The sequence below is a fragment of the Salmo salar genome, chromosome ssa14 (assembly GCF_905237065.1).
Source record: "Salmo salar chromosome ssa14, Ssal_v3.1, whole genome shotgun sequence".
NCBI lineage: Eukaryota > Metazoa > Chordata > Actinopteri > Salmoniformes > Salmonidae > Salmo > Salmo salar.
In genome coordinates this window covers 59,269,608-59,330,555 of record NC_059455.1, presented here as the reverse complement: position 1 = coordinate 59,330,555, position 60,948 = coordinate 59,269,608, and the positions used below count along the sequence as shown (strand labels likewise).

Sequence of the window (60,948 nt, the reverse complement as noted above, 5' to 3'; positions counted from 1 at the left end):
GGGCTGGGAGTATAGAGTGATGGGTTTCGTACTTCAGCAACTCTTATGCAAAGAGTTATCACGCGTTTATGTGAAATATTATACTGTGCCCGGCAGCAATGTTAAAGGGTAAGTGGAATTGCATGGTGATGTAATACCAAAAAAAACAGTGTCTCTGTGTGTGTGTGTGTGTGTGTGTGTGTGTGTGTGTGTGTGTGTGTGTGTGTGTGTGTGTGTGTGTGTGTACACATCAGTAAGTGCCAAAGGGTGCTATTCCAATTATGACTCACCAGGACACAGAATGACTCCAGTGTTTGTTTGGTTGGTCAGTGGCTATGAATAAGACATTTAGAATTGGAAACGTCTTTCATTTCTCTCCACCTCAGCCCCTAGGGTTAATACTAATTCATGAGACATATGCAAGTCATGAAAATGCACACAATGCCGTATACAAACAGGATGCAGTTATTTCATTTTTCTGCCAATTAATGAGGCATGTACTACTGTGTTTAAACAACATCTCTGACATCATCTGCTGATGCTTTAGTTATTTGGGAACGTCTAATAGGACAACTGTGCCCTCTACTGGGTGAAATACACATTACAAGAAGAATATCCTCAATCAAATTTCAACATAATGAAATAATCATATTTGCTATGAATATTGCATTGATTAATGTCCTGCATCGATTATTGAATTATATATAAGCACATTTAAATTTTTCATTATTCTCACTATGAAATTCCTCAGTCAGTGAAGGCTTTGAGCTACTTCAACATGTTTCGTGAATGTGGTGCAGAAAAATGTGTGATGCTGATGGATAAAGTGACACATAGAGTAATATTCATATGATAAAGCATGGGTGCAAAGAGTATTCAAATTCTTGCTGAATCATCGCATCCAAATGTTTTCCTTCATTGCTCGGTTGCTATCTTTCATAGTTTGGTTTGGGGCACACACTGGCGCACAGAACTATTTGCGCGTTCGTGGGTCATCCATTTCGTCAACCCAATATTACCCTGATACAGATCGACTAGCTGTAGGCCTATTTAGCCTAAAATGACCATTGCTTTTGTCTGCTGGCCAGACTACAGACAGCAAAGTTTGTGAACACAGCTCTCAAAACAAGGTCCCGGGAGCTAAATAAAGCTGGTCTGATATGTCAAACAAAATGCCCTTTGCATGTATCAATGGTTTATGCCGTATTATTTCGGCATTCCTCATTCCGGTACATGTGTTTCTTTAAAGAAATTACTCATGCATTTTTGAGTCATTCATTTTGGCATATGACGTCACGCTATTGAAAAGGTATTTTTTTTGTTCATAGAATTAGTCATTAGAATAATTTAATAGGATCTATATGGTTTTGTTACTTATAACTCAAAACTGCTTGCCTGCCTTACTGGCAGCTGTTCAGACTATTTAGCAAAAGAAAATAGATTGACATAGTATATTAAATTAAAAAAAAAATATATATATATATATATACACACATTTGTATTACCTCACGTGTTTATTTTACATTAGTTAACATGAGAAATAGATAGGTAAGTTATAGGGTTCAACAACAGTTACTTGCAAACAAACCAAGTAGGCCGAAATGATAAAATATTAATGAAACTTTTTTTGCCAGTGTAAAGTGCAAAACAAAAAGAGAACACTCAATTTTGTTCAGCACTTTATTTCACTCTTCACGGACACTTTTTGTATTCTTTAAGTATGGAACTGGCTGATAGACTAAATAAGGGTTATGGTTACGGTTAAGGGGAAGCTTGGACATAAATAGCTTGCACTTCATTTTTGATAAATGAACAAGTGAATTAATTAATGAATTAATACTTTGTCCCATAGGGAAATGTGTCTGGCAACAACACAGGCATTCAAATGTCCCTATGGGACAATGAAGTGTTCATTCATTCGTTCATCCATTCATAATTAAGTGCAAGCTATTTAAGTCCAAGCATCTCCTTAACTGTAACTCTTATTTAGTCTGTCAGTGTCAGGGATTTCGTCGTCGTCAGACGATATGGCGAAATCATCGTCGGGAAAGGAGGACCAATATGCAGCAGAATTGTGTTGGCTCATCTTGAACATTTATTAGACTCAAAATGAACTTACAAAATAACAAAACGAACTCACGATATAGACAGTCTTCTCAGGCTCACATACGCTAGACAAGAAACAATCTCCCACAAATGACAAACACACCCTAATATATGGGACTCTCAATCAAAGGCAAAGAGAAAACACCTGCCTTCAATTGAGAGTCCCAACCCCAATTAATCAACCATAGAAACACACTCACTAGACTCCACATAGAAATACATAAACATAGACCATAAACCAAAAACCCGGAAATACTAAATCAAACGCCCTTTTACCAAAACACCACCCCGAACCACATAAAACAAATACCCTCTGCCACGTCCTGACCAAACTACAATGACAATTAACCCTTATACTGGCCAGGACGTGACAGTCAGCCAGTTCCATACTAAAAAGAATACGAAGCCCTATAAAAAAAACGGCATCAAACACCTTTGCTGCAGTAAAGTTAAGACAGTTTCCCATAAAGCATCAATCAACATAGTATCATCAATAGATCCTATTCTCAGGGCAGCATGCCAACTTTGAGATGTAGTCAGTAACAAGGCAGACACATGCAACAGGTTTCACTCACTCAAAGAAGTCTTCATGTTGATGGACCAACCAACACACACGGGTGAGAGGATTTACTTCAGAAATAGCCGGCATCCCAAAGAGCTCTGGTCAACAGTAGTGCACTATATAGGGAATATGATGCTATTTGGGATGCACACTGTCCGAAGGAGAGGCTTAGCAACTTGCCCAGAACCAGACAGTGAGGGAGTGTACCATTCCAGATGTTATGGCTGTTTTTCTCCGCAGCCGAACAGAATTGTTCTGGGGATCCATGCCAATACTCTGTGGCTCATGAGGTAAAGGGTAAAAGCTTATTTGGACCTGGCACTAAATCAAAGAGGTTCCTTTTTTTTCTCTTTGGTAAGATAAACAAATGTTTTTGTCAGTGGGAAAAACATCCTTTTTAGTCTCTTAGTGGCTCAGACTGTATTTTTAAGCACCAGAGAGGATTGTGTTCACCTGCCTCAGTGCCTCAGCATATTTAGCATAGCGTACATTATTTTGATATTGAAAAATGCATGCTAAACCTACGTTTGGGATCCATCTGGCCCATTCGTAATGAAAAACAGTTCATCATTTGTCATCTGTGTATAGCCTCAGGCTTAGTCCAGACTCCAATTTGTAATGTCTGTAGTTTAGCCCACACTGTGACAGTGCCAGAGGTGCTATATAGCATTCACAGAAACACACCCAATAAACAGAGGGTCTAGGAATAGAAATGCTCTTCTGAGACCCTTAAACTGCATTCCCACTGAGCACAGACGTCAATTCAACATCTATTCCACATTGGTTCAATGTTTTGTCGTTGAAATGACGTGGATACAACGTTGACTCAACCAGTGTGTGCCCAGTCAGTTCATGTCCCAGCTCCATACATTTTTCAGTAGGCCTTTTACTCAGCCTGTATGTAAATGTATTTTGGAGGGAGAATTTAGCCTGGCCTCCATTTATATAAATGGAGGCCAGGCTAAATTCTCCCTCCAAAATACAATATTTTCTCAAAATACAATATTAACAAAACCGCTTAAATATAATATGACTGCACTTCAAAGCTAGTTCTCACTTGCCAATGTCTAATTGATAGCTTGAGAGCAGAGGCTTCTAACCTTGAATTTAGCAAGGCGGCGGCTGCGAACAAACCCCACCCGCCGCCTCTTCGTTGGTGCTATAGCAGATAATTCATGTGCATTCCCCAATTAGAGATGATTTGTAGCGGAGTCCGGGCAGCGAGCTCCTTGTTGGCGATTTGTGTCTTGGCAGGGGAGCTTGTTTTCAACTGCGTTGCTAGGGGACGCGGGGAACAGCAGACATAGGTTAGGTTAAACCAGGGCAGTTGCTGCGGAGGCCCAGGCAGAGACAGACCTGCACTGTCTGACGGAGTCTATCGGCTGGGAATGGGATCAAAGGTCAAAGGTCTGTCAACGCTAGGAAGGTTTCAGTGCTCTAAACCTGCTCTAAAATACAGCTCACAAACACCAAGGAGTCATGGATGAGGATAAGGAACTGTCTGTCACACATTCACAGTGTGGTTCTACAGAGGTGCAGACATGTCATTTTATATTAAGTGAAAGGCAATGTAGTTTAAACAGGCAGGGGATAAATCATGAATTGGAGGTCACCTGTTTTTCATGTTTACTGCTGTTGAAATGTGATTTGGCAATATTCAAGTACCAGCATACAGCCTCCAAAACATGTCCTGATATGACCTAAAGGTTGAGCCAAACTAAGTGAGCCTTGTGTTCCAGTCTACTAAACCAGTGACAGCATTGGAAACTCTGACGAGAGGAAATAGAACTCCACTTCAGAGTGGCAGTGAAATGAACTAACATATTACTGTAATGCAGTTTGAATGAATATCCTGTCCGGCAGTAGTACACACATTGGAGTAGTCCACACACTGTGAGCCTTCAACACCGTGGGTAGAGATCAAGCTGAAGACACTGTGTCCCTTTTGCTAAAAGAGAATGGACATGCGCTACCTGAGGTTATTCAATCAAACCGCAGACCTAAAGTTAGGTCGAGGTGAATAACAGACAGCAAGAAAAGGAGAAACATTTAATCCTATGCCAAGAAAATTAAAAGACGCCATCTTTAAAAGAGTAGGATACTGAAAATCTTTAATTAAGGCTTTTAATATTATACATAGACAGGGTTTAGAGATCTTTAATTGAGAAAGGATCAAGTTCCCTTCCTTGTCGTTATATTTAAATGTCTTGTATCAGTTACTGCTGGGCTGAAACTCCATGTGCAGTACTTCCAGTTCAGTCCTTTTGTTATGATATCTGTATTCCCTTTATCATTCTCCGTTGATTAAATACACTTTCTTTTATAGCTCCGGGTTCCTCTGAGTAAAATATATATATTCCCCCTTTTCTCATCTAGGGCTGAATTCAGTCTTTCGTTTACAGTTCATAGTCCTTGGTATATGATATCAGTATTCCCCTGGGCTTATTGGCCTGGAATCATTTTCTATTTCATAGCTCGGTCCTTTTTATCATTTCCAGAAATGAAACTTTCACCTTGGTTTTATATATTGCGCCATCCTCCAGCCTTTTGTCATCCAATGCCACCTTTAGAAATGTCAAAAACACCCAGTCGAAAACTGGCTAAAATGTTATTAGTGTTACCAGTATTGACTGCTCTCTTACTTTTCCACATTGGTAACCCTCTTTCCTATAACTGCACTGTATTGTCATCATGAATATACAGTAACGGAATATACACAATTTGGTATGCATAGCTATTAATAAAGTGCAAACAGTATTTAGTTACGAAGGCTGTATATTTTCCCCAGTCCAGTCATGGCTTTGATCCGTCTTTGGAGCAACTGCTGTAAATCTTTAAAAACACGATCACTTCCTTTCTGATTGGTTTGTTCCATTTTGTTACCTTTTACATCCATGACACACCACATCCAATGTTTGCTCCTTGGAGTCACAAGCAGGACAAATACACAGAGCACATACACAGACTCTCCACTTGAATCTCTCTCAGCTGCTTGGTTGCTTGTAGTTATCAGCCTCCCCAGCAGGGGGCATTAGTAGTTTCTGAGGCATACTTCCTACTTCTCAATCTCTTCAATCTCCGTCGCAGAGACGTCCTGGGGGATCTTCTCCTCAGAATTGCTGCGTACAGACAGCTTGTCTGGGTGCTCCATGTCGTTGAAGCGTTCGGCCACACACTGAGCAGTCAGCCTGGCCTCAGGGTCGTGGTCCCAGCACTCGTCTATGGTGCCGCACACCACCTGGATGCCCTGAGGGAGGCGCAGTGGAGCACAGAGACACACAGTCAGCAGTAGTAGACAGATACTGGAGTAGGTAGCTCAGTTGGTAGAGCATGGTGTTTGCAACACCAGGGTTGTGGGTTCGATTCCCACGGGGGGCCAGCACAGAAAAATAATGTATGAAATGAAATGTATGCATTCACTACTGTAAGTCGCTCTGGATAAGGGCGTCTGCTAAATGACTAAAATGTAAGAAGTTGGCACTAATCACAGATCTAAGATCAGATTATACTATGAAAAAAATTGCTGAACCTGTGATTGGGGCAACTTCAACCTAATCCTTGTTATTGTAAAAAAGAATGCGCAAGTAAATTATGCAATAATTATTCTGCGCATGTGTGCATTATGCACCTGCAGTGTGTGTGTATTTAGTCCTATGTGTGTGTAAGGATGCATCAGTGAGTGCATAATGAAAGCAGGCCTTGTTACTTACTGGGTGGTTGATCCAGCTGTTGGGGATCTCTGGCCTCCCTCTGTCTCTGAGAACGCTGTCCTTCATACTCTCCACACACGGGTGCTCCCTCACCTTACCGAAGGGCGGTTCGTAGTCCTTCACCTCTATACACAAACACACACAGAGCTGTATATTTAAGACAGGAGCCAGAGAGATACAGATGTCAAAATATACATATGATACAGGTTACTAGAAGTAGGTTCAGAAACATACACACACAGAGCCATGTATTGTTTTGTTATATATTCAAATGTAGCTTTACCCTCACTATATGATTTTCCATGAAAGTAGACAATAAAGTTTGTATACGCAAACAGAAACAGAGACACAGACGTCCAAAAGATACATATGTTATAGGTTTATAGGATGAGGGGCCAGGGAAAACCTGCCGGAGAAAAACAGTCAATATTATTGAGTTTGGTCTCGGTGAGAATGTGCTTGAAACAACTCACCAACTCAGTGTTGGCTCAGTGTCAGCTATCTTATAGCGCGGCATCCAAGATACTCGTCAAGCCCTATGCCGGAATAAAGTTTACTCAGGCAGAATATTAAAGAGATGGCTTGGGATGATGCAGAGAACTATTTATCTTTCGATAGATCTGATCTGTCCTTTGGGTAGAGCAACAAATCAAACTCAAGTGTACAATGAAGAGTGGAGCTCTTGTATAAAAACATTTGTTTCAGAAAGTCCAAAGGGGGTAATTAAAGTAGCCTGACGGAAACTGTGTGAGAACCCGAGCACTGAAATGGAACTAAAAGTCATTTTCCAGGAGATTTCCGACGATAAAAAAATGGTATGCGAGTAAGTCAATTATCCTCAATAGCGCCATATTGCAAAAACATTCCTGTACAGTGACATGGAACCGGCGTGGGACAGAGCCAACTGAAAACAACACTGTTATTCCGGGGCAAAGGCACTGTGGTATTAAGAAATATTTCCACAATGAATACCTGTACTGTAACTATTGTTTCACTTTTGCATTAGTTTAGTAATGCCATCGTGAATAGAATGAAGACATGGAAATAGTATATGGATCATAATGAAAACCTTTCCCATCTCTTAACACAATCCCACAATCAATCAAACCAATGATGAGTTGACCTGTTAAGAAACTGAAAGGCCCAGTGCAGTCAAAAACGTGATTTCCCTGTGTTTTATATATATTTCCACACTATGAGGTTAGAATAATACTGTGAAATTGTGAAAATTATGATAATGCCCTTTTTGTGTAAGAGCTGTTTGGAAAGACCTGAAATGTCTGCCTGTTTTGGTCGGATTGAGCTTTGGCCAGCTACTTTTGTTTCTTTTTGACCATTTTAATTGAAAACAATCACAGTAAGGTACTTAATTGTTAACCAGAAATGATTTGATATTGAGGTAAAAATTGCTGCATTGGCCCTTTAAAGCCGATGAGCTGTTTCCCTGTACAGTTCTGTATTACTGTTCAATTCTGAGTGAATTCTGTCTGACAGTTGAGAAACGGGCGGTCCCTGCCCAGAAGAGAGGCCTCACAGGAAGTCCAGATGCACACAGACAGGAATTGGACGCTAGGTCACGGCTTGGGCCAACAGCTGACTCCACAGGCATGAGCATCCTGTTTTGACAAGAAGATTTCCCTCGTTTCAGTGTTTAAGAAAAATACACCCATCCACCCGCCCATCTGTCATTATTCAAGCGAGTAAAGGAATAACGTTAGAGGGTCTGGGTACTGTAACGAGAGCACAAGTGGGAGCCAATTCCTAAAACAATTGTGCAATTTTGTTTATTGTCTTAATTCTAAAACAGTAGTTCCCAAAATATGCCATATGAATCGCTAAGTCCACACGCTTTATCTGGGTAGCCGGAGAGTAGAGCATTGCAGTAGTCCAATGCTTTTGTCACATCTAGATTAGACTATCACAATGCTCTATTTTCCTGCTATCCGGATAAAGCACTAAATACACTTCAGTTAGTGCTAAATACGGTTAAATGCGGCTGCTAGAATCTACACTAGCTTCCTGTTAAGTCTAGGGCTGATTTCAAGGTTTTACTGCTAATCTACAAAGCATTGCATGGACTTGCTCCTACCTATCTCTCCGATTTGGTCCTGCCCCTACATACCTACACGTACGCTACGGTCACAAGACGCAGGCCCTAGAATTTCTAAACAAACAGCTGGAGGCAGGGCTTTCTCCTATAGAGCTACATTTTTATGGAATGGTCTGCCGATCCATGTGAGAGACGCAGACTCGGTCTCGACCTTTAAGTCTTTACTGAAGACGCATCTCTTCAGTAGGTCCTATGATTGAGCGTAATCTGGCCCAGGGGTGTGAAGGTGAACGGCAAGGCACTGGAGTGACAAAACGCCCTTGCTGTCTCTGCCTGGCCGGTTCCCCTCTCTCCACTGGGATTCTCTGCCTCTGACCCTATTACAGTGGCTGAGTCACTGGCTTACTAGTGCTCTTCCATGCCGTCCCTAGAAGGGGTGCGACACGTCGTGCCAGGTTTTTTCCCCTCTATACTCGGCTTCAGTGGGTTGAGTCACTGACGCGATCTTCTTGTCCGGATTTGCGCTCCCTTGGGCTCGTGCGGTGGAGGAGATCTTCGTGGGCTATACTAAGCCTTGACTCAGGGTAGTAAGTTGGTGGTCTGGTGATCTCCCTCTAGTGTTGTGGGGGCTGCTTTGGCAAACTGGGCGGGGTTATATCCCGCCTGGTTGGTCCCGTCGGACAGGGCCCTCCCCTGTCTCAGTCTCCAGTATCGATGCTGCAATAGTCTATGTGTTGCGGGGCTAGGGTCAGTCTGTTATATCTGGTGAAATTCTCCTGTCTTATCTGGTGAAATTCTCCTTTCTTATCTGGTGTCTTGTGTGACCTTAAGTATGCTCCCTCTAATTCTCAAATTCTCCCTATTGACATGAATGTGGTGTCATATAAAAGAAGAGGTTGTGCTCTTTAAAAGTACATTAACTTGTAATTGTCATGTGTTCTTTGTTTTTGAGCTATGTCTCTTTGTTTGAAATGTGTGAGAAAATGAGTTTTATCTCGAAAATTCTCAGTAAACTACAGCAGCATTCTAGAATTCTAATGGGGTCTAAAGGGTTAAAGCATATCACTTTCCTATTGACTCACATACCTGTATTAGAACTGTTAATAACACCTTTGATGACAACTGACATATTGTCTGTATCACTCACTGTGAGTTGTCATAGGACATGAGAAAAGTCTGAAATAGTCTCAACAAGTGAATCAAGAAAATGTCTCAACATTCCCACTCTGGTGTTTCCCACTGACTTCCTCTTGCTGGTTTGTAATGTTAATACAGTACATTTATGGCAGCTCAGACATGTTTCCATAGGTTTAGACTGTTATGTCTTTATTGGATCTCATCGCCACACTGCCTCTCTCTCCCTCATGCTATTAACCATCAGGTCTCAGTCTGGTTTCCTGATTCAGAGCCTGATCTGTTTAAGTTACTGTGCGGCCCCAGTCTATATGTTTGTTACTATGGCTCATTCTAGAGACTCCTGTTCAAACTGTACCCTGTGGTTGAGCAAGCATGCCACCACCTGAGTATATCTGAACCACCAGAGTATATCTGACCCACCAGAGTGTATGTGAACCACCAGAGTGTATGTGAACCACCAGAGTGTATGTGAACCACCAGAGTGTATGTGAACCACCAGAGTATATGTGAACCACCAGAGTATATGTGAACCACCAGAGTATATGTGAACCACCAGAGTATATGTGAACCACCTGAGTATATGTGAACCACCTGAGTATATGTGAACCACCTGAGTATATGTGAACCACTGAGTATATCTGAACCACCTGAGTATATCTGACCCACCAGAGTATATCTGACCCACCAGAGTATATCTGAACCACCAGAGTATATGTGAACCACCAGAGTATATGTGAACCACCAGAGTATATGTGAACCACCAGAGTATATGTGAACCACCAGAGTATATGTGAACCACCTGAGTATATGTGAACCACCTGAGTATATGTGAACCACCTGAGTATATGTGAACCACCTGAGTATATGTGAACCACCTGAGTATATGTGAACCACCTGAGTATATGTGAACCACTGAGTATATCTGAACCACCTGAGTATATCTGAACCACCAGAGTATATGTGAACCACTGAGTATATCTGAACAACCTGAGTATATCTGACCCACCAGAGTATATGTGAACCACCAGAGTATATGTGAACCACCAGAGTATATGTGAACCACCAGAGTATATGTGAACCACCAGAGTATATGTGAACCACCAGAGTATATGTGAACCACCTGAGTATATGTGAACCACCTAGAGTATATGTGAACCACCTGAGTATATGTGAACCACCTGAGTATATGTGAACCACTGAGTATATCTGAACAACCTGAGTATATCTGAACCACCTGAGTATATCTGAACCACCTGAGTATATCTGAACCACCTGAGTATATCTGAACCACCTTATTACAATGCCTTGCAAAAGTATTCATCCCCCTTGGCGTTTTTCCTATTTTGTTGCATTAGAACCTGTAATTTAAATATATTTTTATTTGGATGTCATGTAATGGACATACAAAAATAGTCCAAATTGGTGAAGTGAAATGAAAAAAAAATGACTTGTTCAAAGAATTATAAAAAAATAAAAAACGGAAAAGTGGTGCGTGCGTATGTATTCACCTCCTTTGCAATGAAGCCCCTAAATAAGATCTGGTGCAACCAATTACCTTCAGAAGTCACATAATTAGTTAAATAAAATCCACCTGTGTGCAATCTAGGTGTCACATGATCTGTCACATGATCTCATTATATATACACCTGTTCGGAAAGGCCCGAGTCTGCAACACCACTAAGCAAGAGGCACCACCAAGCAAGCGGCACCATGAAGACCAAGGAGCTCTCCAAACAGGTCAGGGACAAAGTTGTGGAGAAGTACAGATCAGGGTTCGGTTATAAAAAAATATCTGAAACTTTGAACATCCCACGGAACACCATTAAATCCATGATTAAAAAATGGAAAGAATATGGCACCATAACAAACCTGCCAAGAGAGGGCTGCCCACCAAAACTCATAGACTAGGCAAGGGGTGCGTTAATCAGAGAGGCAAGAAAGACACCAAAGATAACCCTGAAGGAGCTGCAAAGCTCAACAGTGGAGATTGGAGTATTTGTCCATAGGACCACTTTAAGCTGTACACTCCACAGAGCTGGGCTTTATGGAAGAGTGGCCAGAAAGAAATACATTGCTTAAGAAAAAAATAACCAAACACATTTGGTGTTCGCCAAAAGGCATGTGGGAGACTCCCCAAACATATGGAAGAAGGTACTCTGGTCAGATGAGACTAAAATGTAGCTTTTTGGCCATCAAGGAAAATGCTATGTCTGGCGCAAACCCAACACCTCTCATCACTCTGAGAACACCATCCCCACAGTGAAGCATGGTGGTGGCAGCATCATGCTGTGGGGATGTTTTTCATTGGCAGGGACTGGGAAACTTGTCAGAATTGAAGGAATGAAGGATGGCGCTAAATACAGGGAAATTCTTGAGGGAAACCTGTTTCAGTCTTCAAGAGATTTGAGACTGGGATGGAGGTTCACCTTCCAGCAGGACAATGACCCTAAGCATACTGCTAAAGTAACACTCGAGTGGTTTAAGGGGAAATATTTAAATGTCTTGGAATGGCCTAGGTCAAAGCCCAGACCTCAATCCAATTGAGAATCTGTGGTATGACTTAAAGATTGCTGTACACCAGCAGAACCCATCCAAATTTAAGGAGCTGGAGCAGTTTTGCCTTGATGAATGGGCAAAAATCCCAGTGGCTAGATGAGCCAAGCTTATAGAGAAATACCCCAAGAGACTTGCAGCTGTAATTGCTGCAAAAGGTGGCTCTACAAAGTATTGACTTTTTTTTTGGGGGGGGGGGGGTGAATAGTTATGCACGCTCAAGTTTTTTGTTTTTTTGTCTAATTTCTTGTTAGTTTCACAATTAAAAATATTTTGCTTTTTCAAAGTGGTAGGCATGTTGTGTAAATCAAAATGATACAACCCCCCCCAAAATCAATTTTAATTCCAGGTTGTAAGGCAACAAAATAGGAGAAATGCTAAGGGGGTGAATACTTTCACAAGCCACTGTATATCTGAACCACCTGAGTGTATCTGAACCAGAACATGCCAGTTCACATCAAAGTTGAAATAAGATAAAGAAAAGGGGAAGAGAGAATTACCAATGTAAACCCACAGACATACAGTACCCCTCAGGCACATAGGAATGTGGTATTCATCATACAGTACTTTGTTATGGTTAATTTCTAGTGCACTATCTGGTAGATATTAGGGTTTTAGTCATCTTAAATAATTCAAGAAAACAGATCCTCATAGAGCTAACAAAAGTCTGCTTCCCAATCTGAAGCCAACACAGCAGCAGGAATCTGTTTGAGATGCTGTAGTCCCAATAAGAGTCACAGTTTGACAATCCAGCTTGACACTCACTGCCTCCCTCTTGGAGAACGATAATCTATTCTATTATACTCCTCTCCTCTGATGGTTTTGATTAAGATGAAAGCGTGTGGCGATGGCTCTGACACTTGTTTTATGTTCCTCACAGGTTGTTAAAGCCCTGGGTGACAGACAGACAGAAAACCAGCCAGCAAGCCAGACAGACAGAAAGACATACCCTTACGGAAAACACGTGAAGTGTTGCAAAAACACGTTTTCATGTGATCACGTGCTCTTACGTGATAACGTGACGACATTTAAAGTAAGATGTGATAACATAAAACTACACGTGAAAAGTGTTCCAAAAACACGTTTTCCCATGAGTTCACAGGTTAAATTTCATGTGAAATCATGTGGTTTTTCTGTAAGGGTAAGGACAGACCGAAAAGACAGACAGACAGTTTGCCAGACAGCATGGGGCCCATTCAGGCTTGAGGTGAGGCCATGACATCTGGATAGCAGCCGCCCTCCTCTACTCTACTCTAACCCTGTCTTCTCCCTCAGGGGAGTGAAGGCATTTCTCCTACAGTGGGATGGTCAACACCACCGTTCTCCCATTCCTCCCTAACCCCGCCTGGGAACACCCTCCCGTCTTTCCCGCTCCTAATTCCAGCCCTGCAAATTATATGGGAGAGACATTTCGGGAAAAGAGACGGCCCCGGGATGCTGTCTTTATTACTTTCTTTCAGAGTTTTTCTTTTTACTTGTCCTTACTTTTACTTTAGAGGATAAAGAGTGCATTGTGTTGGCTGCTGCTGCCTTCCCTGAGGTCGCGACTGGCCCTGTTGACAGACAGGCACGTTCGTACCGCGTGACAGACAGCGTGACAGATCCCAGATTATACAAAAGGCCCCGAAACTGTGACAAAGTGGCCGACTGACTGCCTGTGTTGTGTGGCAGTCTGCCAGGCTCGGCAGTGAGACGACAGGAACTGTTCTGACATCTGTCTGGCGGTGGCGGCTGAGGCAGACAGACAGGGAAGCCAACGCGGCTTCACCTCCCAACTCATTACAATGATGCACTGAGATGTGTCAGTCTGACTGTGTGTGGGGAAGAGGGAAGTGTGTGTGTTTTCTCAGTTGAGAGGAGTTTCATGCCATCAGGTGTGTGTGTGTGTGTGTTCTCAGGTGAGCAGAGTTTTATGCCATCAAGATTGACTCACCGAGCTGGGATGATAGCATGGGAAGCTTTTATTGAAAGGATGACAAGTGGTACAAAAAATGCATGTGCTGTGGTTATGCGAGTGCCACTTTCGCTGACGTAGATAGAAGATTTGATAAGATAGTCATTCTAACTCCGCAAACATTTTACCCCCAAGGGAATATCCAAACAAGCGGTCAGTGCGGCACAGTAACGCTATTACACAAAATAAGGCAGCTTTCTGTATCAAGGTGGGAGACTAGCTAAATGCATGGTGGATGTATGTAATGTAATAATGCGGTGGGGGGGTTATTTATTACTGTAGAGTATATGCCTCAGCACAAGAGACTGCTGAGAGAGAGGAAGGGAGAGGGAGACTCTGTGCCCTAGATAATGGAGGCCTGAGGACATAGTGACCGACTTGGGTCTGTAAAGAATGTCTACTGCCTTGAAGCTGAAACTAGAGAGAAGTTATTGGAAACAATAACGACCGGATATCTGAATGTTTGGCAAGATAGGTGAATGAATGAATGAGTTAGTAAATGAACGAGCGAGCGAGTGAACAAATGAATGACTGAACATAAAAATCTAACCATTCATGCGGTTTCTGAGTTGTCCTACTCAGTGGAATGCCTTGCTCTGTAGGACCAATGTAACCATAAGCCACTACACACTTTTGCCAATCATGGGCCTAGATTCCCTTAAAACTCATCATCATCACCACAAATATGCTTTCTACTCCAGCTAGGCTACAGCACATCCTCATGTAAACAAGACCAATATTGCCCTTCCATGGAACTGAATATAGTACTTTCAATATGTCTGTGTGTGTGCATTGCTCATTCCATGCAAAACAGGAAATTAACTATTTTCATTTCAGAGGTGTACCCACAGGGCACACATATTCTTCACCCCCTGCCAATGGAGGAAAAAGTGAGAGGGTCTAACAGGCCCGACCATTCCGCAATGTTGTCCTTCAGAGGGCTTTGGGGCAGCGCTACCGCTCTGACGGTATTAAAGGGACCACTAGGGACCAAAGGGAAAACAGGAAATGGCCACGCTGGAAGCAGGCAAGCACCAACACTAACATTTGATCGATCAACGTTCTGACTCAATGGTCAAACAGGATCTCCGGCAAGACAAAATAGACCACAGAGTGGTCAAACAATACATGCTTTTTCAGTTCTGTCCACAAATTTTCTATGGGATTGAGGTCAGGGCTTTGTGATGGCCACTCCAATACCTTGACTTTGTTGTCCTTAAGCCATTTTGCCACAACTTTGGAAGTATGCTTGGGGTCATTGTCCATTTGGAAGACCCACTTACGACGAAGCTTTAACTTCCTGACTGATGTCTTGAGATGTTGCTTCAATATATCCACATCATTTTCCTCCCTCATGATGCCATCTATTTTGTGAAGTGCACCAGTCCCTCCTGCAGCAAAGCACCCCACAACATGATGCTGCCACCCCCGTGCTTCACGGTTGGGATGGTGTTCTTTGGCTTGCAAGCCTCCGCTTTTTTCCTCCAAACATAGCAATGGTCATTATAGCCAAACAGTTCTATTTTTGTTTCATTAGACCAGAGGAAATTTCTCCAAAAAGTACGATCTTTGTCCCCATGTGCAGTTGCAAACCGTAGTCTGGCTTTTTTATGGCGGTTTTGAAGCAGTGGCTTCTTCCTTGCTGAGCGGCCTTTCAGATCATGTCGATATAGGACTCGTTTTACTGTGGATATAGATACTTTAGTGCCCGTTTCCTCCAGCATCTTCACAAGGTCCTTTGCTGTTGTTCTGGGATTGATTTGCACTTTTCGCCCCAAAGTACGTTCATCTCTAGGAGACAGAACGCGTCTCCTTCCTGAGCGGTATGACGGCTGCGTGGTCCTATTGGTGTTTATACTTGCGTACTATTGTTTGTACAGATGAACGTGGTACCTTCAGGCATTTGGAAATTGCTCCCAAGGATGAACCAGACTTGTGGAGGTCTTGGCTGATTTCTTTTGATGGTCCCATGATGTCAAGCAAAGAGGCACTGACTTTGAAGGTAGGCCTTGAAATACATCCACAGGTACACCTCCAATTGACTCAAATGATGTCAATTAGCCTATCAGAAGCTTCTAAAGCCTTGACATAATTTTCTGGAATTTTCCAAGCTGTTTAAAGGCACAGTCAACTTAGTGTATGTAAACTTCTGACACACTGGAATTGTGATACAGTGAATTCTAAGTGAAATAATCTGTCTGTAAACAATTGTTGGAAAAATTACTTGTGTCATGTACAAAGTAGATGTCCTAAATGACTTGCCAAAACTATAGTTTGTTAACAAGAAATTTGTGGTGTGGTTGAGAAATGATTTTTAATGACTCCAACCTAAGTGTATGTAAACTTCCAACTTCAACTGTATCTCTCCGATTTGTTCCTGCCGTACATACCTACACGTATGCTACGATCACAAGACACAGGCCTCTTTATTTTCCCTAGAATTTCTAAGCAAACAGCTGGAGGCAGGGCTTTCTCCTATAGAGCTCCATTTTTATGGAATGGTTTGCCTGTCCATGTGAGAGACGCAGAAGTCTTTACTGTCCATGTGAGAGACGCAGAAGTCTTTACTGAAGACTCATCTCTTCAGTAGGTCCTAGTGTAGTCTGGCCCAGGGGTACGAAGGTGAACGGAAAGGCCCTGGAGTGACAAACCACCCTTGCGTTCTCTGCCTGGCCGGCTCCCCTCTCTCCACTGGGATTCTCTGCCTCTGACCTTATTACGGGGGCTGAGTCACTGGCTTACTAGTGCTCTTCCATGCCGTCCCTAGAAGGGGTGTGTCACTTGTGTGGGTTGAGTCACTGACGGGATCTTCATGTCCGGTATTGCACCCCCTCAGGCTCGTGCCGTGGGGGAGCTCTTAGTGGGCTATACTCATCCTTGTCTAAGGGTAGTAAGTTGGTGGTCTGTTGATATCCCTCTAGTGGTGTGGGAACTATGATTTGGCAAAGTGGGTGGGGTTATATCCTGCCTGGTTGGCCCTGTCCGGGGGTATCGTTGGACGGGGCCACAGTGTCCCGTCCCCCCCCCCCGTCTCAGCCTCCAGTATCTATGCTGCAACAGTCTATGTGCCGGGGGGCTAGGGTCAGTCTGTTATATCTGGTGTAATTCTCCTGTCTTATCTGGTTTCCTGTGTGACCTTAAGTATGCTCCCTATAATTCTCTCTCTCTCCCTCCCTCCCAGAGGGCCTGAGCCTTAGGATCATGGCTCCTGGCTGTCCCCGGTCCACCTGGCCGTGCTGCTGCTCAAGTTTCAACTGTTCATAATGCGGCTACGGAACCCTGACCTGTTCACAGGATGTGCTACCTTGTCCCGGACCTGTTGTTTTCGGCTCTCTCTCTACCGCACCTGCTGTCTTGACCTCTGAATGCTCGGCTATGAAAAGCCAACTGACATTTACTCCTGAGGTGCTGACCTGTTGCACCCTCTACAACCACTATGATTATTATTTAACCCTGCTGGTAATCTATCAACGTTTGAACATCTTGAAGAACAATCTGGAATTAATGGCCATGTAGAGGACTGGCCACCCCTCAGAGCCTAGAGCTTTCTTCCTAGGTTCCTGCCTTTCTAGAGAGTTTTTCCTAGCCAGCAGAAAAACTTCTACTTCTGCATTGCTTGCTGTTTGGGTTTTTAGGCTGGGTTTCTGTATATGACTTCTGCTGATTTTGACTTGAAAAAGTCGCAAAAAAAGGCACGCGCTGTTTCTTGCCTTAAGCTGGGCATCATTCACAAGTGATAAAATATCATTCACAAGTGACAGGCTAATATTGTGACCCGTCAGACTATTCTTGATTTAATCTTGTCTTTACATTTACTAAATAATATATATATGAGTGAAATTGATTTAGAATGGACCATTATCATACACTTCTCTATCATGCACCTACAGTATATTTAATAGCGAATGGAGGACACTATTCCCATGGTTTATTTTCATGCCAGCCAGGTAGGCTCCACTCCTGTTGTAAAGAGAAGCAATGTGCTTAATATTAGGAAAGTTGGGAAAGAAATATAGTAGGCCTAGCCTATTGAAAGTTGATGAGATCCTCCTCATTTTAATGGAGGCCATCTCTCTATTTTGTCACGCAATGGCATAGCCTATTGAAATGTTGCGCAACATGAGCTCATGGGCTCTCATGCAGTGTTTGATTCGATTTTCGATCACATTTGCATTGATGTCAGAGTGACTAGAGGGACAATAGAGTGCTGAGTACTGGGCAGTTAGCAAGTTTGGTAGGCTTCTATTGACCATCAGCTGCATCAGAGCTTGGAGAAGCCTAGTTACCATGACAAAACGGTCATGTGGAATTTGACTGCCGTCCTGACTTGTGACTGCCGGTGTGGCGGTAATACGGTCACCGTAACAGTCCTAGTCATGAATAATTTCAGATAAACAAACCTGTGATTATTTAACAGTGAACACCTGTATTTTTTACAAACATTTTGTCAAGGTCCTGAAGGAATTTCAGGAATGTGTGACTACAATTGCGGGCACCTTTTACGGAGAAGTACACCTACACTATATCACTTACACAAGGTCACAAATTAAAATCAATTGGCTACAGTCTAAAGCAGCTCAGTCACGTGATTGGTCAGACGTCATGTGGTGTTACTTTACCTCCAATGGCGTTACACCTGGAGGTGATCTCCCACAGTACCAGGGCCATGGAGTAAACGTCTGTCTGCTTGAACGACTCAATGTTTTCCAGGTTGATTCTGGACTCCAGCACCTCAGGGGCCATGTACCTGGCAGTGCCCACCTGTAGGGTAAGACCAACAAGGACAAGATGTTAGCCTACTCAGTGGATCATTATCAAAACTGTTCTGTTCTATTCTATTATTTTCTATTCTACTCTGTTTTGTTCTGTTCTATTGTATTCTGTTATGTTATATTCTACTCTATTCTAATGCTATTTACAGTAGAATATGCATGCTTGCTTCCAGAGGTAGTACTGTACAGTACCATGTACCACTACAATTCAACTGCAATTTTAACTGACAGCCTGATCTGATACATGTCTTCCCTGTTTCTTCCCCCCACTGTATTATAAGACATTACGAAGAGACAATGGGTGCATTAGACACCAAAGGGACACCCTCTAAAGAAGCTCACGATGACTAAGTTTCATAACAGTCACAATGACCCTGTCCTACTGCTGTACAACAGTCTAACGGTTCTATTAGAAGTCCATCAGCCCTGTTTGCCTAGTTACTGTAATAAAATAAAAGGCCTAGCAGCACTTCCTCTATGGATATTACTAACCTGCTGTCCAGAAGAGGAGCCCGCATGAGTAAGTAAGCCAGTCTGAAATGGCACCCTATTCCTTATATAGTGCACTAATCATAGGCAATATGGTACCATTTTGGATGCACCGTGAGTAGAAAGGAGAGACAGGAGGGAAGAATCTGTACCTGTCCACTGTTGGCCAGCTCGTCCACGGACAGCGAGTTGTCCAGACGCAGACCCAGTCCGAAGTCACACAGGACGCAGGTCAGGTCCCCCTTCACCAGGATGTTGGAGCTCTTGATGTCCCGGTGGACGATGGGCACCTTGTAGCGTCCGCACAAGGTGTGGTCACTGTGTAGGTGGGCCACGCCCCTCGCCAGCGACCCGCCCAGCACCCACAGGTCGTCCCAGCTGATGACGTGGCGCGTCAGGTACTCCTGGAGGTTGCCCCGGGGGTGGTATGCCGTGATCAACCAATACTGTTTCTCCACCTTGTGGTCCTCTGCGGTCAGGAAGTGCAGGACATTCTCGTGGCGCAGGTCGGCATCCGAGAAGATGTCCTTCTCGTTCTTCCACGAGGCATATTCCTCATCTGCGAAAATTTTGACGGCAACGGTCTCAAAGTGCTCGCCGGCCCCCGTGGCGCCCTGCTTCAGCTTGGCCTTGTAGACCTCGGCAAAGCGGCCCTTGCCCACCTGTGCGTCCAGCTCGATGGGAAGGAGCTCCGTGTTGTGGTTGAGGTTGTTGGCGTGCGTGGAGCTGCTGTCCGAGCCGTCGTCGTCCATCATGATGGCGTGGGCATCACTGAAGTCGAGCGGCGTCTTCTTGCGCTTGACACCGGCGCGGCGCTGGTGGTAGATGCGGTACCAATAGAAGGATGTGATGACCATCACGGCCAGAACCAGCAGAGGAACCAGGCTGACCAGGACCACCGACACCACCTGGGAGTCCAGGGAGTCTATGGTGGAGAGGAAAGACAAGAGAAAAAGAGACAACAAGATAGATGTTATAGATTAGTTATACAATACATTGCCTATTCAGTATAAATATTGTAGAATATACCTATTCTGTAACATACAGTAGGCCCACCCCCTAGTTAGGTATATTCTACAATACTTTTACAATTATCCACCTCTACAATATTAGAACTCTTCAGCCATCATACTCTACTCTAATACTTGAGCATATTTTCACAATGACCTTTTCACTCACTATGAGTAGCTGGACTGGCCGCGAAGGTGAAGATCAAAGAATAGTCTGTTTGTTTATTGAACTTAAGAGCCCACTGCATAAAAAACAATGACCACAAAGGGCTATGTGGGATACATGACGTGTGCAGTAGCCTATATTTTGACATTTGACATTTCAGTTGCACTTGAACATCATGCCGTACATTACACTCCAACTCCTTCAGCACTAGGAAATCAATAGGAAGTAGCCAAGTAGCTATATCGTCTCAGAGCATCTTGCTACGCGCAATGTAGCCTGCTCCTTTCCAGCAAAGCAGAGGAACCTGACATTTCCATGAGGAATGTCAGTAAGCATCTGGAAGCTACGAAGCTGAAGTTAGCTTGCTGGTCTGTTAAACACACAAATAGGCTGAACCATGCCCAAGTCAACCACATATTGTGTTCCCTTTATAGACCTAGTCTATGTCTGATTCTAATTCTTTTAAGGAGTGATGTCGGTGTCTGCTAGACAGAGTAATCTGGTGAACGTTTATGTATATGCTATGTTTATGACCCTATTTCTGGGGTTGCAGAAGTCTCGTAAAAACATAATAAAACACAACATGTCACGCGAAATTCCAGATCCCAGATCAGTTAGGATTTAAAGGGTCGTAAATGAGTCATTAACACGTTGTCTGAACAGGCAGACTGTGACAAGTGCTGCTGGGGTTCTATAAATACAGGCAGAGATATTAGGAACATGTTTGGCAGTGGAGGATTGTGTGGGTGCGTGCGTGTGTGTGTGTGTGCGTGAATTTGTGTGTGTGTTTGTGTGTCTATGAATGTTTCTGTCCATACAGAACAGCAAGTACCCGTCAAGCCCTCACTCGCTCGCTCCTTTTTTTCAGACAGGAAACCACATGTCTGAAATCTTCCAACGTGGCCTCAGCGGAGTTTGTTTTCTTTTTCGAAGAGCGAGAGAGAGGCGATCCGTCACAACAAACCTGTCCCTGTGCCTCTGCCATCTCTCAGTAGATACGGCCCACAAAAGAAAGCTTCCTAGTTACTAACCCCACTTAGGGCCAGGTTTGAGAATATCGATTGTATTAATACATGCACGAGCTGTTTTTCACCATTCACTTCTGTTACGTGTTGTCATGTCAGTGTTGTCGTATGTTATGTGGTGAACATGAAGTTAGACCGTGTGCAGCGGAGCTATCCATCTTCCACGGTGAGGGGAAATGTTTTTCCATGACATCGATGTTCCCGATGTGCGGATGCTTTTTAACTTTGGGCTCCGGAAAGTAAAGACTGGAAAATGTATCTCTGTGTTATTACTGCTTGGATGCTGTAGTCAAAATACATTTGATTCCAAAATTGTAACGAAAGACTAATGCCAAAAGGCCTCTGCGATGCGAAACCTGTTTGCAATCTTGTATTTGGAGGGTGTACAATAGTACACACGTCAGCATTCATGTGTGACACCTTACATGACAACCTAATAAAGAATTGCATATGCGTTTATTACAACATATGGTAGAAGAACATGTGTGAGTTACGTCAAAAGTGTTGGTAAACTATATGATCAATTGTAATAGCTAGCCTACAAAACACAATCAGCCATGACAGCATCACATAGGGACTTAGAGAAGGTGAAGAAGACACGTTTGTTGCACTCGTTTGACCATTCATAATGCCAACAAAAGGCATGACATAACAGGTGACATAACCCTACATAGGGACTCACAGGGGGTGAAGAAGAGGTGGTCGTTGCACTCATCCTCGGAGCAGGAGCAGATGAAGAACTGGGAGCCCATGCCGTTCCTCTCCCTCATCTCACACTTGCTATTGTTATAGTCCTCCAACACCAGACCATGCAGCTTATGGGCTGGGTTGTGGCATATCGTGTCTATGGTGACATTGTCGTCTTTCTTCCTCCTGGAAACAAGACAACAGGAGCAGTTAGTTCCACTCCAATTCATTTCTATTAAACAGAGAGAAAATTTAAGCTAGTGATAAATACAGTAATAAAAGGGAAAATAACTTTTAAAAATGTACAAAACACAGTCTAAGCATTATGGTAATGATTTGATACAGAGGTCAGTTTAGGTTGTACAGAATGTATCCCCCAGTTACAAAATACCACCGTACACGTGCAGTGAATAAATCTGAAGGTGCACAAATGGACCTACAAATGGGATACTCAGGTCTCCTGCTGGGTGGTGTGGAGCTTATGTAGTGAAACCATTTTAAGAGGTGTTGCTGTGAACATGGCCAAATTTAGTTCTCCCCTTTTTTTTTACATTCACAAGGCAAATTTCACAACGATATTTGGTGGGGTTTGTTGGTGGGGCACTTTTGGGTTTAGCTAGTTAAATAAACCTTGTTCACAGCAAATGGCGTTTTTAAATGACAAAGAAAGATGATTAATTTATGCTCTGTCACACATTAACATGCTCATAGTGTGTCACTGTACCCACTACCCAGCATGCTCTCCTAAGGTGAAGTTTAAAGGTCATTCCAACTCCCAATGAGAGATGATGAGGGGTGCTGTAGTCACTCACCAAATGCTGACACACACATCCTCTGGATGGGGGCAGATGGATGTGATGCTACAGTCGGTCATACAGCTCCCTGTGCCCGTACAGCTGGTAGACTCAACGTCACAGAACTTACACAGACGCTTCAGCTTCAGCATAGTCATTGATGAGGCCACTGAGGTGGAAACACAAAGAGATAGGGGGAAAGACATTACATTGATAGTTTATAAAGAGATTATGGTTACTTAAAGCAGTCAATAGTTTGTCCATTTAGGTTACTCATGTGTCATCAAATATGTTCACTCTTCACTGCAGCTCTTTACTTCACTATTACAAATTAGAACAGGCCACTTTGAGGGTCTAAACCATAAGATAAGATCTTTGACCGCGATTCAATTTGATCGCACTCGAATACAGCTTTTAAAGGCAATGTTACCGTGTTCGCGGAGATTGCATTCGAGGTAAACGCTGCAGATGTTAGCTCAAATGGAAATTACCTTTAAATGTTTTGGATTGAACCTCGGCCATTATTCGCTTTCATAAATAGGCCTAAACTGTATTGACCCAACGAAGATGATAACTTTGCTCGACTTAGGAAACGGACTTTTCCCTCCAATTACACAGACAAACAAAAGGCTGCAAACATCAGAAAGGCGAACTTTCTCATCTTATATATTACATATTAATATGAACCTTTCCTTCACTGGAAGAATATGGCCTGTTGAACATCAGTGAATACAGTGAAACATTAACCTCACATCTCAGTCCAGACTACATGAAGGAATTTATCCTTAGTGAGAGACTTGACAATTTCACTTTGAAAAGAATATGTGAAACAGATAAAAGGAATGTTCCCTCCGGTACTATGTCTCTAAGTATAATTATTCCAAAAGACAGTTTTCAAAGCAAGTGATACATTTGTGTCTTCTCCAATTCATTCATTACAGTGTAACATGTACATTCATTTTTCAACCATATGTAAACTATTTCCCTCGAGCGCAAATTCTACTGTGTGAACAATCAGTACATTCTGCAGTGCCATCTATTTACTATGGTCGTGTTCAGACTTGACTTCACACTCAGACTCAGTGGTGTGATGAGTGCCTGTGTGTGTTTGATAGTCATCTCTACTGAGACAAACGCTAGACAGACAAAAAAAAACAAGCAAAGGGAACATTGAACATCAGTATATCTTTCAGTCGAGTAGTCTCTAATTTGCAAATTTGATTAGTTGCTGTCTTGCCAATTCACTTTGTGAATATCAAAAAGCAGGAGATAATGTCGTGTGTGTATGTGAGTGAGAGAGAAACAGCGAAAGAGATAAATAATAGAGTGTATAAATGTGTGTGCGCGCATGTGTGTGTTTAAAGTCTAGTCTAGGAAAGCGGCGCTCCTAGTGGCAGATTGCCTGCATTAAAGTAAACAAATCAGTTTTACCAAATTTTTACCAGCATGTCACATGTGCAACCAGAGGAAAACTAATCCTACACCACCTTTACTCCACACACAGAGATGCATACAAAGCTCTCCCCTGCCCTCCATTTGGCAAATCTGACCATAATTCTGTCCTCCTGATTCCTGTTTACAAGCAAAAACCAAAGCAGGAAGTACCAGTGACTCGCTCAATACGGAAGTGGTCAGATAACGCGGATGCTACACTACAGAACTGTTTTGCTAGCACAGACTGGAATATGTTCAGGGATTCATCCGACGGCATTGAGGAGTACACCTCTTCAGTCATCGGCTTCATCAATAAGTGCATCGACGACGTCGTCCCCACAGTGACTGTACGTACATATCCCAACCAGAAGCCATGGATTATAGGCAACATCCGCATCGAGTTAAAGGCTAGAGCTGCTGCTTTCAAGGAGCGGGACACTAAACCGGACGTTTATAAGAAATCCCGCTATGCCCTCAGACGAACCATCAAACAAGCAAAGCGTCAATACAGGATTAAGATTGAATCCTTCTACACCGGCTCTTACGCTCGTGGGTTGTGGCAGGGCTTGAAAAGTATTATGGACTACAAAGGGAAACCCAGACGTGAGCTGCCCAGTGACGCGAGCCTACCAGATGAGCTAAATGCTTTTTATGCACGCTTCGAGGCAAGCAACACTGAATCATGCACGAGAGCACCAGCTGTTCTGGATGACTGTGTGATAACGCTCTCGGTAGCCGATGTGAACAAAACCTTTAAACAGGTCAACATTCACAAAGCCGCTGGGCCAGACGGATTACTAGAACATGTACTCAAAGCATGCGCGGAACAACTGGCAAGTGTCTTCACTGACATTTTCAACCTCTCCCTGACCGAGCCTGTAATACCAACATGTTTCAAGCAGACCACCATAGTCCCTGTGTCCAAGGAAGCGAATGTAACCCGTCGGTAGCCATGAAGTCGGTAGCCGCCGCCAGGTGGTAAGAGTAGGCAACAACACATCTGCCACGCTGATCCTTAACACTGGGGCCCCTCAGAGGTGTGTACTTAGTCCCCTCCTGTAATTCCCTGTTCACCCACGACTGCGTGGCCTAACACGACTCCAACACTATCATTAAGTTTGCTGACGACACAACAGTGGTAGGCCTGATCACCAACAACGATGAGACGGTCTACCCGGTGCCCCCTGTATATAGCCTCATTATTGTTATTCTTATTGTGTTCGTTTTTATTATGACTTTTTATTTTAGTCTACTTGGTAGACTAAACTCTTCTTGAACTGCACTGTTGGTTAAGGGCTTGTAAGAGAAGCATTTCATGGTAAAGTCTACACTTGTTGTATTCGGCGCATGTGACAAATAAAGTTTGATTTCATTTGCGTGTGTGTGTGCGTGCTCATGTTTTACATCCAAATAAATTATATTGGTTATCTACCTGTCCTTGCACTTCGTGTGCTGCTCCTGATAACCATTAGACCGCATGCTACTGTTTGGCTGATGTAAGAGAATACAAATCTCAGACACATGGCAACAACTGGAATTTAACTCTTCCAATCGCAATGAGTATGAGGGAATTCTGTTTTCACAGCAATCACCATAGTGAAGTATGTGGGAACAGGGATCTTTTGGCTGCGAGATGGGGAGAGGACATCTCTATCTTTATCTTTAGGGCTCCCGAGTGGCGCAGCATTCTAAGGCACTGCATCTCAGTGCAACAGGTTTATCAAATCAAATCAAATTTATTTGTCACATACACATGGTTAGCAGGTGTTAATGCAAGTGTAGCGAAATGCTTGTGCTTCTAGTTCCGACCATGCAGTAATGTCTAACAAGTAATCTACCAATTCCACAACAACTACCTTGTACACACAAGTGTAAAGGAATGAATACGTAAATAAAAATATATAAATGAGTGATGGCCGAACGGCATAGGCAAGATGCAGTAGATGGTATGGAGTACAGTATATCCATTTGAGATGAGTATTGTAGGGTATGAAAACATATAAAGCAGCGTTGTTTAAGGTGGCTAGTGATACATTACATCAGGATGGCAAGATGCAGTAGATGGTATAGAGTACAGTATATACATATGAGATGAGTAATGTAGGTTATGAAAACATTATATAAAGTGCATTGTTTAAAGTGGCTAGTGATACATCTAATTACATCAAGATGCAGTAGATGGTATAGCGTACAGTATATACATATGAGATAAATAATGTAGGTTATGTAAACATCTTATATAAATAATATAAAGTGGCAAGTGATAAATTGATTACATCAATTTTCCCATTATTAAAGTGGCTTGAGTTGAGTTAAGTTGGCTGACGACACAACAGTGGTAGGCCTGATCACCAACAACGATGAGACGGTCTATAGAGAGGAGGTCAGAGAACTGGCAGTGTGGTGCCAGGACAACAACCTCTCCCTCAATGCAAGCAAGACAAAGGAGCTGATCGTGGACTACAGGAAAAGGCGGGCCGAATAGGCCCCCATTAACATCAACGGGGCTGTAGTGGAGCGGGTCGAGAGTTTCAAGTTCCTTGGTGTCCACATCACCAACGAACTATCATGGTCCAAACATACCAAGACAGTCGTGAAGAGGGCACAACAAAACCTTTTCCTCTCAGGAGAGTGAAAATATTTGGCATGGGTCCCCAGATCCTCAAAAGCTTCTACAGCTGCACCATCGAGAGCATCCTGACCGGTTGCATCACCGCCTGGTAAGGCAACTGCTCGGCATCTGACCGTAAGACGCTACAGAGGGTAGTGCGAACGGCCAGTACATCACTGGGGCCAAGCTTTCTGCCATCCAGGACCTGGTGTCAGAGGAAAGCCCATAAAATTGTCAGAGACTCCAGTCACCCAAGTCATAGACCCCCCCCCTTTTGTAAACTGCTGCTACTCACTGTTTGTTATCTATGCATAGTTACTTCGCCCCCACCAACATGTACAGATTACCTCAACTAGCCTGTATCACTAGCCACCTTAAACAATGCTATTTTATATGTTTTCATTATAGTCCCTGGTTCGATTCCAGGCTGTATCACATCCGGCCGTGATCGGGAGTCCTGTAGGACAGTGCAAAATTGGTCCGGTTTGGCTGGGGTAGGCTGTCATTGTAAATAAGAATTTGTTCTTAACTGACTTGTCTAGTTAAATTAAAAAATCTCTCTTGACTTTATCTATGTGTGCAAGGATTATTCAGTCCCAACCCCACAGGGGTCATGTTATCATATGAAGACCTGGTCCAAATTTACACACTGCCTGCATGTGAAATGGCATCCTATTGTCACGTCCTGACCAGTGAAAAGGGTAATTTGCCATAGTAGAATGGTCAGGGCATGGCAGGGGGGTTGTTTTGTGTGGTTTGGGGTTTGTTTGTTTCCAGGGGAATGTGTTCTAGTTTTCATTTTCTATGTTTCGTTTTCCAGGTTTGGCCGAGTATGATTTTCAATCAGAGGCAGGTGTCTTTCGTTGTCTCTGATTGGAAGCCATACTTAGGCAGCCTGTTTTCCTTTGGGTTTTGTGGGTGGTTGTTTTTCGTATAGTCGTTGTACCTTACGGAACTGTTGTTTGTCGTTTGTTTATTTTGTTTAAGTGTTCTCACTTAAAAAAGAAGATGAGCACTCAACACGCTGCGACACCTATTAACTAGATCGTACACTACTTTTGACCAGGGCCCATAGGGTTCTGGTCAAAAGTAGTGCACTATAAAGGGTATACAGGGTGCCATTTTGGACACAGCTACTGTCTCTTTAGTGAATAGCCATAGTGTATCGTTGTTGAGAGGTACATAGTCCCTTCCAGCAAAAATGTGTAATTTACTATTGCTGGGTTATGTTTGTCCACCTGTTACAAAAGCTAATTATAATTCAGAGAGTTATGCTTTGGAGGGCGCCAGTGAACGGTTGATTACCTTACATAAATGCTTTTCTGTAGTTACTTAATTGTTGCAATAACATGTGGACAGCACATTTTGAACATAAAATCAACTATAGCCCCAAAACAGTCCACTTTGGTGAGGTAGGAAGGATACAACAATCTTCAGGACTTTCTCACTGAGAGGTTGGAAAGTGAGAGCAAGAGAGAATGAAAACGCAAGAGCGAGAGAAAGAGAGAGATTTTGCACCCAACTGTCAGATCACTCCCTTTTTTTCCATTTGCTCTCCTTCCAGACTTTTATGGAGTGTCTTTAGCATGAACAAAAACAAACTGACCAAAATCAGATGCTCCTAATTGTTAAAACAGAGATGAGGTGAAATGAAGTTAAAAGACATGGAGGGAGAGATCTTAGACACTGAATGACATCACTAGCAAATAACCACAAGTTTAAGTATGATAGACTGCACAAATAGGAAGAGAAAGTTCAACCTTTTACTTGCATCAGCAGCGTCCTCGTGACACAACCAATAGTGAAAGTGGATTATTGACTGACAACTAGGCCTGTCTGTATGTGCAGCTCGAGGATTTCCTCTTGAAGAATTTCAGTCGCCGAGAGCTAAGTTCAGCCAAGTGAAATGGGTGAGGATTGGGTCTGTGTCCAAAATGACAGCCTATTCCCTATATAAAGCACTAATTTTGATCAGGCAATGGTCAAAAGTAGTTTACTATATAGAGAATAGGGCACCATTTGGGAAGCAGCCTGGGTCTCCGCTGTATTTGACCAGCTGGCAGGGGGCGAACCTGATAGAGCCACTTTGTCAGGTCACGTGACCAACCATGTCAAAATAATCAACCTTCTCTCTCTAAAGTCGGTAGAGGAGAGAGAGCAAATACGGTTCTCTCCCTCCAACTTCCTCACAGTGCAGTAGTATACTGTATTACTCTATGCCAGAGAATATCAAGGCTACTGACTTAGGAGAGAATGTTGTACTCCTGTACCAGGACAAAACGCCTACTGTAGCTGTTCCCAATCTGCAGGGTGGAGTAGAGCTGCGGCTTAAAGCAACAGAAATACAACCTGCAAGTCTGAAAACCAGAGCAACTGGAGCAGATCATACAACCTACAAGTCTGAAAACCAGGGTAACTGGAGCAGATCATACAACCTACAAGTCTGAAAACCAGGGTAACTGGAGCAGATCATACGACCTACAAGTCTGAAAACCAGGGTAACTGGAGCAGATCATACAACCTGCAAGTCTGAAAACCAGAGCAACTGGAGCAGATCATACAACCTGCAAGTCTGAAAACCAGGGTAACTGGAGCAGATCATACAACCTGCAAGTCTGAAAACCAGAGCAACTGGAGCAGATCATACAACCTACAAGTCTGAAAACCAGGGTAAATGGAGCAGATCATACAACCTGCAAGTCTGAAAACCAGGGTAACTGGAGCAGATCATACAACCTGCAAGTCTGAAAACCAGGGTAACTGGAGCAGATCATACAACCTGCAAGTCTGAAAACCAGGGTAACTGGAGCAGATCATACAACCTACAAGTCTGAAAACCAGAGCAACTGGAGCAGATCATACAACCTGCAAGTCTGAAAACCAGGGTAACTGGAGCAGATCATACAACCTGCAAGTCTGAAAACCAGAGCAACTGGAGCAGATCATACAACCTGCAAGTCTGAAAACCAGGGTAACTGGAGCAGATCATACAACCTACAAGTCTGAAAACCAGAGCAACTGGAGCAGATCATACAACCTGCAAGTCTGAAAACCAGGGTAACTGGAGCAGATCATACAACCTGCAAGTCTGAAAACCAGAGCAACTGGAGCAGATCATACAACCTGCAAGTCTGAAAACCAGGGTAACTGGAGCAGATCATACAACCTACAAGTCTGAAAACCAGAGCAACTGGAGCAGATCATACAACCTGCAAGTCTGAAAACCAGGGTAACTGGAGCAGATCTCGAGAAGCCACATCCATTGCAGCTGGCAGCATTCATAAGGCAGTACAGACAGTGAAGTAAACATGGTGTCAGGATATTGCAGAGGGATACTAGGCTATATTCTGTTATTGCTATTTCTAGGGTGTAGTGTACATGTCTGACTTGCTAAATCTTAAGCAAACAAATAAAGGCATTACATTTAAGTTCTGCAGAGGAGTACAATTTAGAATTTGGCCTGAAGTGGTTTGTACTGTGTTATTGAGTTAGAACAGCTAAGAATGAACTTGGGCTGAACGCTGGTAGTAGAGAGAGAGGTGGTAGAGTTAGGAGTAATTATATCATTAGAAAAACTCCTCTCAAAGTGTATGTTATTTAAGCCCAAGGAGGCGGGCTATGGAGTGGATGAATGCTGGTAATTGTCACCCAGGGCAAAATATAATTGCAGATGTGGGGGAGAGAGGATTATAAGAAGTCAAAGCTGTTTGGTACCATTGGGACATGTTTGGAGTTGGAGACAGGCAAATAGATTACAATTTCTGATATGTCTACCTTGCAAATGATAGACCAAATATAATTCCAACATCCAGTGTCAACAACGCACATCAGAATGAAAAGTCCCATTGGTAGGACGACCATGCATGTTTTCTACTGCAACAGGTGGTGTAGCTAAACGTCCTCCCACTGTGTTAAGCAACCACTTCAATACACAACATATACTGTACCTACTTCCTCTTTACAAAAACATCATGCTACACACTCAAATGCTTTTCTGATGCGATTTCCTCTTGGAAAATACTAGTGCTCACTTGAATTATTGAACATATACATTATGTTCATACATTCCAAGTAAAAAATAAGGATTTGGGTATAAATGTACCTCTGTTCTTGAATTCCCGATATTGAACAGCACTGACTGCGTAGTTTGTATACATTAAATACTATTATGCATACAAATTGCAGTAACACCAGCCAATATATTTGCGAGTTTTAGCTCAAATGAGCTTAAGATTTTGCCTTCCACCAAAATGTATAGTTTTATGTATGGATTATGTTTGACCACCTGCTACAAAAAGCTGAATGACAATTTTGAAGAAACGTGTGTCAACGTTCGTTACAATAACCTCATAACTGTTTCAATAATTACATGATTACCTCGATAACGCTAACCAACCACCAACATTCATAGGTTACTATAAATAAACGTATAACTCACTTTTCTGTTCTAGCAGAATACTTCCAAACAGTATCGTTCCACACCAGAAAGCGGAAAAACGAAGTTGCTCCATTTAGAAACGGACTATAAAGTAGTCTTCTTTTCATTTACTGAAGCCTTGATAATAGTAAATATCCAGACTTTAATTCGAGACGTTCTTCGGGTTTTCTTCGGTCTGCCTGTTGCTCTCATGCGTCTCTCAAACAGCCTCCGGTTAGAAAAGTAAATAGTGCAGGCAGAACTTGCCGTATATGAGTCAGACAGTATGTATGCACTTTTCATGAAACAGGAAATCTTCAGAAAGGGCAGGACTATTTTTTTCTTCTTCTCTAGGCTACTTCTGAACTTCTGGGCATGGGGCTCACTGGTCTTGAAACATGTTATTATGGCCACAAAACTTATAGCAAGGCAAAACTTGAAATGACACGCTCCGAAATAGATGGCAATGATTTCAAAAGAAGTTAGGATAAGTATACAAAACATATGAACTTAACACCTCTCTACTTACAATTCTGCAACATTCTTGAAGTTTTTACACACTTCACTGTGCCATTTACCATAACACACAAATGATTGATCAAATGATTGATGTCAGCAAATGTATGACAACATTACATAACTTCTTTACTTGCTTTACTAGCACTTTTTCACATGGACCCCTGATACATTGTCCCCCTCCTGCATATCTCTCTTCCTGAGGAAAGCTATTATTCATCAGAGGGGGGGCAGTAGAGGTGGTGAGTGGCCTGGGTGAGTGCTCCTTGATGTTCCTCTGTGTTGGTTTGATGGGTGGCGCTCAGGGGTTAAGTCCACTGTTAACACCCATAAATTAATGGTTTATTGCTGGGCTTCGCCAGCATATGTTTTCGCTTGGAATACTCAAGCCATGATGTCAGGCTTCAGACCTGACCTTGTGAACTCTCTACAGATGTCGTCTCTACCTCTCTACACAATAAGGTATTGCTGCCTTTCATTGCAATGCAATAAAACTCACATTTTATTTTTATTTTATTTTACCTTTATTTAACTTGGCAAGTCAGTTAAGAACAAATTCTTATTTTCAATGACGGCCTAGGAACAGTGGGTTAACTGCCTTGCTCAGGGGCAGAACGACAGATTTGTACCTTGTCAGCTCGGGGATTCGAACTTGCGACCTTTCAGTTACTAGCCCAATGCTCTAACCACATAATACACTCATAATAGTTATTTTTCTGTGTTTATCCCATTGATGAGATTTTCTGTATAAAATCTGATTTGTTTTTTGTGTGCAAACCTTTACGTTTTGTGGTGAGTGTGTGTTTTTGTCTGTGTGCGTTTGTGTGTGTGAACATGCGTGAATTTTTATTTATTTAAATTTTTTATTTAAACTTTATTTAACTAGGCAAGTCAGAACAAATTCTTATTTACAATGACAGCCTACCCCGGCCAAACCCGGACAATGCTGGGCCAATTGTGCAATGTAAAAAAAACGGTTGCTGGTCGGAGGGTCAACTAACAAATATAGATCGGAGGGCCGTCAAACAAAATAGACCAATGAAGCGTGGGTAAACTGCACGAGTATCTACAACTCTCTGAGGGCTGGATATGGCGCACCTATGGGCAGGTGCGTCAGCCGCGTCGTTACACGTGCATGCATATGTCTGCATGTGTATGAGCGTGTATACTGTGTTAAAAATATGACAAACACACACACACACACACAGACACACACTTACACATACACTACACATGCACGCAGCACTCGCTTGCACAGGGCCAGCTCTAGCCTTTTGGGTGCCCTAAGCAAGATTTCCAAAACATTTCAGTGGCCACCTCTTGACGGTGGAGAGAAAAATTACATTTTTAATGTTAATTTCCTGCAATTCTACACATTTTGCCATGGGGCGTAGAGAAAAAGTTTTCTACATTTCTACACATTTTGCCATGGACGGAGAGAAAAGTTTGCAATTTCATAACACATTTCCTGCAATTTTACTCATTTTGCAATGGGCATAGAGAAGAAATGTGCAGCTTTACAGCACATTTCCTGTAATTAACCCATTATGCCATTGGGTGGAGAGAAATGTTTCCAGTTTTAAAGCAAATGTTCTGCAAATCGATACATGTTGTAACGACTTAGGCAATGTTAATATGATATCGGAGTGAGAATGACTAACCCTCTGGAGGTTTGCCCCTTAGACAAACTACACTGTTAAAATGAAGTGCTTCGAAACACTAAAACTAGTGTCAACTGAGTTGCCACCACCTTAAAGGAGAGAGAACCTTAACTTTGCTGGAGTTTTGAAACACGTGGGTGTGAGGGTATTGGGACAGATTTAAAGGGACATTTCAAAATGTTCACCTCATTCATCATCTCCAGCACCACCCCAACATCAACATATGTGAAAATGGTGTGTTTGTATGTTTTGTAGTAAAACAGATAGAGGAAGATAAGTGTTTCCAATGACATCATCAACCAATTAATAGACAATTAGGAGGCAATTAGTAGGCAATGCCTACTCATATTGGTTAAAATCACACGATGCATACTGATGATGTCTTGGAAACACTTATCTTCCTCTATCTTTTTTACTACAAAACATACAAACACAATTTTCACATATGTTGATGTTTGGGTGGTGCTGGAGATGATGAATATGACATTGACATTTTTTACAATTTCTCTTTAAGGTGTACTGAAACATGACATGGTATGTTGTAACGCCACTTAATCAAGAGTTGTGCATCACCTTGCCAGAGACTTGGAGCAATAACCCAGAAAAGGTTGAAAACACTATTAGTCTTGTCTAGTGCAGAATTAGATCCCTTCTCTTTTGGTGTTATTTACACTCTCTAAAGCTCCCAAACACGATGATGGTGTTATGAGTCCTGTATAGTGCAGAATTAGAACCCTTCTTCTGGAATTTCCAAATACTGTAATTACTAATTAACTCCTCATTGGTAATTCCAATAGGTCCAATGCTCAGTATAATGCTCAAACAAAGAACAAGAGAAAATATTGTTTTGTGAAAATACTATTTCATAAATTTGTCCAGGATAATAATTATTGAGTACAAAATTACTTTTTCAAGACATGTTTTGAAGCTTGAAATGCTTTCTCTTTTCTTTGCAACTGATCAAATGACAACAAAACATTAACAGGTCTTTCACATTTTCTATATCTACAAATTAAGACAGTTCGAAGATCTGTAAGGTATTTATTATATTAGTAGTCTTCCAAATTAATGGAAATATGGCATTATATTTCACATTCATGGAAAAACAATACAATGACTGCCAATGTTAGCAAACTTCAACAAAATTTCACTTCACGGCTCAACGCAATCCACCAGTCATCCATCATGCGAATGCATCTGACCTGAGTCTTTATATTCAGATGATGGTACATGGCATGCTAAGTTGTTCAGATGGAATCACAGTACAGTTGATATGATTGACAGTAGAGTTGACATTAGTCTGTGATTCTCGTCTTGATTGGTTAAGGACTGGCCAGCCAGTGGGTAACATTGTATATATGTTTTTTTTCTGTAGGGCGACAGAGAAATAGTAAATAATAATAATAATGATATTACATGAATACATAATTAGGTTATCAAATCCTATAATATGAATAAATTGCAATATGAATATACAATTATTAAACATCGGTAGAAAGCAAAATGCATATGTGATTAAGCTATGCAAATATAACAACAGATAACAATATGGGTAACACCTTACTTGACACCCAGTGTCATAACACGTTATGACATGGTCAGAACCATGCTATAATATGTCATAACAGATGACATAACTTGTCATAACCTGTCATATGGTCATTACACTGTCATGACCCATATATTTACACCTGTTGTGACATATATTGAGTTATTATATGGCTGGTTATGACATTTATTGAAATTAGTTTTTTCACTGCCAGTCATGTTTTTTTAATCATGTTTTAAATAACATGTAGAAAATACACTTTATGACACTGTCATGAAGCATTATGACCATCCTTTGTCACTTTACTTAGACTAAGAAAATACACTTTATGACACAGTCAAGAAGCATTTTGACCATCCTGTGTTACTTTACTTGGACTAAGAAAATACATTTGATTCTAGGACCAAGATTATAACGAAACACTACAGCCAAAATGCCTCTGCGATGTAAAACCTGTTTGCAATCTTGTACCCATAGATTGCAAGATCGAATCCCCGAGCTGACAAGGTAAACATCTGTCGTTCTGCCCCTGAACAAGGCAGTTAACCCACTGTTCCTAGGCTGTCATTGAAAATAAGAATTTGTTTTTAACTGACTTGCCAAGTTAAATAAAGGTAATATATATATATATATATATATATATATATTACCTTTATATATATTTGGAGGGTGTACAACAGTAAACAAATGTTAGCATTCATGTGTGACACTTTACATGACAACCTAATAAGGAATTGCATAAGCGTTCATTACAACATATGGTAGAAGAACATGTGTGAGTTACGTCAAAAGTGTTGGTAAACTATATGATCAATTGTAATAGCTAGCCTACAAAACACAATCAGCCATGACAGCATCACATAGGGACTTAGAGAAGGTTTTATTTTTTTAACAAGGCAAGTAAGTTAATAACAAATTCTTATTTACAATGACAGCCTAGGAACAGTGGGTTATCTGCCTTGTTCAGGGGCAGAATGACAGATTTGTACCTTGTCAGCTCGGGGATTCGATCTAGAAACCTTTCGGTTACTGGTCCAACGCTCTAACCACTAGGCTACCTGCCGCCCCATGAAGGTGAAGAAGACACGGTTGTTGCACTCGCATGACCAATCATAATGCCTCCAAAAGGCAACCTTGAGGATGACATAACAGGTGACATTGCACTACATAGGGACTCACAGGGGGGGGAAGAAAAGGTGGTCGTTGCACTCCTCCTCGGAGCAGGAGCAGATGGAGAACTGGGAGCCCATGTCATTCCTCTCCCTCATCTCACACTTGCTATTGTTATAGTCCTCCAACACCAGACCATGCAGCTTATGGGCTGGGTTGTGGCATCTCGTGTCTATGGTGACATTGTCGTCTTTCTTCCTCCTGGAAACAAGACAACAGGAGCAGTTAGTTCCACTTCGATTCATTTTTAGTAAACAGAGAGAACATTTAAGCTAGTGATAAATACAGTAATAAAAGGGAAACTATGGTAATGATTTGATACAGAGGTCAGGTTAGGTTGTACAGAATGTATCACCCAGTTACAAAATACCACCGTACATGTGCAGTGAATAAATCTGAAGGTGCACAAATGGACCTACAAATGGGATACTCAGGTCTCCTGCTGGGTGGTGTGGAGCTTATGTAGTGAAACCCTTTTAAGAGGTGTTGCTGTGAACATGGCATTAGGAGTTCAGCTGACTTCAGCTCTGAATGCTATAAATGTAATGAGATAATGTGGCATTGCCTTCAGCTTCGAAACAGGAGGCCAAATCTAGTTCTCCACTTTCTTTAGTGGGATTAGTGGGTGGGGCACTTTTGGGTTTAGCTACTTAGCTAAACCTTGTTCACGGCAAATGTCGAATTTAAATGACAAATCACCAAGCAAGATTATTCATTTCTGCTCTGTCACACACTACCATGGTCATAGTGTATCACTGTACCCACTACCCAGCATGCTCTCTAAGGTGAAGTTTAAAGGTCATTCCAACTCCCAATGAGAGATGTTGAGGGGTGCTGTAGTCACTCACCAAATGCTGACACACACGTCCTCTGGATGGGGGCAGATGGATGTGATGCTACAGTCGGTCATACAGCTCCCTGTGCCCGTACAGCTGGTAGACTCAACTTCACAGAACTTACACAGACGCTTCAGCTTCAGCATAGTCATTGATGAGGCCACTGAGGTGGACACACAAAGAGATAGGGGGAAAGACATTACATTGATCATTTATAAAGAGATATCGTTACTTAAAGCAGTCAATAGTTTGTCCATTTAGGTTACTCATGTGTCATCAAATATGTTCACTCTTCACTGCAGCTCTTTACTTCACTATTACAAATTAGTACAGGAAACGTTGAGGGTCTAAAACATAAGATAAAATCTTTGACCGAGATTCAATTTGATCGCACTCGAATACAGCTTTTAAAGGCAATGTTACCGTGTTCGCGGAGATTGCATTCGAGGTAAACGCTGCAGATGTTAGCTCAAATGGAAATTACCTTTAAATGTTTTGGATTGAACCCCGGTCATTATTTCCTTTCTTAAATGGGCCTAAACTGTATTGACCCAGAGAAGATAACTTTTCTCGACTTAAGAAGCTGACATTTCCCTCCAATTACACAGACAAACAAAAGGCTGCAAACATCAGAAAGGCGAACTTTCTCATCTTATATATTACATATTAATATGAACCTTTCCTTCACTGGAAGAATATGGCCTGTTGAACATCAGTGAATACAGTGAAACATTAACCTCACATCTCAGTCCAGACTACGTAAAGGAATGTATCATTATTGTGAGACTTGACAATTTTACTTTGAAAAGAATATGTGAAACAGACAAAAGGAATGTTCCCTTCGGGACCATGTATTGTCGTAGAAAATGACATAATTATTCATGCTATCCCGTGGTTTACTGTTTAAAGAATTGTCTCTTGTTATACGCTAGTGTTTTTTGTAACCTGATACAAACTGGTCTTTGTGGGACTTAGTCATAAGACTGGGCATATAGCTAAGGTCCGTTTGGGTGCGATCGCAGCATGTGACATCCCATAGGTTTACTTTCTACCGAAAGTCACATGTATGGAAACTTGCAGAATGGAGCACATCATAGAGTTTACTGTTTTGAATGCAGTTAGAAGGTTGAGCCCTCAGGCTATCTTAAATATGCACAGACAACTAATTGCCTTTTACATACTGTCTGCTGACTGCCACGTATAAGAAAATGATGTATTTTTCTATAAAAGCAGAGACCTGACTATGTTCGTGAAGGTTTCAACTCTGAACCATTCTTGATGAAGGTTGGTTGCTTCATTTTCAAAAATCTTTACAAATTGTAGTTTGAAAGAATCTGCAGTCTCTCTATTCCTATAGAATTGCTACCACAATTTGGTGACGAGGATGGGATTGCTAACTCTGCTTGCTCCTGAGGAGACCGATGTTAAACTGTGTGCGCAGAAGTTGCATTAGACGTGGTTTAATGAGTGGATACTCAGTTCCGAACAGACAAAATAAATTACGGGTGAGACTGATTTTCTTTTAAACATCATAGAAAATCCTGTTCTAAGAAGATTATGTCTTTGTTGTATCAAAAACACCCCTAGTTAGAAACATTATTGTAGTAGAGTTATTTCTGAATAAGGGAAGTCTTAGAAGTAATTCCACGTCAACTATCCTGTTGAAGCAGTGTAACCCTGTAGGAGCAGGGGACATCTCCAATTGGGATCTTTCCAGAAATATCCTGGTTAGAGACAGGGGTAGTGTTTCTCTGTTGAAGCAGAGAAGCGGCCATGGGATGATATGACATGACTATGAGTTACGTGATTCCAGGGCACAATCCTGAGATAGACAAACATAAATATTCCTGCAGGTTTGATATATATATATGTATATATATAAAACATTGTACAAGAAAATGAATTGTACTGGTAAACAGTTGGTTATGATTGGGAAGCCAGATATAAATGTAAACCCTACACGGAAATTTGCATTGGAGGAACTGCCATGTGGGTACAACATTTAAAATGACATAGAGTAATTCAAAAATATTTTGATGGAGAAGAAATGACTCTTTTCAAATTATAAGAAAGGAAGACGTTCCTAACCAAATACTGTTTATTTTGTGTGTGTTTTTTTGTTTCTTGAGTGTGTGTATTGACAAGAGATTTCTATTATGGACGATGGACCCTATCAGCCCGACTGGCTGCACTGTGTGATTGAATAAAGGAACACATATTCTCCAGTAGTAAATTGGCAGACGTTCCAGTATTGGTTCTAATACAAGATATCAAACCCTTTACCAATTAAAAGGCACAAATACCATAACTACTCTGTCACGGTTGTCGTAAGGAGAGGACCAAAATGCAGTAGGGAAGTGTATACTCATCTTCTTTATTACGGACAAAGAAGGAAAAACCAACATAAACACGTATACAAAAAACACAAACGAACTAGACAGTCTTGTCAGGCACACACGGCAAAACAAGAAACAATCTCCCACAAACACTAAACCAAACACATACCCATATATAGGACTCTCAATCAGAGGCAACTGTCACGGTTGTCGTCGGTTAATGGAGGACCAAAATGCCGCAGGTATGTGTATGCTCATCTTGACTTTTAATAAATTCCAAAATGAACACCAAAATAACAAAAAGAGAACGAACGATCAACAAACAGTTTGGCAAGGCACAAGGCTAAACACAGAACAATCTCCCACAAACACACAGACAAACACACCCAACTAATATAGGACTTCCAATCAAAGGCAACACCACACAGCTGCCTTCAATTGGAAGTCCACCCCAATTAACTCAACGTAGAAACAGACTACCTAGACTAAACATAGAATGCATGAATCTCAAACAGTGCCCAAAAAACCCCGGAATACTAAATCAAATGCCCTTACTACAAAAACACCACCCTGAACCACATAAAACAAATACCCTCTGCCACGTCATGACCAAACTACAATAACAATTAACCCTTATACTGGCCAGGACGTGACAGTACCCCCCCCCCTAAAGGTGCTAACCCCGGAAGCACCTCAAAAATAACAAAAACCCCAAACAACAACACAAAATCCCCCTAACTAAAGGGAGGGAAGGGAGGGTGACTGCCGTCAACGACGGCACTGTGCTACACCCCCCCTCCCCAACCCACCTATATCTGGAGGTGGCTCTGGTTCTGGCAGTTCCGGGCAGACGACCCACCCCGGCAGCTCCGGGTAGACGGGCCACTCGGGCTGGGCCGGAAGACAGTCGGGCCACTCTGTCAGACCCGGAAGACAGTCGGGCCACTCGGGCTGGGCCGGAAGACAGTCGGGCCACTCTGGCAGACCCGGAAGACAGTCGGGCCACTCTGGCAGACCCGGAAGACAGTCGGGCCGCTCTGGCATCTCCGGGCAGTCTGGCCGCTCTGGCATCTCCGGGCAGTCTGGCCGCTCTGGCGACTCCGGGCAGTCGGGCAGCTCTGGCGACTCCGGGCAGTCGGGCAGCTCTGGCGACTCCGGGCAGTCGGGCAGCTCTGGCGACTCCGGGCAGTCGGGCAGCTCTGGCGACTCTTGACTGACGGGCAGCTCTGGCGACTCTTGACTGACGGGCAGCTCTGGCGACTCTTGACTGACGGGCAGCTCTGGCGACTCTTGACTGACGGGCAGCTCTGGCGACGTCGGACTGGGATGACGCACTTGAAGCCTGGTGCGTGGTGCTGGTACTGGACGTACCAGACTGGGAACACGCACCTCCAGGCTAGTGTGGGGAGCGGGAACAGGACGAGTCGGACTGGGCTGACGCACTTCCGGGTCCGCACGAGAGACAGGAACTGGAAACACCGGGCTATGGAGGCGCACAGGCGGTCTTGATCTTACCTCCTGCACAACCCGTCCTGGCTGGATGGAACTAGTAGCCCTGTACGAGCGGGGTGCTTGTACAGGGCGGACTGGGCTGTGCAGGGGCCTGATGGTAGCCGTGCGTAGAGCGGGAGTTGGGTAGCCTGGTCCTCGGAGGCGTACCGGCGACCAGATGCGCTGCGCAGGCATCCTCCTACCAGGCTGGATGCCCGCTCTAGCACGGCACCTGCGAGGGGCTGGAATAACGCGCACCGGACTGTGCGTGCGTATGGGTGAGATAGTGCGCTCTTCAGCGAAACATGGCGCCCTCCACCTCATACGCTCCTCCATATAACCACGGGTAGCTGGCTTCCGGCTCTTCCTAGGCCTAGCCAAACTACCCGTGTGCCCCCCCCCAAAAAATTATTGGGGGTGCCTCTCGTGCTTCTCCCTCAGCGCGTCCAAGGCCTCGTACCTCCTCCTCTCTGCCTTGGCTGCCTCAATTTCCTCCCGTGGGCGACGGTACTCCCCAGCCTGGTGCCAAGGTCCGCCCCGTCCAGAACTTCCTCCCAGGTCCATCTCTCCCGCCAGTCTAACTCAAAATCCCTTTTCCTCTGCTGCTTGGTCCTGGTTTGGTGGGAGATTCTGTCACGGTTGTCGTCGGTTAAGGAGGACCAAAATGCCGCAGGTATGTGTATGCTCATCTTGACTTTTAATAAATTCCAAAATGAACACCAAAATAACAAAAAGAGAACGAACGATCAACAAACAGTCTGGCAAGGCACAAGGCTAAACACAGAACAATCTCCCACAAACACACAGACAAACACACCCAACTAATATAGGACTTCCAATCAAAGGCAACACCACACAGCTGCCTTCAATTGGAAGTCCACCCCAATTAACTCAACGTAGAAACAGACTACCTAGACTAAACATAGAATGCATGAATCTCAAACAGTGCCCAAAAAACCCCGGAATACTAAATCAAATGCCCTTACTACAAGAACACCACCCTGAACCACATAAAACAAATACCCTCTGCCACGTCCTGACCAAACTACAATAACAATTAACCCTTATACTGGCCAGGACGTGACAGCAACTAGAAAACACCTGCCTCCAATTGAGAGTCCAACACCAATTAACTAGACATAGATATACAACTGACCAGAAAGAACATAGAAATACTAACACAGAACATAACCCCAAAACCCGGAACTAACTAACCAAACACCCTACTAAATAAATCACCACCCCGAACCACATAAACAAAATACCCTCTGCCACGTCCTGACCAAACTACAATTACAAATAATCCCTAATACTGGTCATGACGTGACATACTCTCTGGGGAAGTGGGGATCACAACCTTGGAAAATTGTTAAATTGGCATATATTAGAGCCATTAGTGAGTAAATCTAAACACTCTCACCACCGTCAGGAAGAGGTAAACTATAGCAAATCCATAGATGCACTAAAAGAAGCGCAAGTGGATTCTACCAATTCGGCTCAAATATGAAAAAATCCAATCATGGATAAATTTGGCAGCGTTTCTCTATACAAATTCATTGCTTTAACTAATTATGACAATTTGCTAGTTACGCTATCCGTTTGAACCGCATAGCATATCATTATAGCAGTACTTACTTGTAATATATGTTAGCTAGCTACCTAACGTAAGTTGGCTACTAATACATCGAACTTGCCTGTATATTAACTATATGTAATCTAACTACCCAATGTCTATTGACTTGATTATTCACGTCATTCTTAGCTTAGCTAAATGGTATAGTCGTTGTGCATTCTCATCAGACATTGTTAATTCGGGTGCTTCGTAAATTCGCTTTGGCTACCCGATTTACTACTCTTGCCCAGAAACGAGAATATGCATTAGTAGATTTGGATAGAAAACACTCTGAAGTTTTTAAAACTGTTTGAATGCTGTCTGTGAGTATAACAGAACTCATATGGCAGGAAAAAACCTGAGAAAAATTCAACCAGGAAGTGAAGGATCTGAGAAATGTAGTTCTTCTTTCTAGTCCCTTTCGAAACTACTGTATCTGTGCTGTTACGTTGCACTTTCTAAGGCTTCCATTGGCTGTCTAAAGCCTTCAGAAAGTGGATTGAGCCTTCTCCTGTCTCTGGACAGAGTATAGGAGCTCAGTTACTGAGTGGTCTGCCTGAGGACAAAGAGATTGGATATATGCGTTCCCGCGAGCACGCAGTTTTTTTTTTTCCTCCTTGAATGAATACACTATTGTCCAGTTGGAATATTATCGCAATTTTACATTAAAAATACCATAAAAATTGATTTTAAACAGCGTTTGACATGCTTCTAAGTACGGTAATGGAACATTTTGACTTTTTTGTGTCTCGAATTGCGCTCGCGCATTACCCTTTGGATATTGACCTGAACGCACGAACAAAACGAAGTTATTTGGACATAACTGGATTATTTCGAACAAAAACAACATTTCTTGTGGAAGTAGCAGTCCTGGGAGTGCATTCTGATGAAGATCAGCAAAGGTAATACAATATTTCTAATACTAATTCTGAGTTTAGGTTGACCCGAACTTGGCGGGTGTCTGAATAGCTCGCCGTGATGGCGAGCTATGTACTCAGAATATTGAAAAATGTGCTTTCGCCAAAAAGCTATTTTTAAATCTGACACAGCGATTGCATAACGGAGTTCTGTATCGATAATTCTTTAAATAATTGTATGTATTTTGTCAACGTTTATGATGAGTATTTTTGTAAATTCACCGGAGGTTTTTGGTGGGAATACATTTTCTGAACATCACGAGCCAATGTAAAAAGCTGTTTTTGGATATAAATATGAACTTGATTGAACAAAACATACATTGTATTGTATAACATAATTTGTATTGTATAACATAATTTGAACAATAAATTGTATTGTATAACATAATGTCCTAGGAGTGTCATCTGATGAAGATCATCAAAGGTTAGTGCTTCATTTAGCTGTGTTTTGGGTTTTATTGACATATATGCTTGCTTGGAAAATGGCTGTGTGGTTATTTTGGTCTATGAACTCTCCTAACATAATCTAATGTTTTGCTTTCGCTGTAAAGCAGATTTTTACCTTGTCAGCTTGGGGATACGATCTAGAAACCTTTCGGTTACTGGTCCAACACTCTAACCACTAGGCTACCTGCCGCCCCATGAAGGTGAAGAAGACACGGTTGTTGCACTCGCATGACCAATCATAATGCCTACAAAAGGCAACCTTGAGGATGACATAACAGGTGACATTGCACTACATAGCAGGTGACATAGCACTACATAGGGACTCACAGGGGGGGAAGAAAAGGTGGTCGTTGCACTCCTCCTCGGAGCAGGAGCAGATGAAGAACTGGGAGCCCATGTCATTCCTCTCCCTCATCTCACACTTGCTGTTGTTATAGTCCTCCAACACCAGACCATGCAGCTTATGGGCTGGGTTGTGGCATCTCGTGTCTATGGTGACATTGTCGTCTTTCTTCCTCCTGGAAACAAGACAACAGGTGCAGTTAGTTCCACTTCGATTCATTTTAAGTAAACAGAGAGAACATTTAAGCTAGTGATAAATACAGTAATAAAAGGGAAACTATGGTAATGATTTGATACAGAGGTCAGGTTAGGTTGTACAGAATGTATCACCCAGTTACAAAATACCACCGTACACGTGCAGTGAATAAATCTGAAGGTGCACAAATGGACCTACAAATGGGATACTCAGGTATCCTGCTGGGTGGTGTGGAGCTTATGTAGTGAAACCCTTTTAAGAGGTGTTGCTGTGAACATGGCATTAGGAGCTCAGCTGACTTCAGCTCTGAATGCTATAAATGTAATGAGATAATGTGGCATTGCCTTCAGCTTCGAAACAGGAGGCCAAATCTAGTTCTCCACTTTCTTTAGTGGGATTAGTGGGTGGGGCACTTTTGGGTTTAGCTACTTAGCTAAACCTTGTTCACGGCAAATGTCGAATTTAAATGACAAATCACCAAGCAAGATTATTCATTTCTGCTCTGTCACACACTACCATGGTCATAGTGTATCACTGTACCCACTACCCAGCATGCTCTCTAAGGTGAAGTTTAAAGGTCATTCCAACTCCCAATGAGAGATGTTGAGGGGTGCTGTAGTCACTCACCAAATGCTGACACACACGTCCTCTGGATGGGGGCAGATGGATGTGATGCTACAGTTGGTCATACAGCTCCCTGTGCCCGTACAGCTGGTAGACTCAACTTCACAGAACTTACACAGACGCTTCAGCTTCAGCATAGTCATTGATGAGGCCACTGAGGTGGACACACAAAGAGATAGGGGGAAAGACATTACATTGATCGTTTATAAAGAGATATCGTTACTTAAAGCAGTCAATAGTTTGTCCATTTAGGTTACTCATGTGTCATCAAATATGTTCACTCTTCACTGCAGCTCTTTACTTCACTATTACAAATTAGTACAGGAAACGTTGAGGGTCATAAGATAAAATCTTTGACCGAGATTCAATTTGATCGCACTCGAATACAGCTTTTAAAGGCAATGTTACCGTGTTCGCGGAGATCGCATTCGAGGTAAACGCTGCAGATGTTAGCTCAAATGGAAATTACCTTTAAATGTTTTGGATTGAACCCCGGTCATTATTTCCTTTCTTAAATGGGCCTAAACTGTATTGACCCAGAGAAGATAACTTTTCTCGACTTAAGAAGCTGACATTTCCCTCCAATTACACAGACAAACAAAAGGCTGCAAACATCAGAAAGGCGAACGTTCCCAACTAATATATTACATATTAATATGAACCTTTCCTTCACTGGAAGAATATGGCCTGTTGAACATCAGTGAATACAGTGAAACATTAACCTCACATCTCAGTCTAGACTACGTGAAGGAATGTATCATTATTGTGAGACTTGACAATTTCACTTTGAAAAGAATATGTGAAACAGATAAAAGGAATGTTCCCTTCGGGACCATGTATTGTTGTGGAAAATTACATAATTAGTCCCGCTATCCCGTATTTTACTGTTTAACTTCTATGGGCTAGGTGGGACGCTACCGTCCATTAGATTATGTTAGGAGAGTACATAGACAAAAATAATCACACAGCCATCTTCAAAGCAAGGACATGTGTCAATAAAACCCAAAACACAGCTAAATGAAGCACTAACCTTTGACGATCTTCATCAGATGACACTCCTAGGACATTATGTTACACAATACATGTATGTTTTGTTCGATAAAGTTCATATTTATATCCAACAACAGCATTTTACATTGGCGCGTGATGTTCAGAAAATGTATTCCCACCAAAACTTCCGGTGAATGTGCAGATCAATTTACAAAAATACTCATCATAAACGTTGACAAAATATATAACAATTATTTTAAGAATTATAGATAGACTACCCCTGGATGCAACCGCTGTGTATAACAATCGGTAATCTGCCTTTTTGGACGCCGATTATGGCCGATTACAATGCAATCCACGAGGGAAGTCTATGATTTGATATTTGATAGAGCAATCTGACTGAGCGGTGGTAGGGAGCAGCAGGCTCGTAAGCATTCATTCAAACAGCACGTTACTGCGTTTTGCCAGCAGCTCTTAGAAATGCTTGAAGCACAGCGCTGTTTATGACTTCAAGCCTATTAAATCCCGAGATTAGAATGGCAATACTAAAGTGCCTATAAGAACATCCAATATTCAAAGGTACAGTTGAAGTCGGAAGTTTACATACACCCTAGCCAAGTACATTTAAACTCAGTTTTTCACAATTCCTGACATTTAATCCTAGCAAAATCCTAGCAGAATGTGAAATGTCAGAATAATAGTAGAGAGAATGATTTATTTCAGCTTTTATTCATTCATCACAATCCCAGTTGGTCAGAAGTTTACATAAACTCAATTAGTATCTGGTAGCATTGCCTTTACATTTTTTAACTTGGGTCAAACGTTTCGGGTAGCCTTCCACAAGCTTTCCACAATATGTTGGGTGAATTTTGGCCTATTCCTCCTGACAGAGCTGGTGTTACTGAATCAGGTTTGTTGGCCTCCTTGCTCGCACACGCTTTTTCAGTTCTGCCCACAAATTTTCTATGGGATTGAGGTCAGGGCTTTGTGATGGCCACTCCAATACCTTGACGTTGTTGTACTTAAGCCATTTTGCCACAACTTTGGAAGTATGCTTGGGGTCATTGTCCATTTAGAAGACCCACTTGTGACCGAACTTTGACTTCTTGACCGATGTCTTGAGATGTTGCTTCAATATATCCACATCATTTTCTTCCTCATGATGCCATCTATTTTGTGAAGTGCACCAGTCCCTCCTGCAGCAAAGCACACCCACAACATGATGCTGCCACCCCAATGCTTCACGGTTGGGATGGGGTTCTTCGGCTTGCAAGCCTCCCCTTTTTTCCTAAAAACATAATCATGGTCATTATGGCCAAACAGTTCTATTTTTGTTTTGTCAAACCAGAGGACATTTCTCCAAAAAGTCTTTGTCCCCACGTGAAGTTGCAAACCGTAGCCTGGCTTTTTTTATGGCGGAGAAATGGCTGCTTTCTTTCTAAGCGGCCTTTAAGGTGAATCCACCAATTTGTAAGTCGCTCTGGATAAGAGCGTCTGCTAAATGACTTAAATGTAAATGTAAATGTATGTCGATATAGGACTCGTTTTACTGTGGATATAGATACATTTGTACCTGTCTCCTCCAGCATCTTCACAAGTTCCTTCTGGGATTAATTTGCACTTTTCACACCAAAGTACGTTCATCTCTAGGAGACAGAACCCATGTCCTTCCTGAGCGGAATGACTGCTGCGTGGTTCCATGGTGTTTATACTTGTGTACTATTTTTTGTACAGATGAATGTGGTACCTTCAGTTGTTTGGAAATTGCTCCCAAGGATGAACCAGACTTGTGGAGGTCTGCAATTTTTTTTCTGAGGTCTTGGCTGATTTATTTTGATTTTCCGATGATGTCAAGCAAAGAGGCACTGAGTTTGAAGGTAGGCCTTGAAATACATCCACAGGTACACCTCCAATTGACTCAAATGATGTCAATTAGCCTATCAGAAGCTTCTAAAGCAATGACATCATCTTCTGGAATGTTCCAAGCTGTTTAAAGGCACAGTCAACTTAATATATGTAAACTTCTGACCCACTGGAATTGTGATACAGTGAATTATAAGTGAAATAATCTGTCTGTAAACAATTGTTGGAAAAACTACTTGTGTCATGCACAAAGTAGATGTCCTAACCGACTTAGTTTGTTAAGTGGTTGAAAAATGAGTTTTAATGACTCCAACCTAAGTATGTAAACTCCTGACTTCAACTGTATATGAAATACAAATGGTAAAGGGAGAAATAGTCGTTGCATCATAATTCCTATAATAACTACAACCTAAAACTTCTTAACTGGGAATATTGAAGAACTGGGAATATTGAACCACCAGCTTTCATATGTTCTCATGTTCTGAGCAAGGAATTTAAACGTTAGCTTTTTTACATGGCACATTTTGTACTTGTACTTTCTTCTCCAGAACTGTGTTTTTGCATTATTTAAACCAAATTGAACATGTTTCATGATTTATTTATTTGAGACTAAATAGATTTTATTTATGGATTACATTAAGTTAAAATAAAAATGTTCATTGTTCATTCAGTATTATTGTAATTGTCATTATAAAAAAAATATATATAAAAATCGGCCGATTAATCGGTAGCGGCTTTTTTTTGGCCCTCCAATAATCGGTATTGGCATCGGCATTGGAAAATCATAATCGGCCGGGCCTCTACTCAGGACTACCTGGCCTGAAAAAAAAGACAAATAGTAGAAAAGTTAAAAAATGAATAGTAAAATAATAACACAAGGAATAAATACACAATGGGTAACAATAATTTGGCTATATACACAGGATACCAGTACCGAGGTAATGTGCAGGGACACGAGGTAATTGAGGTAAATATGTACATATAGGTATGGATAAAGTGACAGATAGATACTAAACAGTAACAGAAGCGTATGTTGGCTAGCACTAAATAAACTTCAGTTTGTGCTAAACATGGCTGCTAGAATCTTGACTAGAACCAAAACAAATCCCGGAGGACCTGAGCCCTAGGATCATGCCTCAGGACTACCTGGCCTGATGACTCCTTGTTGTCCCCAGTCCACCTCGTTGTGCTGCTGCTCCAGTTTCAACTGTTCTGCCTGCCCTGACCTGTTCACCGGACGTGCTACCTTGTCCCAGACCTGCTGTTTTCAACTCTCTGGAGACAGCAGGTGCGGTAGAGATACTCTGAATGATCGGCTATGAAAAGCCAACTGACATTTACTCCTGAGGTGCTGACCTGTTGCACCCTCTACAACCACTGTGATTATTAATATCTGACCCTGCTGGTCATCTATGAACATTTGAGCATCTTGGCCATGTTCTGTTGTAATCTCCACCCGGCACAGCCAGAAGAGGTCTGGCCACCCCCCCATAGCCTGGTTCCTCTCTAGTTTTCTTCCTAGGTTCTGGCCTTTCTAGGGAGTTTTTCCTAGCCACCGTGCTTCTACACTGTTTGGGGTTTTAGGCTTGGTTTCTGTACAGCACTTTGTGAAATCAGCTGATGTAAGAAGGGCTTATTAAATACCTTTGATTGATTGATTGATTGATTGATTGATTGATTGATTGATTGATTGATTGATTGATTGATTGATTGATTGATTGATTGATTGATTGATTGAAGGTAACAAAGGAAATGACAAGTTAATTGGAAAGTATGAATTTCTAATTTGAATTGTTTGGTACTGATTAAGATTTAGCAAAGTGAAAACTAAGGAAATGTTTATTTCTTCTCCCTTTTAAATGTTTCCCGAGGTTGTTGCCTTGGGAGAGCAGTTATTTAAATTCTACATTTTTATAAAAATATAAAGGTATCAGATCTGGCCGAAGAGGGAGCTCCCAAATAAGTAAGGCCTGGCTATTGGTTTGTTTGTTTTGCCCTACGTATTACCAGCACACACACACGCACACACACACACACACACACACACACACACACACACACACACACACACACACACACACACACACACACACACACACACACACACACACACACACACACACACACACACACACACCGTTTATGAATATTTGTTAGTGGTGTTAATACCGTGTTTGATTTATTGTGTGGGGTCTTTTTTAATTTGGTTGTAAACCAGGTAAGCGGAATGATTGAAGTATTTGAAATGTTTTAAATAGTTTTTTAAGAACAGGGAAAGAAAAGAGAAAGAAAATACTTAATAAGGCTGACTGACCTATAACCTCTGTTCTGGCTTCCTGGTGAGGCCTGATCACATTGGGTGAGATTTAAATGGGTTATGTAAACACTAATAATTAGGAAGAAATGTATATTTTAGCAATAGTCCTATGTGTGATTCAGACCACAAGAAGGAGAGAGCGAGAGAGCACTGTCCCTGAATGAGGGACACCTGTCTCTAGTCTATTTTACCATTACCTTATGGGATACAATTATTTCTTTATGGAGTTATGAAGAGTTGTAATTCTAATTTGATTTGTTATTATATTGTTTATTTTTTATTTAACAGGCAGTGTTTTTGTTTTTAATTACCGGTCCCCTGGGGCCCTTGGTAAATATGCTAATGTAACAGTGTAGGTTCCGTCCCTCTCTTCGCCCAAACCGGGCTCGAACCAGGGACCCTTGCACACATCAACAACTGACACCCCACGAAGCATCGTTACCCATCGCGCCACAAAAGCCGCGGCCCTTGCAATGCAAGGGGCAACCCTACTTCAAGTCTCAGAGCGAGTGACGTCACTGATTGAAATGCTATTAGCGCGCACCACCGCTAACTAACTAGTCATTTCACATCGGTTACACTAATGTGTTTCTTCACATGTCTGGCTATAAAAGGAAGAAACATTTTTCCTACCTCGAGTTTAATATGAAGAAGTGTATTGATGTTGTTGTGTTGTTTGTTTGTTGTTGTCTTGCTTCCATAACAAATCTCATCAGATTGGGTGTGCTGTACGGTCGGGATGTCTGCCTAAGGATTGGCCTTGTAACTTTGTAGTGAGATCGCCAAGATGATAGGGCAAATTTTTTGGGAAATGGTTTAAACAGTGTATTCTTATTCTCTTTGACATTTGTTTTAGAAATCTGACAATTGCGTTCAGTATGGTCCTGCACCACTCCTACCGAGTGCAACATGAGTCCACGTGGAGTGAGCATGGAGAGAGATCCCGTCAAACTTCTTTCATGCTGCTGGTGTACTGGTAGGAAAATGGACAAGACATAATGGACTGTAAAGGACAGTGGCGGCTCAGGTGAGAGACATTATCAAGGGCCATCCACTTTGAACATGTGCCATTAGAAGGACGAACTGAAACAGTGTCTGAAGAAAAAGATGAAGACACGCCAGGAGGAGGAGTGCCCAACAACCATGCATGTAGTTGTTTATTTGGGGTATCAGGTTGATTGTGGAGGTCTGCACACTGCAAAATGTATAGTATATATAGTAAGAATGCATTGAGATACCGATCTGTCGTTAACATGCCACTCACGACAGTGTAAGACAGGGATAAACGGGGGCTGTAATGAGAAAAGTTAATATTGGTAATAAATTGTACGAACTGTCTATATATAATTACATTATATTGTGTTGTGTTGGTGTGTGTGTGTGTGTGTGTGTGTGTGTGTGTGTGTGTGTGTTTGAGTGAAAGATTCAATGTGAAGCATTGAAGACTGTCATTGATGGCAGGGGTTTTGTTTTACCATGTTATCAGAATTGTAACGTTAAAGCTCATCAATACATATGGCTTTCTGGATGATACAGTACAATTGACTTGAGCATGTTTTATTATGTTTATAACTATGTATGTGTTTGAGACAGAATGTCTGCATAAGAGTGTGCCAAATGATAAGTGACCATTGCTGTACATTTATACTCCGGGGTGAGGGTAACTTTACTATTGTAGTGGAACATCTGTAAAAGCATAGCGGTGATCACACCATAGAACATCAACCAGACAACGATTGGAATCGATTTGGATTGGTTCAGTAATTATTGCATGTTATGGGAGCTACAATATATCATTGGTTGATTTATGGCTTAAATTTTTTTTTTTTTACAGTAACGCTTATTATAACTTGTGTTAAAAAATTGTGCAGCAAAGCCGTTATTTTTGCCTTGCCATTACTGACCACTGAACGAGACGCCTCAGAACCCTATTTACCTGTTTTATTTCCTATGTCTGATTACATGTCACCATTTTTATTATTATATATATATTTTTTTTACCTTTATTTAACTAGCCTCCTTGGGCGGAAATGACATACACTTTGAGAGGAGTTTTTCTGATGATATAATTACTCCTAACACTTCAATAGACAACATATCCTGTACCTACTTCCTCTTTACAGAAACACCATGCTACACACTCAAATGCTTTTCCGATGTGAGTTCCTCTTGGAAATACTAGTGCTTATTTGAATTACTGAACATAGACATTATGCTCATACATTCCATCCCCGCTTTAGTAAAAAATGAGGATTTGGGTGTAAATGTATCACAGTTCCTGAATTCCTGATATTGAACAACAATGACTGCATCATTTGCGTACATTAAATACTACTATGCATACAAATTCGCAATAACACCAGCCAATATATTTGTGAGATGTAGCTCAAATGAGCTAAACATCTTGCCTTCCACCGAAATGTATAGTTTTATGGCTGGATTATGTTTGACAACATGCTACAAAAACCTGAATGACAATTTAGAAGTTGTAATTTGGGGAACCAGAAACATGTGTCAATGTTCGTTACAAAAACCTCATAAATGTTTCAATAATTACTTCATTACCTCGACAACACTAACAAACCACCAACATTCATAGGTTACTATAAATAAACATATAACTCACTTTTCTGTTCTAACAGAATACTACCAAACATTATCGTTCCACACCAGAAAGCGGAAAAACGAAGTTGCTCCATTTAGAAACGGACTATAAAGTAGTCTTCTTTTACTGAAGCCTTGATAATAGGAAATATCCAGACTTTAATTCGAGACGTTCTTCGGGTTTTCTTCGGTCTGCCTGTTGCTCTCATGCGTCTCTCAAACAGCCTCCGGTTAGAAAAGTAAATAGTGCAGGCAGAACTTGCCGTATATGAGTCAGACAGTATGTATGCACTTTTCATGAAACAGGAAATCTTCAGAAAGGGCAGGACAATTTTTTTCTTCTTCTCTAGGCTACTTCTGAACTTCTGGGCATGGGGCTCACTGGTCTTGAAACATGTTATTATGGCCACAAAACTTATAGCAAGGCAAAACTTGAAATGACACGCTCCAAAATAGATGGCAATGATTTCAAAAGAAGTTAGGATAAGTATACATCCAAACAAAACATATGAACTTAACACCTCTCTACTTACAATTCTGCAACATTCTTGAAGTTTTTACACACTTCACTGTGCCATTTACCATAACACACAAATGATTGATCAAATGATTGATGTCAGCAAATGTATGACAACATTACATAACTTCTTTACTTGCTTTACTAGCACTTTTTCACATGGACCCCTGATACATTGTCCCCCTCCTGCATATCTCTCTTCCTGAGGAAAGCTATTATTCATCAGAGGGGGGGCAGTAGAGGTGGTGAGTGGCCTGGGTGAGTGCTCCTTGATGTTCCTCTGTGTTGGTTTGATGGGTGGCGCTCAGGGGTTAAGTTCACTGTTAACACCCATAAATTAATGGTTTATTGCTGGGCTTCGCCAGCATATGTTTTCGCTTGGAATACTCAAGCCATGATGTCAGGCTTCAGACTTGACCTTGTGAACTCTCTACAGATGTCGTCTCTACCTCTCTACACAATAAGGTATTGCTGCCTTTCATTGCAGTGCAATAAAAGTCACATAATATACTCATAGTTATTTTTCTGTGTTTATCCCGTTGAGGAGATTTCCTGTATAAAATATGATTTGTTTATAGTGTGCAAACTTTTACGTTTTATGGTGAGTGTGTGTTTTTGTCTGTGTGCGTGTGTGCACATGGGTTATACGTGCGCACATACCGTGTTAAAAATGTGACAAACACTCATACACAGGTTTACACATCATTTTACATTTTAGTCATTTAGCAAACGCTCTTATCCAGAGCAACTTACAGTAGTGAATGCATACATTTCATCGATTTTTTTTTTTCTGTACTGGCCCCCTGTGGGAATCGAACCCACAACCCTGGCATTGCAAACACCATGCTCTACCAACAGAGCCACACAGGACCACGATAAAAAAAAACTATAATACAGTACACATGCACGCAGTACTCGCTTGCACAGGGCCGGCTCTAGCCTTTTGGGTGCCCAAAGCAAGATTCGCAAAACATTTTAGTGGCCACTTCTTGATGGTGGAAAGAAAAATGTACGTTTTAATGTTAATTTCCTGCAATTAAATCAGGCATAGAGAAAATGTTGTAGTTTTAAAGCAAGTTTTCTACTTTTCTATACATTTTGTAATGACTTAGGCAATGTTAATATGATATCTGAGTGAGAATGACTAACCCCCTGGAGGTTTGCCCCTTAGACAAACTACACTGTTAAAATGAAATGCTTCGAAACACTAAAACTAGTGACAACTGAGCTGCCACCACCTTAAAGGAGAGAGAACCTTAACTTTGCTGGAACTTTGAAACACGTGGGTGTGAGGGTATTGGGACAGATTTAAAGGGACATTTCAACATTTTCACCCCATTCTTCATCTCCAACATCACCCCAACGCCAACATATGTGACCCGATTCAGGAAACTAGGTGTATGTCGCAAGTCACGACTTCACAGAAGAGACGTTTGAAAGTTACAATTTTTTTTATCCAAATATTTCTTTTTCCAGAAATGCCTTCTCAATCATGTCAACTTTCATGTGCCTTAATAACAAACTTGTATGCCATCTGTAAATACAAATGCATTTGTTAAATTATGAGCCTTGTTGATTAAGCCACAGAAAACGTCAGCAACCTTCCACTAGCCATGATTGGCTGAGATAATGAGTGGACTGGACATATAGAAGGCTTCTGTCTTTTTGAGCTGGTCAGTCTGTGTTGGTAATCCTGTGGAACGCGGATTTTTTTAATGTATTGTGTAGTGGAGCTGCATAAGTGTTGCTCTCCACTTTCTTGAGGATCAAGTTTTGAAATCAGTGGAATTAGAGTATGATAGCAAAAGAAATTGAGAAAACATCTGTCTCAGGATTACATCTTCAAACTAAGGGCAAGCGTGGCATGGCATTCATGACAGGGAGACGCATCCATCATGCATGATGTATACAGGTAAGATAGTCTAGCGTTAGCTAGCTACATTTTCAAATATTGTGCGTTTCTAATTTTGACAGAAAGTGGTTTCATTTCAAGCTAATGTGTAGCCAGCTAGCTAATGTTAGCTGGCTGGCTTCCTAGCTGACGTTATTATTCATGTCCCAGAGCCATTTGCTTTTCTAGTTAAAGCCCAATGTTAACTAGCTAACATTGAACCTGGTTGGTTAGCTCCCAGCATATTCATGCAGGGTAGTAACGACATCATTTTCCACTGTGTTCATTGTTGTTTAACTAGCTAAGGTTAGCTGGCTGGCTCATTAGCTAACGTTACGTGACATGTGTGATCTTACACTTACCTAGCTAGGTTCATTGTTTACCTAGCTAGCTAGCTACATGTCTTAAGCTAAAGTGTACTGTTAGCTACCTAGCTAATGTTAGTTGGCTGGCTCCCTAGCTGACGTTATTATCCGTATCCCAGAGCCATTTGCTTATCTAGTTAGAGCCTAATGTTAGCTAGCTAACATTGAACCTGGTTGGTTAGCTCCAGCACTGTGGCGTTGTTGGCACTGTGTTCATTGTTGTTTAATCTGCTAAGGTTAGCTGGCTGGCTCATTAGCTAACGTTACGTGACGTGTGTACAACACCCATTGAATATGGCCGGTGTCAGTAAATGTCTGCAAAAAAGCAAAATGAAATTGTTGGCAGCAGAACAGCAGAACTGTTTTCATGTTATCCAGAGGTAAACAAATCATCAGCCAGACCATCAAGTGTTCGTTCTGAACGCTCCGAGAGCGAAACAAGATGAGTGGGGCTAAAGCTTAAGAGGGTGTGAACGATGCTGAATGGGTATAGACAAAGAAGAGCTCTTCACTAGATACCTGTCATAAGCTTCGTCTTCTGAGGAGTAAGAAATATCGGACCAATACGCAGCGTGGTAAGTGTCCATACTTATACTTTTATTTTTATAAACGTGAACACTAAACAAGAAAACGAACGACAGTCCTGTAAGGCTACACAGCTATACAAAGAAACAACCACCCACAAACACAAGAGAAAATAAACCCACTTAAATATGGCCTCCAATTAGAAGCAACGACAAGCAGCTGCTTCTAATTGGAGGTCGTTCCCAAAATGAACATAGAAATAGACAAACTAGTAAACCCACATAGAAATAGAAAACATAGAACATAAACCAAAACCCCCGAAACACACAAAACAAACACACCCCTGCCACGTCCTGACCAACTACAATAACAAAATGACCCCTTTACTGGTCAGGACGTGACAATACCAAAACATTCAAATTCCATTTTCTCAAAAGTGCGTTTACGAGTTTATCAAATTTCGAAGCAGAATTACTTTCCCATTGTTCCTCAGCTGCTAGTGTATGATATACCATTTTGTAGCTCTGAGTCTCTACTTTTATCCAATGTAAAAAACATAATTTCAAATTTTGCTACATAAGACCGAATCCAGGTGGTGAGTCACATATGTGAAAATGGCATGTTTCTATGTTTTGTAGTGAAAAATATAGAGGAAGATAAGTGTTTCCAATGACATCATCAACCAATTAATAGACAATTTGGAGGCAATTAGTAGGCAATGCCTACTCATATTGGTTAAAATCACACGATGCATACTGATGATGTCTTGGAAACACTTATGGTGTTTTGAGTCCTGCATAGTGCAGAATTAGATCCCTTCTCTTTTGGTGTTGTTTACACTCTCTAAAGCTCCCAAACACGATGATGGTGTTATGAGTCCTGTATAGTGCAGAATTATATCCCTTCTCTTTTGGTGTTATTTACACTCTCCAAAGCTCCCAAACACGATGATGGTGTTTCGAGTCTTGTCTAGTGCAGAATTAGATCCCTTCTCTTTTGGTGTTGTTTACACTCTCTAAAGCTCCCAAACACGATGATGGTGTTATGAGTCCTGTATAGTGCAGAATTAGATCCCTTCTTCTGGAGTTTCCAAATACTGTAAATACTAATTAACTCCTCATTGGTAATTCCAAAAGGTAATTCTAAATTGGTCATTCTAATTACTGTTTTCCACAATTGTTTACTCACTAAAATGTGAGGCACAAGGAGGCACAATGACACAAGCCTGTAACTCATTTAGCAGGACCAAACCCCAAATCTGCAATACTACTGGCACATGTTTTGCTTTACTCTCAGTTTGCAATTCTATAACAAACATTTGGCAAAACACAACACACAATTCTCCACCTTTGGCGCAACATTCACAACAAAAATATATTGTGCAAAAATTAAAAGCAACACAGTTCAACAAGCTAAGCTCAATTACTTATTGATCACTTTCACTCTTCACATGGGCAAACAATAATTGCGTAAATGTTCACTTTGCAATCAGACCTTGGTATGGATAAAAATGCCAAAGGTGAGTACTCCTGTGTTTCGAGAACAATGGAAGCAAACTTGGCAGAGCGAGAGGTAGATGTGGAGTGGGGGTACAGGTGGAGGTATAGGTAGAGGTGGAGGTAGAGGTGAAGGTGGAGGTCGGGGCACAGGTGGAGGTGGAGTGGGGGTAGAGATGGAAGTGAGGTGGGGGTACAGGTGGAGGTGGAGGTGGCAGTACAGGTGGAGGTGGAGGTAGAGGTGGAGGTAGAGGTCGGGGCACAGGTGGAGGTAGAGGTGGAGGTAGTGGTGGAGGTGGGGGTACAGGTGGAGGTGGAGGTAGAGGTGGAGGTGGGGGTACAGGTGGAGGTGGGGGTACAGGTGGAAGTGGAGGTGGAGGTAGAGGTGGAGGTAGAGGTCAGGGCGCAGGTGGAGGTAGAGGTCAGGGCACAGGTGGAGGTAGAGGTGGAGGTGGAGTTGGGGGTAGAGATGGAGGTGAGGTGGGGATACAGGTGAAGGTTGAGGTGGCAGTACAGGTGGAGGTAGAGGTGGAGGAAGAGGTCGAGACACAGGTGGAGGTGGAGGTAGAGGTGAAGGTGGAGGTAGAGGTGGGGGTACAGGTGGAGGTAGAGGTGGAGGTGGGGGTAGAGATGGAGGTGAGGTGGGGGTACAGGTGGAGGTGGAGGTGGAGGCAGAGGTCGGGGCACATGTGGAGGTGGATGTAGAGGTAGAGGTAGAGGTAGAGGTGGAGGAAGATCAAGAATAAGGAGAGTGAATTCGGGTGACTGTGGTGGACCATGTGGTCAACCATGGTCTGACCTTGAGAGAGGCTGAGCAGAGAGTGCAGCCCAATCTGAGCCGCTTCACCCTACCGTCCATCAGCCGGACATTCCAAAATGAGAATAGGTATATACTGCAGACATTGGGCCTCTCTACTACTTTTACAACTTGAGAGTAGAACAATGTAAAGCACTGTAAAAACAATAGATTCCAATACATACTGTGTGGAGAAATAAAGTAAATGTTTCATGTATTACTGTACGTATGAAATTGGGAGATATACTACTTTGTAACATGTTTATCTTGCATACTGTACTACTGTACTGTTTACTGTACTGTGTCATGACTTTCCCTCCTGGGTGAAAATCAAAAAGAGCACCCCCCCTCTCCCACCAGAGAGGAAGTGGGGGAAGTGGGTCGGTCTTATGACTTTAACTTTTTTGGGATAAGGGGCAGTATTCAGAAATTCAGATGAATACGTGCCCAAATTAAACGGCCTGCTTCTCGGGCCCAGAAGGTAGGATATGCATATTATTAGTAGATTTGGATAGAAAACACTCTGTTTCTAAAACTGTTTGAATGATGTCTGTGAGTATAACAGAACTCATATGGCAGGCAAAAACCTGAGACAAAATCCAACCAGGAAGTGACTTGTAGTTTTTCTATCTCTATCGAAACTACAGTGTCTGTGTGGTCATTTTACACTTCCTAAGGCTTCCATTGGCTGTCAACAGCCTTTAGAAACTTGTTTCATGCGTCCACTGTTACTGGGCAGAGAATAGGAGCTCAGACAATCAGTGGACTGCCTGGGAGCAGTGAGTTGTTTACTGCGCGGGCACGTTGGCACACCGCTCCTTCTTTTTCCTCTGTAATGAATACGCTATTGTCCAGTTGGAATATTATCGGCGTTTTATGTTAAAAAGACCCTAAGGATTGATTGTAAACATCGTTTGACATGTTTCTACGAACGGTAATGGAACTATTTGACTTTTTGTCTCTGGTTTTACACGCGCGTTATGCCTTTGGATTAGTGATCTGAACGTGTGATCAAAAGGAGGTATTTGGACATAAATATGGAGTATTTCGAACAAAAAGAACATTTCTTGTGGAAGTGGGAGTCCTGGGAGTGTATTCTGACGAAGATCAGCAAAGGTAAGGGAAGATTTATAATACTAATTCTGAGTTTAGTTGATTCATTGTTGAGTTAATTCGGGAAGTGGTAACTCATTAAACAAACTTTTTTCCATGCTGCCCTAAGTTACTAATGAGTTAATTGTTACACGATTAATTTAATTGCGTAACAATTAAACATAGTTAATTGATTTGATAAAATAGCCTTCATCACATTAATGATAGTCATGTCACGACAACTGTATGCTATTTTGTTTTTGTAGAACTCGTCTATTTACAGACAAACAGGAGGCTGCCATTGTGCAAATGGTAGTCGAAAATAATGCCATAAGGCTGCAAGAAATCCAACAACAGATTATTGAACACCCTGCCATCTTCCATAACATCAGAGTGAGCTTATTAACCATAGCCCGCATCCTTAAGAAACACCAACTCCAGATGAAGCAAATCTACAGAGTCCCATTTGAAAGGAATTCCCAAAGAGTGAAGGATACATGGTACGAATATATGTAATGTACTAGTATTACACTCTTCAACAGAGACTCATTGATGTTGCCACTGAACTTTACTATACAGCAATTACAGTATTTTTGCCATTTTAGAGAATCATGGAGTTGGATGCAAGTCCCATGCCCCAGGAAATCATATTTATAGACGAGGCTTGATTCAATTTAGCGAAGATGAGGAGGAGAGGAAGGAAAATCATTGGTTAACGTGTCATTATTGAAGTACCTGGCCAGCGTGGGGAAATGTCACTATATGCGCAACTATGAGCCACAATAGGGTGCTCCACCGTCATGTCACCCTTGGACCATACAACACTGCCCATCTCCTTAATTTCCTGAACACCTTACATGACAATCTTTTTCAGCCAGAGCAGAGTGGGCCAGGTGATCCTGAGCAGCAAATGCATGTTCTAATTTGGGAAAACGTGAGTTTCTATCGGGCTGCTCAGGTCCGCAACTGGTTCCATGACCATCCCAGTTTCACAATTCTCTATCTCCCACCATATTCCCCATTTCTCAACCCCATTGATGAGTTGTTTTCAGCATGGCGGTGGAAGGTGTATGATCGCAAACCCCATGAACGTATGGCCTTTCTCCAGGCAATGGAGGAGGCCTGTGGTGACATTCCAGCAGAGTCCTGTCAGGGGTGGATCCGTCATGCCAGAAGATATTTCCCCCGCTGTCTGGCCAAGGAGAATATCGCCTGTGATCTGTGGCCGGACCAAAACAACAGACATGACTGATTTTGTTTTCTCAATGGAGGATTTGTTTCTTGACTTATGATTCAGGTTTGACAGTTTTTTTTATTTAGTCCGTACACTTGATCTATG

The 60,948-nt window shown here is 42.0% G+C and overlaps 2 protein-coding genes across 4 annotated transcripts; both read right to left on the bottom strand.

Moving 5' to 3' along the window:
- Positions 1–4,731: 4,731 nt before the first annotated feature.
- On the bottom strand, positions 4,732–31,680 carry tgfr2 (TGF-beta receptor type-2). The gene is given in 7 exon segments (NM_001140256.1): positions 4,732–5,894; positions 6,358–6,482; positions 18,671–18,812; positions 19,465–20,237; positions 22,196–22,386; positions 23,013–23,163; positions 31,478–31,680. Coding segments are annotated over 7 exon segments (1,647 nt in total). The 5' UTR covers positions 31,551–31,680; the 3' UTR covers positions 4,732–5,702.
- A 2,977-nt stretch (positions 31,681–34,657) lies between these two features.
- LOC106597825 (uncharacterized) lies at positions 34,658–53,262 on the bottom strand. Of its 3 annotated transcripts, none has more exons than XM_045694620.1 (6): positions 52,950–53,262; positions 45,157–45,307; positions 44,319–44,509; positions 37,201–37,351; positions 36,362–36,553; positions 34,658–35,002 (listed from the first exon to the last, which is right to left on the bottom strand). In XM_045694620.1, the coding sequence occupies exons 1-6, from the start codon at positions 53,020–53,022 to the stop codon at positions 34,891–34,893; spliced, it is 870 nt and encodes a 289-aa protein (XP_045550576.1). In that variant the 5' UTR covers positions 53,023–53,262; the 3' UTR covers positions 34,658–34,890. The 3 variants fall into 3 exon arrangements, with proteins under 3 accessions (XP_045550576.1, XP_045550577.1, XP_045550578.1); XM_045694621.1 differs by lacking the exon at positions 52,950–53,262 and adding an exon at positions 45,623–45,794; XM_045694622.1 differs by having other exon boundaries at positions 34,658–36,553; positions 52,950–53,259.
- Positions 53,263–60,948: the final 7,686 nt, after the last annotated feature.

What these genes read in the sequence shown, in the direction of transcription:
- LOC106597825 (XM_045694620.1), bottom strand. Translation starts at nt 53,022, where the DNA reads ATGGAGCAACTTCGTTTTTCCGCTTTCTGGTGTGGAACGATAATGTTT. An exon ending in GACGTGTGTGTCAGCATTTG is followed by an intron (nt 44,510 to 45,156) that starts GTGAGTGACTAC and finishes TCTTGTTTCCAG; the next exon opens with GAGGAAGAAAGACGACAATG. An exon ending in CCACCTTTTCTTCCCCCCCT is followed by an intron (nt 37,352 to 44,318) that starts GTGAGTCCCTAT and finishes TGTCCACCTCAG; the next exon opens with TGGCCTCATCAATGACTATG.